Here is a 69,620-nt window from a genome sequence, read left to right as displayed (position 1 = left end):
CATATGAAGTTACATAAATATCATTAAAATGGGTTCAAACTGAGGCTGAATCAGCAGAAATATCAGTTTTTGTCACATAATTGGCATCATTTGTTCCTGTGGACACTCGGCGTCTGTTTGGACTTCATGGTTCTGGTTCTTTTTGAGCTCAGAGGAGCTGAGATGGAGCTGTTTGGTCTGTTGTGGTGCAGATGCTGTTCAGCATCCATTTATGACTGAAGATGAGCGCTGAAGCGTGGCTCGTGCAACAGAACCAGACATGTTGAGGTGCTGTTGGGACCCTCCTTTACTGTGACTTTAACCTGCACAGTTCACAGGGAAGCGTGCTCTTTATTCAGCATCTTTTGATCCAGTCGCAGCATTCCTTCGTCAGTGTTTTCAGAGCTGAACAGAACTGGGTCCATCTGACAGCAGCAGAATCAGCTTAATTTCCGACCCGAACCAACTAGCCTGAACCCTTCTGTCAGTTCTTTAAGGGATAGGAACATGGGACCGTGAAAACTCTGAGTGACACTGTTGTTCCTGCACATGTCGGACCACCGGGAGCTCAGGTGATGTGACCCTGAAGTAAGGAGCAGCAGCCATGATCAGAGCTGTTTGAATCCTCCTAATACCAAGGAAAGGAGCTCCGACGCTTCCTCAGCCTCCTAAACACCGGACATTTACTGCTGTTTGCTTCACCAGAACATCATCCATCATCCATCCATCCATCCATCCATCCATCCATCCATCCATCCATCCATCATCCATCCATCCATCATCCATCCATCATCCATCCATCCATCCATCATCCATCCATCCATCCATCCATCCATTCATCCATCCATTCATTCATCCATCCATCCATCCATCCATCATCCATCATCCATCCATCATCCATCCATCCATCCATCCATCATCCATCATCCATCCATCCATCCATCCATCATCCATCCATCCATCATCCATCATCCATCCATCCATCATCCATCCATCCATCCATCCATCATCCATCCATCCATCCATCCATCATCCATCCATTCATCATCCATCCATCCATCATCCATCCATCCATCCATCATCCATCCATCATCCATCATCCATCCATCCATCATCCATCCATCCATCCATCCATCATCCATCCATCCATCCATCATCCATCCATTCATCATCCATCCATTCATCATCCATCCATCCATCCATCATCCATCCATTCATCATCCATCCATCCATCCATCATCCATCCATCATCCATCATCCATCCATCCATCATCCATCATCCATCATCCATCATCCATCCATCCATCCATCCATCCATCATCCATCATCCATCCATCCATCCATCCATCATCCATCCATCCATCATCCATCATCCATCCATCCATCATCCATCCATCCATCCATCCATCATCCATCCATCCATCCATCCATCATCCATCCATCCATCATCCATCCATCCATCCATCCATCATCCATCCATCCATCCATCATCCATCCATCCATCCATCATCCATCCATCCATCCATCATCCATCCATCCATCCATCATCCATCCATCCATCCATCCATCATCCATCCATCCATCATCCATCCATCCATCCATCCATCCATCCATCATCCATCCATCCATCATCCATCCATCATCCATCCATCCATCCATCATCCATCCATCCATCATCCATCCATTCATCATCCATCCATCCATCCATCCATCATCCATCCATCATCCATCCATCCATCATCCATCCATCCATCCATCATCCATCCATCATCCATCCATCCATCCATCCATCATCCATCCATCCATCCATCATCCATCCATCCATCCATCATCCATCCATCCATCCATCATCCATCCATCCATCCATCATCCATCCATCCATCCATCCATCATCCATCCATCCATCATCCATCCATCCATCCATCCATCCATCCATCATCCATCCATCCATCATCCATCCATCCATCCATTCATCCATCCATTCATTCATCCATCCATCCATCCATCCATCATCCATCATCCATCCATCATCCATCCATCCATCCATCCATCATCCATCATCCATCCATCCATCCATCCATCATCCATCCATCCATCATCCATCATCCATCCATCCATCATCCATCCATCCATCCATCCATCATCCATCCATCCATCCATCCATCATCCATCCATTCATCATCCATCCATCCATCATCCATCCATCCATCCATCATCCATCCATCATCCATCATCCATCCATCCATCATCCATCCATCCATCCATCCATCATCCATCCATCCATCCATCATCCATCCATTCATCATCCATCCATTCATCATCCATCCATCCATCCATCATCCATCCATTCATCATCCATCCATCCATCCATCATCCATCCATCATCCATCATCCATCCATCCATCATCCATCATCCATCATCCATCATCCATCCATCCATCCATCCATCCATCATCCATCATCCATCCATCCATCCATCCATCATCCATCCATCCATCATCCATCATCCATCCATCCATCATCCATCCATCCATCCATCCATCATCCATCCATCCATCCATCCATCATCCATCCATCCATCATCCATCCATCCATCCATCCATCATCCATCCATCCATCCATCATCCATCCATCCATCCATCATCCATCCATCCATCCATCATCCATCCATCCATCCATCATCCATCCATCCATCCATCCATCATCCATCCATCCATCATCCATCCATCCATCCATCCATCCATCCATCATCCATCCATCCATCATCCATCCATCATCCATCCATCCATCCATCATCCATCCATCCATCATCCATCCATTCATCATCCATCCATCCATCCATCCATCATCCATCCATCATCCATCCATCCATCATCCATCCATCCATCCATCATCCATCCATCATCCATCCATCCATCCATCATCCATCCATCCATCCATCCATCCATCCATCCATCCATCATCCATCCATCATCCATTTTCTATACTCCAGCTGTTATTGAACGAGAGGCTGAGCACATTTGGACAGGTCGCCACACAGAGACTTTTTTTGTCCAGCAGCTTTCAGGATAAACATCCCAAAGAGCTTCAAACACAAAGCTGGAACATGAGAACCAAAGTTTAAAAAGCTCTCAGATCACATGATCTCAGGGACCTGCTGAGTCCTAAAGGTCCAAACCAGGATCTTAAGGTGGACTCTGAGGTTGATGGTGGGACATGTGAGGACTCAGAGGACCCAGAGATTCCCTGAGCTTAGACACAGATCTGTGGGGCTCTGTTTTCTCTTCATTAAGGTGGAGAAAGCTGTCAGACATCCATCAGAGTCTGACAGCGTATAAACATCTTAAAGAGAAATACAGCTGGATGTCATCTGCATAGTTAGAGGATTCGTCCTTAAAGAGGGAGCAGATATATCAGGAACCACAAAGGCCCCATAACTGAACCCTGCGGGACACCGTAGGAAAGAGACGTGGAAGAGGAGGGGAACCACGTCAAAGCAGACCCTGATACACCCACCCAGGTGAGGTCCGGTCCAGCATCAGCAGAACAGAACAAACAGAAGGAGGGCAGGGGCACCTTTGTAGAGTCTGATCTCCTTCCGGGGTGGGGCCAGGAGGCGTGACGTCATTAAGGATGTCTGCCAATAAGATGGATGCATAACTAAATGGGAGCCATTGTTACTCTCGTTCCACAGCCCAGGATACACGCGCACCTCTCAGAGTGTGAGCGTGCAGGCGCGTCAGCGGGGTGTCCCGGCGTGTGAGTATCTCCTCTGCAGAAGTTTAGTGTGTCACGGATTTCTTCTCTTTAGGACACAGCGCAGGTTTCTCTGAGCCTCTGCGTGCATCCACCGCACCTGAGAGGCGCGAGGCTCGTGCACAGCTGAGCCCAGCGCAACGCGCGGAATCTTTCCACCGATTTTCAGGCGGTTTGGTTTCTTTCGATGTTTGTTCAAACAAATGATCCGAACTGATTAATGAACGCGCACAGCCGCGTCACGTGGAGCTGAAACACGGTTGTTTTTATCTTATTTTCTGCTGGTGTCCTTCACGTTTTAAATCCCGATCTGCTATTTGGAACAGATTTATTTAAAGAAGTTTGAGAAAAGTTTGATTGTGATTTAATCAGAGCAGCTTCCCGCTCCTCACATACTGCTCCTTCCAGAAAGAAATGTGCAAAAAACTAATTTCTTCATGTAGTGAGAGGAAAACGGGAAATATTTGCAGTGATTTAATGAGGAAAATGTCCTTCTATTTGAATAATGTGACATCCTAGTGGTCGAGACAGGAACTGCGTTTAGAAACCGTCCAGTTCTGTTGTGTGGAGAAAGTTTCTTTTAGCTGTCACCATGATCCTTTTTTACCTGAAACCAGTCATTTTACTGTCTGAAGTGAGTAGAAAAATGACAGAATCCTGTGGTACGTCGTGTTGAATCATAAAAAGAAAAGTGGTTTTCAGATGTGTAACAATCTGCTCTGATGTGGAAACTGTAAATCAGGTGTTTTCCCTTCCTACTGCTTGTAGAGTTTTACAGGATGGAACATCATTCTTGTTTTCTGTTGGGCTGCACAGATGTTTTTCTACTTTAAAACTTCTTTTCACCTGTGATTTTTGCAGATTTTTGCTTTATCGTTGTCCTCATAATTGGAAATGTATGGGTTCTTGCATCCGTTTCTGTAAAGTTAATGTTATTCCTGGTACTTCTGTAACTCCCTGTGATGTAAACACTCAAAGAAAGTGTTAAATTAGCGTTTGGTCCCGTTTTAAATCGCTTGTAGTCGTCACAGATATTTATTGGCTACGGCTCTGATCAGCATTAAGGGAAGAAGAACCCTTTAATGTTCACTGAGGATGCTGCATGGTCCACCGTTTGTGCCTCCATTTGTCTGCAGGCACTGTGGGACACCACCCTGTGGGGGTCCCCTCTGGTTGGCCTCATGTGGCGCCAGACAAAAAAAGACGAGGAGCAGAACAACAGGTCCTTAGAGCCCTGAGACTTGGCTCGCCATACAACGCAGGATTTACAGGACAGGATAAGACTCCAGATGCATGATGGGAAATAGTCCGGAAAAATCGAGCTGGGGTCTTAAAAATTGTGACCCTGCAAGATCAGAGACTTTGGCCCACACCTCCACTGTCTGACCAGGTGATCACATGTGGGAGGCGTGGCCCACACCTCCACTGTCTGACCAGGTGATCACATGTGGGAGGCGTGGCCCACACCTCCACTGTCTGACCAGGTGATCATATGTGGGAGGCGTGGCCCACACCTCCACTGTCTGACCAGGTGATCACATGTGGGAGGCGTGGCCCAGGTGATCATATGTGGGAGGCGTGGCCCACACCTCCACTGTCTGACCAGGTGATCATATGTGGGAGGCGTGGCCCAGGTGATCATATGTGGGAGGCGTGGCCCACACCTCCACTTCCTGACCAGGTGATCATATGTGGGAGGCGTGGCCCAGGTGATCATATGTGGGAGGCGTGGCCCACACCTCCACTTCCTGACCAGGTGATCATATGTGGGAGGCGTGGCCCACACCTCCACTTCCTGACCAGGTGATCATATGTGGGAGGCGTGGCCCACACCTCCACTGTCTGACCAGGTGATCATATGTGGGAGGCGTGGCCCACACCTCCACTGTCTGACCAGGTGATCATATGTGGGAGGCGTGGCCCACACCTGAGTCCAGTTGGTATTCTGTCTGCACAGTATGTATCCCTCCATGGGAGGTATCGGTAGATGCTGGACCGGTTCTGAGCAGGTTGTATTCTCCACTGAGGGAAAACACGCTGCTCCTGGACATGGGAAGCGATTGAATCGGCCTGTTTTAACGGTCGTGTTGTTGTTCAGCGAGCAGAAACGCCTGTTGGAAGGTTTCCTGCTCAGTAACGGCAGGTTTCCACGCTGCCGCCTGGTTCTGGCCCGGCTGCTGGTTTGTTTTCAGCAGCCGGTATGTTTCAGGTCACGGTGTTCGGAGTACGGAGGCTGAGAGGAGACAAAAGAGCAGCCTGACACACAGACAGATGTTATATAAGCTGCAGTGAACTCCATTAGAGCTGAATGGAGATGATTCACACACATTATCTAATTACACACACAGTGACATCACCCTCCACTCACAGATATAACACACACTCCGTCTCTTGGCAACCGCTCCGACTCCCCCTTCCTCCCCCTCTGCGTGCGTCATCAATTAAAGAGAACGCAGCCGGGGAGGGAGGCTGCCGGGGAGGGAGGGAGGCTGCCGGGGAGGGAGGCTGCCTGGGAGGGAGGCTGCCGGGGAGGGAGGCTGCCGGGGAGGGAGGGAGGCTGCCGGGGAGGGAGGGAGGCAGCCGGGGAGGGAGGGAGGCTGCCGGGGAGGGAGGCAGCCGGGGAGGGAGGGAGGCAGCCGGGGAGGGAGGGAGGCAGCCGGGGAGGGAGGCTGCCGGGGAGGGAGGGAGGCTGCCGGGGAGGGAGGCTGCCGGGGAGGGAGGGAGGCTGCCGGGGAGGGAGGGAGGCTGCCGGGGAGGGAGGCTGCCGGGGAGGGAGGCAGCCGGGGAGGGAGGCTGGTTTCAGAGCCGGTCCTGAGGAAGGAAACAGTTGGAAACCTTTGGTTTCCTGCAGGACACTGAGACTCTGCAGGCGTTTCCACTCTGGGGCTCTGAGGCCGGCCTGCAGCTGCAGAACCATCAGAACCGGCCCGAGCTCAGGAGGTTCAGCAGAACCACTCTGACAGCTGAGCACTCTGATGTCCAACGGAGCCTTAAAGGCTCCATGAAATGACCTCTGGGTCGGTTTTCTTACAGGTGACATATCTGTGCTTTTGAGCACAAATGTGGGTTTCTGAGGTTCTGAAGAACTCCATAAGAACCCTGTCTGGGTCTGAACATCTGACCTTCAGCAGCCCAAAAGGAGCTGGTTCTGCTACATCACAGAACCAGCTCCAAGAAGAATGACCTGTAACTTTATATTATGCTGCATTCACTGAACCTCGGGGGTGGGAAATTAGACCTTTTTGTCTGGTTTTTGTTCACATTTGTAGTTCAATAGATCAGTTAAATTATTTTACTTTACCGGTTAGAACTTAATTAACTAACTAACCTAACCCGCCATCTGATAAGTTTACTTCGTAAGCTTCTTTTCTGTGGAATTATTTGAAATGTGGAAGTGGGCAGACTGGTGGGCGGAGCCTGGTCAGACCACTTCAGTCCACCAATCAGAGCAAACTGGGCCTTCTGGAAGGGGAGGAGCCTCTTTAGCCTCTGAAATCAGGGTTTCTTTGGCTGTTTTTGGTCTGGCTTTAGACCAACAGTAAAACTAGAAAATGATGCTGTCTTGAGGCGGATTTTGTCTGATTTTAAAAAAGAGTTGATACACTTTAGGATAAAACTTTGAATCTCAGCTGGCCTACAAAGATTAAAATGATGTGACTCAGATCCGATAAACTGACCGGGGTCTTCCCAGATATGCTATAATATCCCAGATATTCCACCATTTTGTTTTTTCCTCCTTCAGGTTTGTTTCCTGTTAGAACTGCTTCTTCTTCTACTGAGTTACAGCCACTGCAGCGCAGCCTACAGCGCCCCCTCTGGTGTGGCCCCTCAGCTGAGTTTATTCACTTCAAACCATCGGAAACGTTTGTTTTTCTGAAGTTTGCTTCAGATTTCTGAGACAGAAATCCTGATTAAAACTATTCTGCTGTAGATAATCGGTCTCACAAACAGAAAAGCTACAAACTAACAGCTGAATTAGGATTTAACAGCAATAATCTGTTTGTGACGAGTTGCAGCTGTTAGATCTTTCTTTGTCTGACATCCGCAGTCGTTTCCCTTCAGCTGAAAACTAAATAAAACGCTGAGTCATCAAAACGTTTCTGAAAACCTAAAAGTTTCATTTAAAAAACTTATTTCAACCGTCACCAAACCTTTTATTTTAAAAACCATGTAAAGACCCTGAACCTTTGACTTGCTGCCCTCGTGTTCATCAGAGCTGATAAAAGCGTTGTTCGTGGTCTGAAACCCGATGAAACCGTTTAAAACTGCGCCGCTCGCACACATCTGCTGTAAATGAGAGAAACCGCAGCACCAGGATGAGATGGTGCTGTGTTCGAGTGCTGTGAGCCGTGGGAGCGTCTGGAGCTCCAACCGTGGTTTGTAAAGCTCTCCTTTGTTCAGACTCAGGAAACGTTAAAGTTTTTTAAACCATACTTTTGTCCCAGGACCTGAGCGCAGGCCCAGAACTCCGACCCAAACGCAGAACCCGAGGGCTTGTTGTGGTGAAGCTGCTCGGCTGAACCAGCGTCTGAGGGTGGAGCCTGAAGACCCAAAGACAGACCTGCAGGGAGCGTAAACAGGAAGCTTTATCTGGTCGCGCTGAGCCTCGGGTCAGAGCTCCTCCAACCTTCCTGGTCGGAGGCAGGCGGCTCTCAGATGAGGCGCCATCATCAGAAGAAGATGCGTCCTGATCGGAAAAGTGTCCAACGTTTCATGTTCTGTGCGTCCGGAGCCGTGTGTTCGGAGCCGTGCATGAATGCAGCGCGGTGTGAAGATGTGGAGGCTGATAACGGGCGATGTAGCAGAACCCTGCTGGTCTGACCCGATCCCTGCGGGACCTGAACCGATCCCTGCGGTTCTGAACCGATCCCTGCGGACCTGAACCGATCCCTGCGGGACCTGAACCGATCCCTGCTGGTCAGAACCGATCCCTGCTGGTCTGAACCGAACCCTGCGGGTCAGAACCGATCCCTGCTGGTCTGACCCGATCCCTGCGGGACCTGAACCGATCCCTGCGGACCTGAACCGATCCCTGCTGGTCAGAACCGATCCCTGCGGGACCTGAACCGATCCCTGCTGGTCTGAACCGATCCCTGCTGGTCTGAACCGAACCCTGCGGGTCAGAACCGATCCCTGCGGGCCTGAACCGATCCCTGCTGGTCTGAACCGATCCCTGCTGGTCTGAACCGAACCCTGCGGGTCAGAACCGATCCCTGCTGGTCTGACCCGATCCCTGCGGGACCTGAACCGATCCCTGCGGACCTGAACCGATCCCTGCTGGTCAGAACCGATCCCTGCGGGACCTGAACCGATCCCTGCGGACCTGAACCGATCCCTGCGGGACCTGAACCGATCCCTGCTGGTCAGAACCGATCCCTGCTGGTCTGAACCGAACCCTGCGGGTCAGAACCGATCCCTGCTGGTCTGAACCGATCCCTGCTGGTCTGAACCGAACCCTGCGGGTCAGAACCGATCCCTGCTGGTCTGACCCGATCCCTGCGGGACCTGAACCGATCCCTGCGGGCCTGAACCAATCCCTGCTGGTCTGAACCGAACCCTGCGGCTCTGAACCGAACCCTGCAGGTCAGAACCGAACCCTGCAGGTCAGAACCGAACCCTGCGGGTCTGAACCGATCCCTGCGGGTCTGAACCGATCCCTGCGGGTCTGAACCGATCCCTGTGGGTGAGTTCCAGATCAAACTGTTCTGTTGGAGCTTCTCAGCTCGCAGTTGGTTAAAAGTTTCTCAGAAAAAGCTGGAAAGGTTTGTCTGTTCCCAGACTCGGACTCATGATGTGGATGAAGGTTCTGCTCTGACCCGTGGACGTTCTCGCCTGGACTGGAGAACACTGTGGGGGGGGGGGGGGCTGCTTTAAAGCGGGTCGGTCCGTCTGCAGAATAAAACCTGAAATCTTTAACGTCTCAGAGGTTCTGCCTCATTTTGAATAATGGATGCAGAGAGGTGATCGATGGGAAAGTTTTCGCTGTCACAGCCATCATTTGAACGCCTCCTCAGAACCAGCGCTGGTTCTGGTTCTGGTCCGGACCTGATGGTCATGCGGCAGAGGCTGTTTGCAGGTTTGTCCCGGCTGACCTCAGATCTGTTTCTGCCTGCAGATGTCCAGCTACAAACGAGCTACTTTAGAGGAGGAGGAGGCGTCGGACACTGCGGCTGAGGCGGCCTCGTCTCCCGACCGAGTGGAGGTCAGTGAACGCAGCACACATGTTAAACTTCAGTAAACTCTCTGTAGTCCCAGGACAGAACCTGCTCCTGGAGCCAAACCTGGGGGGCCTCCACAGGGGGCCTCCACAGGGGGCCCTCAGTGGGGCTCCACCACCAACAAAGAGGAGCAGCGGGGGGACTGGAGCGCTGCCAGGCAGGCTGCAGTGAACACGAGTTGCTTCTGCTGCTCCTTCAGGGTTCCCAGGACAAATATGAGCTCTGTGGGGGGGAGCAGAGGCTGAGGGGGGAGTAGAAGCTGGGGGGGGGGGGGGGGGGGGGGGTCAGACCCGTAAACAGGAGTCCGACACATCAAACCTTTGATGTCTGCAGCAGAAAAGACAAAAATTCAACGTGTGATTAATGCAAAGTCAGCAGGAAATGAAACCTTAACCCTTTTCTTTGGGGGGGGGGGCTTTTCTTTCTTTGTGGGGGGGCTTTTGTTTCTTTGGGGAACTTTCTTTGGATGAAGAGCTTTTCGGTCAGTAGATAATAAGTGTTGGTGTTGATCTGAGGCTTAGTTTGCTGAGTTTTAACACCTGATGCATGAAAGGAGAATAAAACTTCTTCCCTTCCAGAGCTTTTTCAGTCCTGGATGCAGGCGGCGCCCCGTTTCCCAGCAGGAAATGTGCTGCTAGACCATAATAAGACCCATTTGGTCAGTTAACGGTGTCCAAATGATCCTAATTGGATTATTGCTGCTGCCTTAATCGGTTCACATGAATTCTGCTTCAAGAAACTCAATTTGAACGTTTCCTGTTTTTCCATTTAAACAAAAAAAAGAAGCCGGTTTATTCCAGATGTTGACCCTGAATGCACCTCTGGCCCTGCTTTCCTTTCTGGGTCATAAAGCTGGGTGGTAACTGCTGCTCTGTGAGGACAGAACCGGGTTCTGGTGGGACGGGGTGGATGATCTGAGGACAGAAGAAGTGTGTCTCTGTCTCAGGTGGGCTTCAGGAAGGGGGGCGTGGACATTCTGGGCAGGAGGACTCAGCTGGAGGTTCTGCTCGGCGTCATGCTGCTGGCCGCCCTGCTGGCTCTGCTGGCCTGCCTCGTGGTTCTGGGACTGGGATTCAGCTCAGGTAACAGAGCGCCATCTTCTTCCATCCTCCCATCACTCGCTGCTGTTACTTTCCTTCCCGATGTCGCTCTTTTCTTTCTTTTCTTCTTTCTGCTCTGCTTTCCTTCCTGCCTCCTCCTTTCCTCTCAAACCTTCCAGCCTCCTCCTTTCCTTTCCTCTCAAACCTTCCTGCCTCCTCCTTTCCTTTCCTCCTTTGCCTCCTCCTTTCCTCTCCTCTCAAACCTTCCTGCCTCCTCCTTTCCTTTCCTCCTTTGCCTCCTCCTTTCCTTTCCTCTCAAACCTTCCTGCCTCCTCCTTTCCTTTCCTCCTTTGCCTCCTCCTTTCCTCTCCTCTCAAACCTTCCTGCCTCCTCCTTTCCTTTCCTCCTTTGCCTCCTCCTTTCCTTTCCTCTCAAACCTTCCTGCCTCCTCCTTTCCTTTCCTCCTTTGCCTCCTCCTTTCCTCTCCTCTCAAACCTTCCTGCCTCCTCCTTTCCTTTCCTCCTTTGCCTCCTCCTTTCCTTTCCTCTCAAACCTTCCTGCCTCCTCCTTTCCTTTCCTCCTTTGCCTCCTCCTTTCCTCTCCTCTCAAACCTTCCTGCCTCCTCTTTTCCTTTCCTCCTTTGCCGCCTCCTTTCCTCTCCTCTCAAACCTTCCTGCCTCCTCCTTTCCTTTCCTCCTTTGCCTCCTCCTTTCCTCTCCTCTCAAACCTTCCTGCCTCCTCCTTTCCTTTCTCTCTGCCCTCCTCACCTATGATTCTATTCCTTCCCACTCCTTTTCCTTCTCACCCGGCTTTCATTTCTCATCTCCTTCATTCTCAGCTTCCCTCCTCGTTTCGTACCGATCTTTCTGATCTTCTTCTTCTTCTCCCTTATTTACTCACCCTCTCTTCCTTCCCTGTACCCCCTCCTCTACCTCCTTTACACTTGTTGTTCTGTTTTCAGACAGTGGGCGTGGCCTGTGTCTGTCGGAGGCGTGCGTCACGGTGGCGAGTCAGATGGTGGAGGCGATGGACCGCAGTGCCGACCCCTGCCAGGACTTCTACCAGTTCGCCTGCGGCGGCTGGATGAGGAAGAACCCGCTGCCGGACGGACGCTCGCGCTGGTCCACCTTCAACAGCATCTGGGAGCAGAACCAGGCGCTGCTCAAGCACCTGCTGGGTACGGTGGGTGGAGACAGGGGGGCGGGAGGGAGGAGGCAGAGAGGCGGGAGGAGACAGGGGGGCGGGAGGGAGGAGGCAGAGAGGCGGGAGGAGACAGGGAGGAGGCACATTCGGGTGGAGCTGGTTCTTATCAGTCGGTCTCTTCTTCTTCTCCTCCTCAGAAAACGGGACTTTTAACGGCAGCAGCGAGGCGGAGAGGAAGACGCAGTCGTACTATCTGTCCTGCCTCAACACGGCGAGGATCGAAGAGCTGGGAGCGCAGCCTCTGATGAACCTCATCGCCAAGGTAACCGCCGCTTTCATCTCCTCAGGCCGAGTCCTGCAGCAGCACAAAACCCAAAGATGGGTTCCTGTGTTCTGTCCGCAGATCGGCGGCTGGAACATGACGGGCCCCTGGGACAAAGACAACTTCCTGGAGGTTCTGATGGTGGTGTCGGGTCCCTACAGGGTTCAGCCGTTCTTCAGCGTCGGGGTCAGCGCCGACCCCAAAAACTCCAACAGTAACGTCATTCAGGTAAACCGGGACCTGAGGGAGGTTCAGGGGAACCGGGACCGGGGGGAGGTTCGGGGGAACCGGGACCGGGGGGAGGTTCGGGGGAACCGGGACCTGGGGGAGGTTCAGGGGAACCGGGACCGGGGGGAGGTTCAGGGGAACCGGGACCTGAGGGAGGTTCGGGTAAACCGGAACCGGAGGGAGGTTCGGGGGAACCGGGACCGGGGGGAGGTTCGGGGAAGAGGGTCCAAACCCCAGGCAGAAAGGACTCCTGCTCCTTCTGATGAATCCGAGTCATTTTCATGCTTCAGAAACGATAAAAAGACCTGAAAATGGTTAATTTTTTAGAATAAAGAACCAGGACCAGAAAAATCAGCCGGTTTGACATTTTCAGACAGTTTCTGAATCTTTTATGGTTAAAATGAGAGTTTGATGAAACAAAGTTCTGTAAAATCTGAAAAATAAGCGCCGACTCGACAGGAAAATCCAGAACACGTGATCCGTCAGATCTGATGTTTGTTCGGAGGGCCTGCGGCTGTTTGGGCCTCAGGTGCGACCCACCTGTCAATCTCCTCTGCAGGTGGACCAATCAGGGCTCTTCCTGCCATCCAGGGACTATTACCTCAACAAGACGGCCAATGAGAAGGTGAGAGGCCGTGCTGGTGAGTGTGTGCTGGGGGGGCCTCGCTGCCTGCCGGTCCGGACTCACCTGGCTCTGGTTCCAGGTTCTGGTGGCGTACCTGGACTACATGGTGGAGCTGGGGATGCTGCTGGGCGGCGAGCGCAGCGCCACTCAGGCTCAGATGCAACAGATTCTGGAGTTTGAGACGGCGCTCGCCAACATCACCGTCCCACAGGACCAGCGGCGCGATGAGGAGAAGATCTACCACAAGGTCACCATCGCCGAGCTGCAGGTGAGGCGGGGGGGTCCTTCAGTCCTGAACCGGTTTAACTCTGAAGCTGTGGAACCTGAAACCTGCTCAGGAACAACTTTATTATCCCTGAAGGTGAATCATGTCCCTGCAGGATTAATTGTGAGAATGCTTTAAGGCATTCTCACTATTGTTTTCCTGTTTCTCTTTTTTGGCACTTAACTACTCCTGCAATCTTTCACCGATTTCAACAATTTTGGTATCAAACGTTCAGCTCCTTCAGGAGATTTATGCTGTGACTTTTGGTGTTGATATCTTTTACACTTTTTAAACTATTTAACTTTTAATTCAAATTTTCCCGTCATTCAAATGAATGGCAATTTCTTTCAACTCTTTAAAAACTTCCTCCTCTTTCCAACCTAACTAGTTCAACATACATTCAGCTGGAGACACCATTCAAACTGTAAAATCTTCACATTAAGCTATTACCAAATTATTCAGCTTTTTAAAATATTAAGCCAATTTTGAAATATGACAGTTTAAAAAACATGAAAATTTTTGCTCCTTCTTGATTTTTATGAATGAGAAGATTAGAGTGGCAGACTGATCATTTTAACATTTTCTGATTTTCAAACAAATTCCTCTAACTTTCATGCTGTTTAACTCAGACAAACAAATTATACCTTAAAATGTAGGTACACTTGTCCTCTTTCAGCTGATGCAACTACTAAAGAGCTCACATTTACAGAATTTCAGCTATGAGCCTTGAAGCGAGAGAAACCTTTCAATTTCTCTCACTAACTCCAATGTAAATTTGGTGGAACGCCAGAGACAGGTTCAACTGTGTTCAACTCGCTGCCGTTTAAATTTTTTTCACTCCATTGAAATAAAAACTACATTGCTGCGTTCCTCCAAGCCTTCTGCTTCTTACGGTCTTCAAATTATTTTCCTCGCTCTTCCGGTTTTCTCACAGGAGGTCATAGTATCCAAAATGCAATTTCTGCAGGTTATACAGGGAGAGAGCTCGTTAAGCCGCAGCTGTTTACAAACATTCCTGTCACTGATGACATCACTGATGACATCACTCTTCCACTCCCTGCTGTATATTACACTGAAGCCATTTTAACTATTGCTCACTTGATTTCTGATAAATTTTCACTAGATTCAGCTTTTTGAGCATGTTCAACTAATCCCATTCAACTTAAAAAGCATTCTCACTGCTGTTTCGCAGGAACAGCTTTTTCTAGTTATTATTAAAGATCAGCTGCTACAGAATAAAACATAAACCAGCTGAGGTGCAGCAGAGAGGAACCTTCAGAGGTCTCCATCAGTGGTTGGGCTGCTGTTTCTGTAGCAACAGCTCAGCTGATGATGTCACACAGCAGGTAGCTCAGGTGAACTCTCAGTACAGAAGGACAGAAGCTCACTGAGAGCTTTATGTGAGGAGAAGAATCTGGAAAATGTGTGTGGAGGCAGACGGAGAAAGTGACGAGTCAGAGATCAGAGTCATGGGATAAAGTGATGAGTCATGTCCAGGTTTTAAGGTCAGAGAGGCTGTGTGTGTGTGTGTGTGTGTGTTTATTATCAGTGTGTGTGTCTCAGCCTTTCTGCAGCAGCTCTCTGTCCTTCAAGGCTGCGGATGCTTCAGGGGTCACCATGGCGACTGTTGCCATGAGCCGTTGCTATGTGCCTGCATCTCTGAGTGGTGGGGGTTAGATAACAGGTTGTTACATAAACATTGAGGCAGATAGAAGGATGCAGAACTAACTCTTCCTCAGGTTTATTCTGCAGAGGAGCAGTAAAAGGTCAGATGTAGCTGCTTCTTGTTTCTGCCGTGGGGGGGGGTAAGGGTTAGGGTCTGCGGGGGGGGTCTCACCTTTTAAAACCCGACACTCGGACTTCAGGTAGAACGATCACATGAATCTGCTGCTGCTCCCAGTGAGGCTGTTTGAGTCCGGCAGCTTTGTGCTCCCTGGTGCCCCCTACAGCTGTGGGATGGAACAACACTGTTGCATAAACAGATGTTCCTCTGGGCTCTGTACTGTACAGCCGTGCACGTGAAGCTGTTGCACAGTGATGAGCGAACTCCTTTATCTGGAGAACAGCTGGTTTATTCTTAATATGAAACCAACTCATTCAACAGCAGAGATTCTGGTGTTGAATGAGTTAAAACCGAGCAAAGAGAAGAACTTCCTCCCATGTCGGAGTGGAACAGAACCGAGGAGCTAACCGAGGCTTCGGCTCTGAGTCAGAGGCGATGACGATAAGGTTCTGACCCGTGTTTCCGTCTCTGATCGATGAGCAGCTGCTGTTTCTGATTCAGAGCACTGAAGTAAATGTGCCGTTAGCTTCATTACAGGAACCTGATTTACAGAGCAGAGGGAGAAACGATCGGGTTATTGAATTAAATCTGGACCGAGCAAAGCAAACGGGTCAGAACCACAGAGCTGATCAGTTGTTACTGACTGACAGCAACAATTAAGCTAACTCTGCATCACGTTGTTTTTCTCCAGCAGGTAAATCCAGCAGATCTTTATTCTTGTCCTGGATTTACTTCCTGTGTTGCGCAGCTTTCTGCAGCTTTTTGCAGTTTTCTGCAGCTTTTTGCAGTTTTCTGCAGCTGTCTGCAGCTCGCTGCTCCACCTGTCGTCCTTCACTGCCTCTGCACCGATCATTATATCTGTTGTTTTTGTACCCCTACCTCTGGTCCTGTCACAAGGTCACCGGTCACATTTATTTAAACAACCAGAGTATATCAAAGTGCTTTTACACAGATATTAATAAAGATTCATAGAATAAGAATGAATGCAACAGAAAAACCATCACACATAACAATCTGCACCAAGGGACCAACTCCAATGTGAAAAGAACTGCAAAAAGCAAGCCTGGAGAGAATAAACGCGTGAATGACCCTTTCCAGGTCATCAAAATACAAATGTAGCTTCACTTTTTCCAGGAGCCGAAGCTGCTGAAAGGAGCTTTCAATCACCTTTTATATTCAGGCTGGTTCTGGAGGCGAGGGGCCCATACTGGCAACAGATTTAATGGCATCCACACACCTCAGTTTTATTGTTATTTAACTTGAGATGACTGCAGTTTGTACTAAAGGGAGGTAAATCTGAAGGTCATCTGCATAACAGTGAAAGGAAATATTGTGCCTACGGAAAATGGAGCACAGGGGTACCGCGTATGAAGAAAATGGCAATAGACCTAAAATAGATCCCTGTGGGACTCCACAGGTGGGAGGAGCCATGCTGGAGGAGGCGCTCCCATTGGTTGGGTAGGACTGGAGCAGCGTAAGGGACCCCTGATATACTGATCCAGGCGGGATCCTGACTCCTCAGCAGCTCCCTCAGCTGTTGTTAATAAAAGCTGCCATGTCACTTTCCTGGATCTGCCAGTGTTCTTTAAATTAATTCAGCATCACTTTGTTTTCTGGCTGAAGGGACTTGGGGCATGGTGCTGTGAAGCTTTCCTTAGTGTTACAGCAGCAGGTTTCTTAAGTTAAAGTCAGTTGAATAGGAGCAGAAACACCAGCTTTACAGGTATTAACCTGATGGTTATCTGACTCCGAAGAAGACAAAGATCACCTTAACCTGAATCAGGTCAGAGTAATCTGAGGAACTGTGACGCGTATGAAGCGTAACTGAAGACTGATGACTGCTTGACTCCGTCTCAGAGTTCAGTGCAGAACAGGAAGCTTTTGGTAAAAAGAAAGGAAGGAGAAACCAGAATAAGGTTTCTGAGGCTTCAGATGGGCACCGACCTTAAGAGATTATCCACAAAATCTTACCTTACTTATCTATGAAACCAGATAAAACCAACAGGTTGGTCAGACTACAAGCCTGTCCTAAAGACATAAAGACCTGGATGACTCAGAACTACTGTCTGTTGAACTAACAGCAGAGATCATGTTTCTCCAGTTTTAGCTTCTCTTCATTGGCTCCCTGTTAGATTCAGAATAGATTCTAAGGTTCTTCTCCTCACATATAAAGCTCTTAATGACCGAGCTCCATCACATCTTAAAGATCTCACAGTTGGATATTTCCCCAACAGAGCACTTTGCTCTCAGGCTGCAGGTTTCCTTGTGGTTCCCAGAGTTTCTAAAAGCAGAATGGGAGGCAGAGCCTTCAGTTATCAGGCCCCTAAAAGCAGAATGGGAGGCAGAGCCTTCAGTTATCAGGCCCCTAAAAGCAGAATGGGAGGCAGAGCCTTCAGTTATCAGGCCCCTAAAAGCAGAATGGGAGGCAGAGCCTTCAGTTATCAGGCCCCTAAAAGCAGAATGGGAGGCAGAGCCTTCAGTTATCAGGCCCCTAAAAGCAGAATGGGAGGCAGAGCCTTCAGTTATCAGGCCCCTAAAAGCAGAATGGGAGGCAGAGCCTTCAGTTATCAGGCCCCTAAAAGCAGAATGGGAGGCAGAGCCTTCAGTTATCAGGCCCCTAAAAGCAGAATGGGAGGCAGAGCCTTCAGTTATCAGGCCCCTAAAAGCAGAATGGGAGGCAGAGCCTTCAGTTATCAGGCCCCTAAAAGCAGAATGGGAGGCAGAGCCTTCAGTTATCAGGCCCCTAAAAGCAGAATGGGAGGCAGAGCCTTCAGTTATCAGGCCCCTAAAAGCAGAATGGGAGGCAGAGCCTTCAGTTATCAGGCCCCTAAAAGCAGAATGGGAGGCAGAGCCTTCAGTTATCAGGCCCCTCTCTGTGGAACCAGCTGCCAGTTTGGCTTCAGGAAGCAGACACCCTCTCTACCTTTAAGATCAGGCTGAAACTTTCCTTTCTGATAAAGCTTATAGTTAGGGATGGCTCAGGTGAGCCTGAAACATCCCATAGTTCTGCTTTAGAGGAAGAGAAGGTGGAGTCGGACGGATGTTCACACGATAACTGAGTCCGTGTAACTATATGAACTCTGGTTCTGGCTCCAGGTCGGGCCTCTGGTTCCTGCTCACATGCCTCTTCCTGTTTGTCGTTGCAGCTGCTGGCGCCGGCCGTGAACTGGTTGGAGTTCCTGACCTTCTCTCTGTCTCCTCTGGAGCTGAATGACACCGAACCCGTCGTCCTGTACGCCAGAGAGTACCTGCAGCAGGTGTCCGAGCTCATCAACAAGACCGACCGCAGGTCAGCCGCCAGCTTCAGAAACCATCCGACAGCAGAAAAGATGCTGCTGCCGGCGGGCAGCGTGCCAAGGTTCAGCGCCGGGCTGACCTTTCTGAACAGTTAACACTGAATGAAAATCTTAATATAAGAAAATGCTATAGTATAAGGATAAAAAGTATGAAATATAAAGTAAATGCTATTATGTACAAAAAAGTAGCAAAAACAATAACTATAAAATCTAAATAACAGACCATGGATGCAGCGATGAATGCAAAGTAAAAAGGTTAAAGTTTAGCAGTTTGTCACCGCTGGTTAAAGCTGGTTAAAGTGCAGGAAGCATAGACAGTCCTTGGAGGGGGGGGGGACAGCCTGGTGGTAGAAGCTGTCCCTCAGTGGCTGGTCCTGGCCGGAGACCCCGCTGATCGCCCCCCTGATGGGGGCGGGGCTCCAGCTCTCCTCAGAGGAGGTGGAGGCGTTGGTGAGGAGGGTCTTAGAGAGGAAGACGGTCAGTGAACAACGAACATCTGAGCGATATTTACTGATTAACCTTTGAAGGTGATCCTGTGACTTGGGTCTCTTTCATTTGATGATCGTAGCCGGTCGCACGCTTTCATGTCGTCTCTGAGGGTTAGGGTAAGGGGTAGGGGTTACCTTTTGAAACTAGGTAAGGGGTACCTTTTGAAACTAGTTTAGGGGTACCTTTTGAAACTAGTTTAGGGGTACCTTTTGAAACTAGGTAAGGGTTACCTTTTGAAACTAGGTAAGGGTTACCTTTTGAAACTAGGTAAGGGTTACCTTTTGAAACTAGGTTAGGTTTACCTTTTGAAACTAGGTAAGGGTTACCTTTTGAAACAAGGTAAGGGGTACCTTTTGAAACTAGTTTAGGGGTACCTTTTGAAACTAGTTTAGGGGTACCTTTTGAAACTAGGTAAGGGTTACCTTTTGAAACTAGGTAAGGGTTACCTTTTGAAACTAGGTAAGGGTTACCTTTTGAAACTAGGTAAGGGTTACCTTTTGAAACTAGGTAAGGGTTACCTTTTGAAACTAGGTAAGGGGTACCATTTGAAACTAGGTAAGGGTTACCTTTTGAAACTAGGTAAGGGTTACCTTTTGAAACTAGGTAAGGGTTACCTTTTGAAACTAGGTAAGGGGTACCTTTTGAAACTAGTTAAGGGGTACCTTTTGAAACTAGGTAAGGGGTACCTTTTGAAACTAGGTAAGGGGTACCTTTTGAAACTAGGTAAGGGGTACCTTTTGAAACTAGGTAAGGGGTACCTTTTGAAACGAGGTTAGGGGTACCTTTTGAAACGAGGTTAGGGGTACCTTTTGAAACGAGGTTAGGGGTACCTTTTGAAACGAGGTTAGGGGTACCTTTTGAAACGGGGTTAGGGGTACCTTTTGAAACGGGGTTAGGGTTAGGGGTACCTTTTGAAACGAGGTTAGGGGTACCTTTTGAAACGAGGTAAGGGGTACCTTTTGAAACTAGGTAAGGGGTACCTTTTGAAACGAGGTAAGGGGTACCTTTTGAAACGAGGTAAGGGGTACCTTTTGAAACGAGGTAAGGGGTACCTTTTGAAACGAGGTTAGGGGTACCTTTTGAAACGAGGTTAGGGGTACCTTTTGAAACTGGGTTAGGGTTAGGGGTACCTTTTGAAACGAGGTTAGGGGTACCTTTTGAAACTGATCCTGCTACTCGCTCGCTTTCATGTCGTCTCCGCAGTCTGCTGAACAACTACATGATGTGGACGCTGGTTCAGAAGAACGTCGCCACTCTGGATCAGCGCTTCGAGAACGCTCAGGACAAGCTGCTGGAGAGTCTCTACGGGACCAAGAAGGTACCTGCTCTTCTGCCCTAAATGTTACAGATTTGTTACAGATTTGTGGAGTTTTTCCACCTGGCTGTAGTGGTTCTGGGTTGGTGGTACCGACTGGTTCTGGCTGTCTGTCTGTGCTGGGGATACTGGGCATGCTGGGTTTTAATCTGCTGCACCTGCCTCTTACTGTTCTTACTGGTTCTTTATGGTCCTGGATGACATCCAGTGGGTTTAAACCAGATGTAAAGCATCATTCTGGTTCTGATTAAAAGCTTTCTCTGTACCGGTTTTACTCTTCTGCTAACTCTCGTTGGTTTTACCAAACTGTGGCTGGTTAATGTTGTAACTGGTTCTGACTGGTTATGGATCCTGGACAGTTGTATGTAATGTGTGTTAATGGGTAAACTGTTTCTCACAGGTCTATCTGGCTGTGGCCTGCTGTAACGGGCCCTTTTTGTAACAAGTTTTAAATGGTTGTAACTGGTTCAGACCGGTTCTAACTGGTCATAGCAGGTTGTAATTGGTTTAAACTGGTTTGTATGATGTTCTAACAGACTTACTGGCTTAAACTCTTTAAAGCTAGTTCTGGCTGAAGCTGGTTCTACACGTGGAACACTGGTTCTTACTCCATGAAATGGTTTTAACTGGTTTTGAACCCAATGAAGCTACATTTTTAGTGACAGTGGCTGACGTGCTTCCTGTTGTTTGTGTTCTGGTTATTTGAACCCCTGTTGACTCTCATTTGGTTCTGAAGGGTCTACCACAGCCCAGACCTACGTTACTTTTGGTCTTCTTTAAAGGGGTTTATCTGATTTGGGTTTCAACATGTTGCACTGAAACAGAAGTAGGTTCCTCTCTCTATGCTTTACACTAGTTGTAACTGGATAAAACTGGTAGGATTTATTACTCCAGTGCTAAAGGACCTGCTGCTTCTCCTTAACCACGGCAAACAATCTAACTTCTTATGGTGAGGTGGTCGGGGCTGTATCTGGCTGGTGTGAACACCCTTAAACTGTCTCTGCTTCTTTCTTACTGGTCTTGACTGGGTCTAGCTGGTTGTAACTGGCTGTAACTAGCTGTGGCTGGCTGTGGCTGGCTGTAACTAGCTGTAGCTGGCTGTGGCTGGCTGTAACTAGCTGTAGCTGGCTGTAGCTGGCTGTAACTAGCTGTAGCTGGCTGTAACTAGCTGTAGCTGGCTGTAACTAGCTGTGGCTGGCTGTAACTAGCTGTGGCTGGCTGTAACTAGCTGTAGCTGGCTGTGGCTGGCTGTAGCTGGCTGTGGCTGGCTGTAACTAGCTGTAGCTGACTGTGGCTGGCTGTAACTAGCTGTAGCTGGCTGTAACTAGCTGTAGCTGGCTGTAGCTGGCTGTAGCTGGCTGTAACTAGCTGTAGCTGGCTGTGGCTGGCTGTAACTAGCTGTGGCTGGCTGTAACTAGCTGTAGCTGGCTGTAGCTGGCTGTAACTAGCTGTAGCTGGCTGTGGCTGGCTGTAACTAGCTGTAGCTGGCTGTGGCTGGCTGTAGCTGGCTGTAACTAGCTGTAGCTGGCTGTAGCTGGCTGTGGCTGGCTGTAACTAACTGTAGCTGGCTGTGGCTGGCTGTAACTAGCTGTAGCTGGCTGTGGCTGGCTGTAACTAACTGTAGCTGGCTGTGGCTGGCTGTAACTAGCTGTAGCTGGCTGTAACTAGCTGTAGCTGGCTGTAGCTGGCTGTGGCTGGCTGTAACTAGCTGTAGCTGGCTGTGGCTGGCTGTGGCTGGCTGTAACTAGCTGTAACTAGCTGTGGCTGGCTGTAGCTGGCTGTAACTAGCTGTAGCTGGCTGTAACTAGCTGTGGCTGGCTGTAACTAGCTGTAGCTGGCTGTGGCTGGCTGTAGCTGGCTGTGGCTGGCTGTAACTAGCTGTAGCTGACTGTGGCTGGCTGTAACTAGCTGTAGCTGGCTGTAACTAGCTGTAGCTGGCTGTAGCTGGCTGTAGCTGGCTGTAGCTGGCTGTAACTAGCTGTAGCTGGCTGTAACTAGCTGTAGCTGGCTGTAACTAGCTGTGGCTGGCTGTAACTAGCTGTAGCTGGCTGTGGCTGGCTGTAACTAGCTGTAGCTGACTGTGGCTGGCTGTAACTAGCTGTAGCTGGCTGTAGCTGGCTGTAGCTGGCTGTAGCTGGCTGTAACTAGCTGTAGCTGGCTGTGGCTGGCTGTAACTAGCTGTAGCTGGCTGTAGCTGGCTGTGGCTGGCTGTAACTAGCTGTAGCTGGCTGTAGCTGGCTGTAACTAGCTGTAGCTGGCTGTGGCTGGCTGTAACTAGCTGTAGCTGGCTGTGGCTGGCTGTAGCTGGCTGTAACTAGCTGTAGCTGGCTGTGGCTGGCTGTAACTAACTGTAGCTGGCTGTGGCTGGCTGTAACTAGCTGTAGCTGGCTGTAACTAGCTGTAGCTGGCTGTAGCTGGCTGTGGCTGGCTGTAACTAGCTGTAGCTGGCTGTGGCTGGCTGTGGCTGGCTGTAACTGGCTGTAACTAGCTGTGGCTGGCTGTAACTAGCTGTAGCTGGCTGTGGCTGGCTGTAGCTGGCTGTGGCTGGCTGTAACTAGCTGTAGCTGACTGTGGCTGGCTGTAACTAGCTGTAGCTGGCTGTAACTAGCTGTAGCTGGCTGTAGCTGGCTGTAGCTGGCTGTAGCTGGCTGTAACTAGCTGTAGCTGGCTGTAACTAGCTGTAGCTGGCTGTAACTAGCTGTGGCTGGCTGTAACTAGCTGTAGCTGGCTGTGGCTGGCTGTAACTAGCTGTAGCTGACTGTGGCTGGCTGTAACTAGCTGTAGCTGGCTGTAACTAGCTGTAGCTGGCTGTAGCTGGCTGTAGCTGGCTGTAGCTGGCTGTAGCTGGCTGTAACTAGCTGTAGCTGGCTGTGGCTGGCTGTAACTAGCTGTAGCTGGCTGTAGCTGGCTGTGGCTGGCTGTAACTAGCTGTAGCTGGCTGTAGCTGGCTGTAACTAGCTGTAGCTGGCTGTGGCTGGCTGTAACTAGCTGTAGCTGGCTGTGGCTGGCTGTAGCTGGCTGTAACTAGCTGTAGCTGGCTGTAGCTGGCTGTAGCTGGCTGTGGCTGGCTGTAACTAACTGTAGCTGGCTGTGGCTGGCTGTAACTAGCTGTAGCTGGCTGTGGCTGGCTGTAACTAACTGTAGCTGGCTGTGGCTGGCTGTAACTAGCTGTAGCTGGCTGTAACTAGCTGTAGCTGGCTGTGGCTGGCTGTAACTAGCTGTAGCTGGCTGTGGCTGGCTGTGGCTGGCTGTAACTAGCTGTAACTAGCTGTAGCTGGCTGTGGCTGGCTGTAGCTGGCTGTGGCTGGCTGTGGCTGGCTGTGGCTGGCTGTAGCTGGCTGTAACTGGTAATGTTTTGTTGCAGTCCTGCACCCCACGCTGGCAGACCTGCATCGGGAACACTGACGACACTTTGGGCTTCGCTCTCGGAGCGCTGTTCGTGAAGGCAACGTTCGACAAACACAGTAAAGAGATTGTAAGTTACTGTCCTGCCTCCATGTGCATAAACAGGAATCCCATTCAGCACTTCCAGCTGGTCTTGGATCTGCTCTGGTTAACTTTAGCTCACCTGTCTTCCTTGATCAGGCAGAGGAAATGATAAATGAGATCCGCTCAGCGTTTAAACACGCTCTGGATAGACTCAGCTGGATGGACGACCAAACCAGACAAGCTGCGAAAGACAAGGTACATGAAACAAGCTGCCCCTTAACTGCCTGCATCAAACACAGTTTAACAGGCTGGAACTATCAGCCAAACCATTAAAACTATGATTTTCCTCTTCTTTGCTCTCTCCTCAGGCAGATGCGATATACGACATGATCGGCTTCCCCGAATTCATCCTGGATTCCAAAGAACTGGATGATGTTTATGACGGGGTGAGTCTCAGATGATATTACAGGAACTGCTGTACTTCTGCTCAGCAGGCAGGCTGCTGCCCCCTGCTGGCCAACAGCGTCACTACAACATCTCCTCCTCTCTGTTTCAGTATGAGGTGTCGGACGACAGCTTCTTCCAGAACATGCTGAACTTCTACAACTTCTCAGCCAGAGTGATGGCCGACCAGCTGAGGAAGACTCCCAACAAAGACCAGTAATCCAGACAGCCGGCTGACACCAACACACCTCCACAGGGGTCGTATTCACAAACTGTCCTGGGAACTGAGCTGGAAATGTTCTGCTTTAGTTTATCAGACTTTAAGGAGTTAAAGAAAACGCACCACACTGTCCTCCGAGTCTGATTTTACTCACAGACAAAAGTATTTGGAAAGTGTTTGACACAAGTACAGAAACTACACCTTGAGTGGTGTTTTCCATCAACCATCCATCCTGGGTTTGGTTCTGACTCCACCCGAGCCCCTGACTCCACCCGAGCCCGTACATCGGTTGGGTCCCATCCCCTCGTGTTGTAGTTATAATTCAGTATTTCTGGATGAATCGTAGCAGCATCTCTGATCTGGAGGGTCGTCTTGCTCTGATGTAACCTGTTAAAGATGTTAAAAACAGTATTTGTGGATCCGACCCCTGTATGTTTGGATGCTGTGTTTAAACCTCATATTAACTCCTCCCCTCCTTGTTTCCTCTCCTCCTGCAGGTGGAGCATGACTCCTCCTACAGTTAATGCCTACTACATGCCCACTAAGAACGGCATCGTCTTCCCTGCTGGGATCCTACAGGCTCCTTTCTACGCCCACGACCACCCCAAGTCTGTTTACCTCCACATCTACCTGTCTGTGCCCACCTGTGTGATGACTCCATTATTTAACTCCTTCATGTCAACAATATCTTTGCTGTAGCACCACCTGTAGTGATGATAATCGTGATGTTAGAGCTGCTCTGTAACCTGTTTGGATTCGGTGGCCTCTGACCGAGGAAAGGTCAAAGGTCACCTTCTTGATGATGTTCAGTCTAAAGCTTTGAGCTGCTGTGAGCTCCTCGGCTCTTTGGGGAGACCGAGTTTAAACTGTGTGCTGTTGTGTTTTCAGGGCATTGAACTTTGGTGGCATCGGGGTGGTGATGGGACACGAGCTCACGCATGCCTTCGATGATCAGGGTGAGTCTAAACCTTTTTTGTTTTGTCCTCTCTGGAGGTCCTGATGAGAGCTTAGAAAAGAACAAAAAGTGTTTTTCCAGCGTCTGTTTGTGTCGAGGAGACCTTCCTCTGAAGGAAGACGGAAGGAACTACTTTTACCCCACAGCTCCATCTGGTGGTCGTAGTGATTTATGATGTGAGCGCTTGAGGAAGTCGGATCATTGGATCACTTCCACCAGCAGACGTCCTTTAGTTTGTGTGTTTATCCAGTAAATGAGAAGCAGCTCCCTCTTCAGTTTCCTGACATAAACATCAGACCCTCCTTTCTACAGGAGGTTGCTGACATGTTGGGCTGTCTGGTCTTGGATCAGCCTAAAAGAACACGTCCCCCCTCTGTTCATTGAGCTCCTCTGGCTGCCCTTAGCATCAGATCCAAGTCCCTGATGTTAGCTACAAAGAGCTTAATGGAACGGCTCCATCTACTTGAATGCTCTTGCAAAGGCTTCTGTCCCAACTGGGTCCCTCCGTTGGTCCCAGGATTGTCGTCTAGCAGCTCCTACACCACGCCTAAGACAATCCAAACTCTGTTCATGTGTCGTCCCACGATGGTGGAATGACCTACCGAGCGCTACCAGAACAGGGGCGTCCCTGTCTATCTTCAAGAAGCTCCTGAAAACCCAGCTCTTCAGAGAGCATCTCCTATCCCAGCACTTACCTTGTACTTCCCTCCCCCCTCTATCTCTGCACTTTATCTTTCTGCTCTTCCTTCTATGCCTGCACCCTATCTCTACTCTGTCCCCTCTGACAGAGTCGGACTCCTGGGTTCCTTCTATGTAGCTTATTGTTAGCTTTTATAAAGCTGTTATAGCTTAATTTGTAAGTAGCTTTGGATAAAAGTGTCTGATAAAAACAGAAACATTATTTAACGGCAGGAAGCCTGAGATTCACGTGTTCTGTCCTTTGAGTTGGCAGCTGTGGGTAAAGGCTGCTGTCAGACTGATCGTCTTTACTGATTGACTTTTGTTTCTGACATTATCTCTCTGTCCGACAGGTCGTGAGTACGATAAAGAGGGCAACCTGAGGCCATGGTGGCAGAACTCTTCGGTGGAGGCGTTTCGTCAGAGAACAGAGTGCATGGTGGACCAGTACAGCCACTACACCGTCAACGGAGAGCATGTCAATGGGAAGCAGACGCTGGGAGAAAACATAGCAGACAACGGAGGCCTGAAGGCAGCGTACCATGTTAGTATGCACCCCAGCGGTACTGCTCAGTACTGCCGGTCCGTTAAAGTACTCCACAAACTGTTTGTGCATCACAGCGTCTCAGAGCTGATGTTTACCCTCCAGGCGTACCGGTCCTGGATGCAGAGGAACGGGGATGAGAAAAGACTCCCTGCTGTCAACCTCACCAATGATCAGCTCTTCTTCGTGGGATTCGCCCAGGTGAGCTGGCACCGGCGACCAATAGCAGCTTAATTATCTCATTAAGTTTTCAACACGAGGCACCCGGTGTTTCACTGGAAGGTCATGAGGTGGCCTCATGCACGCCATGTGACCGGGAACTTTGAGTTGTTCAGCAGGAGGTGTAACAGCGCCGCTGTTTTTCAAATAAAACTGCATCCCTCCGAGTTTAGCAAGAGGACAGTTCTGTTTCTGTTCATTATGGTCACCCAACAGTACCTGTCAGAGGACACTCCTGCCATCGGACCCAGTCCTCACCTCTTCACCACCTGAAACAGACTCTTTTCTCCACCTCAGAGCCACGTTTACAGTACCGGGCCACTGTGACCGAAGCTAGCTTCAGTCCAGCTCAGGCTCTTAGCCTCGACCTTAAAGCTCTGAGCCGAAATCCCCCCAAAAGAACCACTGGCTGTGGGTTAGGGCCCTAAAACCTGCCCAGAATATGCTGAGCAAACAGCTGCATCGTCCAGTTACAGATGTTCGTAGAATGTGACGCTGTGGCTAACATGAACCAGGCTATAAGGAAATAACTTATAGGGAATAAAAAATGCAGCAGAACCGCAGAGTCCCAGCAGTCCTTCCTGGTTTTTATGTCATACCCCTGGGATTCCCTCCTGTGGGGGGGGTTGGTGGCTCTTTCATGGACCTGTAGAGTCTCTGCTGGATGTCCAGCATCACAAGTTCCACAGATCTGTGCTTTATCGTGTGTTTATCGCGGCAGACATCACTGATCTGTCTTTGGACTGCTGCCCAGATACTGAGCAGAGTCCTGGTTTCCTCAGACCACCAGTAAGTGTTTTGGTTTTTGTCCTCAAGTCGAGGGTCCTGATAGCAAAGGCTCTTTTAGATTTGAGGCTCTTGGAGCTGCCAGGAAGGCGCGGCCCAACATCTCTGATATATGTTCAGGGACCCATACGAGCTTTAAAGGTGATCAGTAAAATGTTAGAATCGGTTCTAATGTACAGGGAGCCGGTGCAGGGCAGCCAGGACTGGGCTGATGTGACACCGTCTGTTAGAACCAGTAAGAAGCCCAGTTGCTGCTTAGATAAACCAGTTGGAGGAATGGGTTGGTGAGCTGCTGAACTTCCCTGTTCCTAAGCAGCCAGTCCATCCATCCCACAGGTAATCCCCACCTGTGATCCCCACCTTTGGTCCCCACCTGTGATCCCCACCTGTGATCCCCACCTTTGGTCCCCACCTGTGGTTCCCACCTTTGGTCCCAGCGCAGGCCTGTCTGAAATGAGGCTATTTGCCCGGCCAAAAGGCCGTTGGAGGTTCAGAATGTCAGACTTTGCTGTATCTTACAGGTGTGGTGCTCCGTCCGAACTCCAGAGAGCGCTCATGAGGGCCTGGTGACCGACCCTCACAGCCCCCCCAGGTACAGAGTCATCGGCACGCTGGCCAACTCTCCGGACTTCAGCCGCCACTTCAACTGTCCAGAGGGAACGCCCATGAACACCGGGAGGCGCTGCGAGGTCTGGTAGACGAAGTGAAGAGGGCCGGCTTGTTATCTTACCTGGGGATGGGGGGGGGGGGGGTAATTAGGTCAGTCTGCTGATTGACAGGTTTGATTGGGTTGTTAATTAGTGACGATCAGACTCACTTCCTGTCTGGAAACTAAACGGACTCAGTGGACTTCAGACGTGGCGGACTGATGGCGTGAAGCCTCGCGGGACAGTGTCGCTGATTTCTGTTTTCACCGTTATTGATTATTAATATTAATGGGCTTTAGTCTGTGTGAGTGTGTAAGAGCTCTGTAACTTTGTCTATCTGATGACATCACTGTGATGACCTCATACCAAGCTCACCTGTGACATCCCTCCCATGTGTGAGGAAGCTGACCTGGTTAAGGTGGAATATTACTGGCTTAACTCACTAAAGATTAAATTAATGGTTTATCAAAGTCGGAAGGTTTAAATTGATTATTTGCACGGTTCCATTAAGGTTTTATGTCTTAAACCTTGTAAATAATGTGTTAAAATCCTCTCAGTGATGACCAACAATGAAAGGGAACCAGACTTCTCGATATTCACACATTTCTTTGGTCCCCATGTTGTAAATGTTACAGCCCTTTAATTCAGCTGTCAGGAGTGATCACATCACTGTTTTTAAGGTAAAGAAGGACTCTGCCTCCACAGTTTGCTTGAACTTCAGCTTATAAACACGAATCCGTAGTTAGTGCTGTTATTATAACCGAGAGACGGCCGCTCATCCTTTTTAAAGCCAGACGATGACAGTTAGAAGCAACTAATTCATTCAAATTAGACTTTATTTTCAAACCGAATAAACAATTCTGCCTTAAAACCTGAAAACTGGAACATTTTAAACAGTTTATTTTGTAGGATAACAGATTAACCTTTACAGTGTGCCATTAAAACCAAACCTGACGCCAGAACTGAACCGAACCCAGAACATCCAACGACCTGAAACCAAACCTGAGAGATCCAGGAGCTGGAATAAGAGTCTGAGATTCAGAGCCTGGAGAGGTTTGTCTTCTTTTGAGAGCTCAACAGGGGGCATAATGAGCCGAGACTGTTCAAGGACTCAAAGTAAACATGGAATGTTTGGATATTCATAAGTGTGAGACATTCAGGAACTAAAATTAACGTAGATAATTTCCAACTTAGAGAGAGTTTAGAGTGAGGAATCAGTGAGGCGTTTAAGAGCTGAGCTACTGGGTGAATCATGGGGCTTTTCAAAATAAAACTAAAAGTATGAGCCGTGAGGAAGAGATGTCCTTAAGAACTAATGGATGTGGTGCGTTCAGGAACCTGCATTTCACCCCAGGAAACACTATCTAATATATGTGTGTGTGTGTGTGAGAGTGTGTGCGCACGCTTTGCCTCCCGATGACATCACTGTTCAATGCCCTGTGTTTTGGTGTTTGTTTGAAGAAGCTGCTTCCTGCCAAAGATGTTAGCGTGTGTGTGTGTACACAGGTACAGGTATCTTTGTGGGGACATTTCACTCGGTCCCCACTCTGAGTCGCATCTTTTAAGGGCCTCTACAGTCAGGTTTAGTTCAGGGTCCAGGGGATGCTTCGGCTTCAAAAAGGTCCTGTTTGAGTTTTAAACCATCCAGGAAGCATTTCTCAGTATCTCCACCTGCTCTGTGGAAGGCGAAAGTTTAGTTTCAGGTAAGGCTTCAAGTCTGTGACGGTCCTCACAAGTACAGACAAACATGTGAGGTCAGAGCTGTGTAATCATGTGTTTGTACCGTAGAAATGATGTTGGTTTAACTTAGTTTGTTGTAATCTGTGTCTGTCCTGAAGGGGGCGCCAGCCTCCTGCTCGTCCAATCAGAGAGCGGCGTTGCAGGCTGCTGTCGTTAAAGGTCTGATGGAGGTTTTATGGTTTAATTTTGATGTCAGAGAACTTGTAAAATCAGATGTTTTCTATCAGAATGGAAAAAAACAATAAACACAAAGAAGCACTCAGCTCTGCTCCGATTATAAAAACTACACATCCCATGATGCACTTTACTTACTGTCACCGGTACTTTAATAAAAGTACAAACTGCTCTCAGCTCAATGTTTGCTTTTGTAAAGAATATATTTGGTTTATTTGCTGAAGACGCTGCTGCTGGTCCTGATTAAAGATAAATTTGTTAAATCCACAACTTTGTACAACTTTAAAAGAAAATATTCTGTTTTAAAACAGAAAGACTGAAGCTGTGAGAAACTAACCAATCAGATCACAGACAGCCGGGCTCCGAGCTCCATTTCATCCACCCGTGAGCTCACATTTCCCCTGATGATCCAGGGAAGAAACGCTTTGAACTTCCTCCTCCTTTCTTGGCTCCAGCAGGTTAACGGCTCACTCGTTGCCATGGTTACGCATCACAACAAACGTAGAAAGTCCTTCCAGCAGCGCAGCGTCCAAACCAGCTCAGAGAAATGTTTCACAGGAAAAAAAGCATCTTTACTTGCTGTGAGTTTACCTTTTTAAAGTTTAAAATCAAGTCTCTGGGTGGGATTTCCAGACCGGTCCGTCTCAGCCTGAACTGGACCTGCAGCTGCGGTCAGAACCAGCAGGTGGCAGCATCACCTGTGACTTTAATGTTGTTCTGTAACCGCAGCAACTGCAGCTGTGGTTCACTTTTAGTCTGAACTTTATTGTGAAGGCGTGACAAAGCCTTCTCAGGGGGAGGGGCGTGGCTTACATAAAGGGGCGTGGCTTCAGACTCAGAGTCTACAGTAAGAGGCTCGATCAGCTGCTGAGAAGAGCCGAGCTGCACCTGAACCGTCTGCACGCACAGGTGAGTCAAACCGCTCAGATCACACGGATTCTGATGTTTTTATTTGTGTGAAATCAGCTGAAATGTGACGGAGAACAATGATTAATTCCTTATTTTATTGGATTAAAGCTTCCACTGAAAGTTTCAGCTGTTTGTTCTCCTGTTTCAGATCAAACTGCTGAAAAGTTTTTACCAGAACTGTTGTTTTATTCAGTGTTTCTGTTCTGGGAAGTTTAAACACTGAGGGCCGATCAGCATATCAAACACAATAATTACTATTATTAGTCTCTGATAAACGGTGCTTTTAGCTTCCAGGGACCAAACTTTATTCATCCAAACAGACTCGGGTTCAAACTGTGACCCATTCAGCACATTTTAGGCAAAAGAAGAAATATTTCAAAAGTTTAAACTAATCTAAAAACCATAAAAGGTTGAAAACAACAATTAGTAGAAGGAATAAAGACTTTATATCATAAGTAGAGCTGAAAAAGAGTCTCATTATCACAGAAATGGATTGTTTTCCTCTTTATATCCAACATGATCGGGATCTATTGATCAAAAGCAGATCGAAATATGAACTCCTACACGTTTACAAACAGAACTTTAACAGCTTCATCGGTTCATTAAAGCGACTTTGGGCCTCCAACATGTCGGTGCTGTGGCTCCGATTGGTTGCTTCTTATCCAGGATTTCATCACCTGAAGACTCCTCTTCCTCTGCTGAGCTGCTGATGTTCAGGGAAACCCAGAAGGCACAGCTTTGATCTCCCGATCAGAGATCAATACTTCTGAAAGCCCTGCTTCCTGACCACATGGTCCCTGATCCTCGGAGCCTCAAACACGGCTGATTTCCTCTGGAACTTTAAACCAATAAGAATTATTCTCACTGATTTAAAGGTTTCAGCGGATTAAACTCCATCAGATGATGCTCACAGTGAAACTCGCTCAGAGGACAACTGAAACCGTTTCTGAGGAACATTCAGAGGCTCCTCCTCCTGTAACCGGGCGCTCATCTCTCCGGGTTCTGATTGGTCAGCTTTACCTCAACAATAGAAACATAACCAGAGTCCCAACACCTGCCTCACATGGTTCACAGCGGGCAGATAAATCAAACCCGAGGAAAAACACGAGTTAATTTTTGTCTCTACAGGAGGACGAAGGTGAGGGAGGATGAGGAGAAGCGGGGAGCAGAGCGAGGACGGCGCTACTCTCATCGCCATGGAAACAAACCTGGAAAACAACTATGGCAGCATCACAGAGGTATCCACTGTGTGTGACCTGTGTCCTGTGGGGGCCGGGGGGCGGGGCCTGTCCCAGCTGTCGTTGGGCGAGAGGCGGGGCCTGTCCGAGCTGTCGTTGAGCGAGAGGCGGGGCCTGTCCGAGCTGTCGTTGGGCGAGAGGCGGGGCCTGTCCCAGCTGTCGTTGGGCGAGAGGCGGGGCCTGTCCCAGCTGTCGTTGGGCGAGAGGCGGGGCCTGTCCGAGCTGTCGTTGGGCGAGGGGCGGGGCCTGTCCGAGCTGTCGTTGGGCGAGGGGCGGGGCCTGTCCGAGCTGTCGTTGGGCGAGGGGCGGGGCCTGTCCGAGCTGTCGTTGGGCGAGGGGCGGGGCCTGTCCCAGCTGTCGTTGGGCGAGGGGCGGGGCCTGTCCCAGCTGTCGTTGGGCGAGGGGCGGGGCCTGTCCCAGCTGTCGTTGGGCGAGGGGCGGGGCCTGTCCCAGCTGTCGTTGGGCGAGGGGCGGGGCATGTCCCAGCTGTCGTTGGGCGGGGGGCGGGGCATGTCCCAGCTGTCGTTGGGCGAGAGGCGGGGCCTGTCCCAGCTGTCGTTGGGCGAGGGGCGGGGCCTGTCCGAGCTGTCGTTGGGCGGGGGGCGGGGCCTGTCCGAGCTGTCGTTGGGCGGGGGGCGGGGCCTGTCCGAGCTGTCGTTGGGCGGGGGGCGGGGCATAGCTGGACAGGTCGTGGTCACAGGGCCACACAGAGACACACGCTCACACTTTAAGGACAGTTTAGAGTCACCATTTAACCCAACAGCATGTTTTTGGAACCCGGAGAACCCAGGCACACAGACAGAACCAGCCGGGATCAGAACCTGGAACCTTCTGCTGTGAGGCGCCGCTGCTGAGCAGCACAGCTCCATATTTAACATTTCATTTACTCCGTTCTTTCAGTGCAGCTTCATGCAAAGTCTGGGAGGCTGAAACCGTTTTTCTTTATGTTGCATCTTAACGAAGACGATTGAGTTTGTTTGGCTGCTGCGGGAAACAGGAAGTGCGACGGCGTGAGACACGGCGGCTCCAGATGTTTGTTCTGGTCTTCATCATCTCCGTCTGTTTGTCATCATTCTCATCAGCAACAATGGAGGCTTGAAATGCCAGGAAGTGTGAAATCTGCCCTCATTAACAACACAAACAGCTGACGCCATCAGCCGTTAAACGGGATGTCTGATTTCAGTCTTAAAACAGACTCAAATCAACAATAATGAGGCTGGAATGCTTTTAAAGTGGCAAAAAGGGTCATTTTCAGCTATTCGTGTGCTAATCTTTACTTTCATGTCATTTTTTGTTGTTTTTTCCCAGAATGCACCAGTCCAGCCTCGGGACAGGAACGTGTTCAGCGACGGAGCGACGAAAGTCGGTGAGACTGTTGGTTCCTCAAGGCTCCGGTTTGGGCCCCGTTCTCATCTCTTTGCTTCCCCCTTCACAGATTTATCTTCAGATTCAGGCTAAACTGTCTTAGAGCTCAAGGATGGAGCTAAACGTGAACAAAAAGGGAATAACTGTGTTTGGGTAAACCTTTCCATGGCTGTAAAGAACCTTTAACTGTGACGAACCAATCAGAACAAGCTTTCCAGGTCCTGCTCCTGCAGGACTTTGAGATGGTTGTTCATGCTTTTATCAGACAAACTGTGTAAAATCTGCTGAATCAGTTAAAACTAGTTGTTTTTGTGAGTTTCTGTTAGTCTAATCTGACAAAAGTGACCCACTTAAACCAAATATTGGTGCTTAATCACTTCATAACACAACTAATGAAATTCAGAAATACGTTCAGCATTTGTTTGACATTTTCTGAAGAATGCTTTCAGTGTTTATAAAATGTAAAATAATCTATTCTGAGTGGATTTGGTGCTATTTGATCAGATTTTGTGTTGGTGTGGGAGGAGCCTCGGAGCTCACAGGAGGACGGCTCTGGCGTTAGCCCCGCCCACAGGAAGTGGAGAGAGGAGTTTCTGACCAGACTGAGACGTGCGGGACTCCTGCAGGAGAAGGTGGGAAAAACAAACGTTCAAGGATCAGCTGTTCTTTCTGTTGTTAAAGCCAGCAGTCCTAAGACAACAGGTGTGTTTACTCAGGTAAAAACACAGAACTCAGAGGTTTAACCTTTCAAAACCAACATGAAGAAGGGCTGAACTGTGGAGGACAAACAGGTGAGCTGGCAGAGAAACTGAAAGTATCCTCAGACAAAGAAGAAAATTCCAATTCCAAGGTTGCTCATATCTAAAACCATCTTCCCTCAGCGTTGAATGAAGTCTAACAATCATCTCAACTAAAGTCATCACCTGCAGCACAGATTTAATGCTTCCTCCTGAATTCAGCTGAGGCCACCAGCAGCAGCAGAACCTGTAATAAAACAGTAAATGTGCTCAGCTGCTGCACTAATAACCTGCTGGGTCAAAAAAACACTCAATCATCCGAGTCCAGACTGCCAGCTACAGAGCAGAGGTTTTTAATAAGACCGCAGGGTCTTCTGTCTTTGGTTCTGACTGACATCGAGCTGCTCAAACACCAGATGTGATCTGGACCCTAAAAACCAACCAAAACCTTAAGAGAGGTTCAAATGTGGGGAGAACTGTCAGTGATGTCCTGCCATAGCAGACGGGAGGAATCTCGGCCCTCTTCTCTCCAGCGCTGCTTCAGCTCATTGAGGTTTGCAGCATTGGTTTCTGCACAGCTCTCTTAAGGTCCCACCACAGCATCTCAGTCAGGCTGAGGTCTGGACTCTGACTGGACCGTTGCAACACCTTGATTCTTTTCTTTTTCCCACATTCTGCTGTAGATCTGCTGCTGTGTTTGGGATCTTTGTCCTGTTGATGAGCCAGTTTCAGCCCAGCTTTAGCTGTGGGACAGATGGCCTCACATCTGACTCTAGAATACTTTGGTATCCAGAGGAGTTCATGGTGGACTCAATGACTGCAAGGTGCCCAGGTCCTGTGGCTGCAGAACCAGCCCAGATCATCAGCCCTCCACCACCGTGCTTGACAGCTGGTATGAGGTGTTTGTGCTGATCTGCTGTGTTTGGTTTCCTCCAAACGTGCTGCTGTGCATTAGGACCAAACATCTCCACTTTGCTCTGGTCTGTCCAAAGGACATTGTTCCAGAAGTCTTGAGCTTTGTTCAGATGCAGCTTTGCAAACCTAAGCTGTGCTGCCATGTTCTTTTTAGAGAGAAGAGGCTTTCTCCTGCAGCCCTTCCAAACAAGCCATCCTTGTTCAGTCTTTTTCTAACTGTGCTGTCATGACCTTTAACCTTTAACATGCTAACTGAGGCCTGTAGAGTCTGAGATGTAGCTCTGGGCTTCTTCACCTTGGGGTGACCTTTAACCTTTAGCATGCTAACTGAGGCCTGTAGAGTCTGAGATGTAGCTCTGGGCTTTTTCACCTTGGGGTGACCTTTAACCTTTAGCATGCTAACTGAGGCCTGTAGAGTCTGAGATGTAGCTCTGGGCTTCTTCACCTTGGGGTGACCTTTAACCTTTAACATGCTAACTGAGCTGTCTCAGCGTCTCAGACCCCCCCCCACTCCTCTTACGTTTGCTGCTTATATCGCAGGACAGCGAGCCAAAGAGCACGTTTTTGCGCCTCCACTTCAGAAAGTAGCACCTCACTTTCTGCTGTTATTCCTTTTCCCATCTTACTCCTTCTTTTTTCTTTATTTTCTGGTCCTCCAGAGACGAACCGCAGGCTCATTTACATATGATTTGCATATTTAAGTAGGGACAGGGAGGAGTCGGGTACCCCGACACGTGCGCTCAGTTCCACGATGATTGGGATGTACAGAGGACATGTGCTTGGGTTCAGATTCATACGTGCAGATAGGGCTTTTGGGCTTTTGGGTTTGAGCGTTCCTGTTTCTGCAGGAAGTCTTTGAACATGGGGCCCCTGGAGCTCTGACCCCTCGCAGTCATGTGGTGATGAGGTGGTGTTACACCTGGTCCTCCTCCTGGATTCTGGGTGAGGAACAGCTCTCTGTCCAGTGGAAACATTAAGGAGCAGCAGCTGGAACCGGTTTCAGGAGTTAACTTGTTGTTGGGGGTCTTTCGGCTCCTTGAAGGCAGGTCTGTGTTTCTGTCCACAGAGGGAGGTCCTTCAGGCGAAGAAGAGGATCTGCTTCGTGCTGCTCAGCGCTCCGTGGAGCCTCCTCTGTTTCTACGCTGAGGAGATCAGCCTCAGGGTCCCTCTGCAGGTAACCTCTGACCCTCTGCTGCTGCCCTGACTCCGCCCCCCTCACAGCACGCCGTCTGTCCTCCTGCAGGTGGTCAACGCCTCCATCGTGAACTGGTCCGCCCACGTTCTGTCCAAGCTGTCCCTCCCCAGCCCGCTGTCCCAGGACGTGCCCAGCCCCCCCCCGGACTACTACACCTGCCAGTTCAGGACCAACAAGCTGCAGAGGTTGGCTCTTCCTGTCCAGGTGTTGCTCTGCGGCGAGTTCTGGCGCCCGGCTGCTTTCACCTGTTTCTGTCTGCAGGTTTCTGGGCAGCGGCGACAGAGAGACGTTCTTCAAGACGACCCAGAGACACCAGGTGGTGAGTTCAAGTGCTGTACGACGTCTCAGTGTTTGACAGCATGTGTGCGTCCTCAGAGAGTCGGACGAGTTCAATGTGAAGGACGGCGGCGTTTGTTCGAGGCCGTGACCTGCCGCTGAATGGATCTCAGCTGAAGGAACCAGAACCAGAACTCTGCAATCAGACTGAAACCAGAACAGACTGAAACCAGAACCAGAACTCTGCAGTCAGACTGAAACCAGAACTCTGCAGTCGGACTGAAACCAGAACAGAACTCTGCAAACAGACTGAAACCAGAACAGTTAAACTCAGTCATACCGGCTGAAGCTCCTTCTGGACCTCTGGTTTCCTCTCAGGAACCTAGTCTGGTTCTGGTTCTGGTTCTGCCAGCCCTACAAACTAGGCTGAGTCCGGCCTGTTCTCACTGGTGTTTCCATGATGGTGGAACCAGCAGGAGGCGTCCCTCTTTGGACTTCTGGACCGGTCCTACTTGGAAAAGGACTTTTTCCCAGAATTATCCGCTGGTTTACGACAGTAAAACTGATTTAGCAAAGAGACGCAGCACTTAACAGCCCCGAGGTCTCAGTGAGGCGGAGAAAACAACTCAGGAAATCTCAGAGAAGCTTAAACTGATTTAAATGAGTTCTGAACAACGTCAGAGCCGAGCTCCAAACTCTGGAACTCGCTTCATCTTCCCAAAACTGATGGTTTTTATGTCCAGAAAATACAGAAAAACATTTATTTTGAACCCAAAAACAGTGAAATCATTTGTCTGCCTGCTGCTGAATTCACAACATCCTGAAACTGACGGATCCTGATCAGATATTAATCTGATTAGATATGAATCCTGATTAGATATTGATCCTGATTAGATATTGATCCTGATTAGATATTGATCCTGATTAGATATGAATCCTGATTAGATATGAATCCTGATTAGATATGAATCCTGATTAGATATGAATCCTGATTAGATATGAATCCTGATTAGATATGAATCCTGATCAGATATGGATCCTGATTAGATATTAATCCTGATTAGATATTAATCCTGTTCTGATCTGAAGACTTGATGTCATGCAAAGTTCCAGCAGAGCTTCAAACATCCAGGATGTCTCAGTCAACAGACGGATGCTGCAGGCGGCAACGCCTCCTCCTCAAATACACTCTGCAAACACACACCGTATAAGCAGGAAAATAAGAACTGAACAAACTCTGCAATCTGTCCAGTTGATTATAGAATATTATACAAAACTGTTCAAACCTCCCGATCAGCTTCATTTCTTTATATTTCTGCATAAAAACAGGAAGCAGCTGCAGAGATTCACTGAAACATGATCAAACCTGAACATAAACCCAGAATCTGAGGCAGAAACAGAGTTTTTTCTCAGTTCTCAGCAGCTTTAAAGTGAATCTCTGGTCTGAGCTCCTTTATTCTCCAACACAGCCTGAACCCTCTGAGACAAGCTTTCTGTCATTTCTTTAAGGAGTCTTCAGGAATAGTTCTCCAGGCTTCTTGAAGGACATCCCAAAGCTCTTCTTTGGATGTGGGCTGCCTTCATATAATTTAACAGTTTTCTTCTTTAATCGGGCTCATTTCAACAAGGATTCAGACAGATTTACCCCAAAATCAACAAACTTTGATACCAAAGTAACTTTTTAACAGCTTGAGTTATTATTAATATTTAACTTTATCATGAGAAAGGCTCATTTCACATTTTTCACATTTATGTCCCTGAAACGTCTCTTTTAAGTTTTCTGATAATTAATCTACTATATGATATATTGTAATGATACGCTGCGGTTTATAAATGTTCTAAATCGCCAACAGAAAGGAGGAAAAGCATCTCTGATAACACAAATGTAGCTGAACCAACAGGCTTTAACGTTTCGTGTCGTTTTAACTGGACTGAAGGTTACAATGTGAAGCGAATAAGATGTGGAGTTCCTCAGGGAAGTTTCCTTAAAGGGACAGTACAAAGCCTTCAGCAGCTGAGCATCTCAAACAGACACATGGAGCTCGTCTTACGTCTTTCCTTTCTGTCCCACCAGCTGTACGAGATCCTGGCCCGGACGCCCTACGGCTCGGTGAAGAAGGGACAGGTGGGAATCGACCGGCTGGTGAATGAACAGGTCTTCAGCGCTGCCTATCCGCTGCATGAGGTGAGATCTCTACCCCGAGCCCTGATCTGGAACCGGATCAGCCCGGCCTGACGTCCTCTCTCTGTTTGCAGGGCGACTTTCTGCTGCCGACACCCCCGGTCCCCCCCCAGGCTTTGGGTCTGAGACAGATCCTGTTTGCATACTGGGCCAAATGGTCCTGCTGGAGACGCTACCAACCTCTGGACCACATCAGGGAGTACTTTGGGGAGAAGATAGCTCTCTACTTTGCCTGGCTCGGTAAGTATATGAGCGTCTCTTTGAGCTGTCGCTCAAACCCTAACCCTAAACCTACCCTAACCCTAAACCTACCCTAACCCTACCCTAAACCTAACCCTACCCTGACCTAAACCTACCCTAACCCTACCCTGACCCTAACCCTACCCTAACTCCTACCCTAACCCTAAACCTACCCTAACCCTACCCTAAACCTAACCCTACCCTGACCTAAACCTACCCTAACCCTAAACCTACCCTAACCCTACCCTGACCCTAACCCTACCCTAACTCCTACCCTGACCCTAAACCTACCCTAACCCCTACCCTGACCCTAAACCTACCCTAACCCTAAACCAACCCCTACCCTGACCCTAACTCTCTGCTAACATGTTGAAGGCGATCCAACTACACTCCAGAGTAGTCTCAGTTCAGATATGGTCTCACACAGCCACGGAGTCTGGTGGCCGTTCATGAGATGGTGTAGCTGTATTATTCTCTATTTGGCATCATTCTCTAATCTTCCCAGACGGAATGAACTTCCACGGTTGTCAGTATTTAAGCAGATTCATTTTGGGCCACTTTGCTAATGCAAAGATTGCTGAACAACCTGATTATCTCAGTGAATCCCTAGAATACACTCCTGGATGTTTTTGGAGTACAGGACTCCTATTTGACACTGAATTAAGCCCAGTTAACCATAAGTCCTTCCCCTGGCCCCACCACGGGAAAATTCATTTTCAACTTTTTTGCCCTAAATTTGACCACCTACTCCTTTCTGTATGCCCTCCCCTTCCATTTACCCTAACCCTAAGGTCACAGGACCATAGCCCTAACACCCAAGTCTCCCAGAACCATTTCTTTTACACTTCCTACCTCATTTCCATCCATCCTCTCTCTCCTTCTCCAACCCCCCCACTTCCTCCACATACACAAACCAAGGGTCTTGAGCCCACTGCATACAGCCCACACTCAAACTCCTGCACCACTCAAAAACATACCCCCCCCCCCCCCCCCCCCCCCACTCCTAGCAGCACATAACACACACCATAAGGACCCTGAGTCTATTGCACCCACATTTCAACACAACTCAAACTGCACGGAGTTTCCCACGGCCTCCTGAGTTACTCCATGCCACAACACGCAGCAGCTCCCAGCCAGATCACGAGTTGAGCGTGCACCCTTTGGTCTCTACACCAAACTCCATGGTAACCAGCTGGTTGCGTAGGAGTAAAAACTCTCAAACCTACCCTGACCCTGCTTCGAGTGTCTCTTCAGTGAAAATGTGTGACTGCAGGTTTCTACACCGGCTGGCTCCTGCCGGCGTCTCTGGTTGGGACTCTGGTCTTCCTGGTGGGCTTTTGGCTCGTGACCACCGACATCCCAGCGTACGTACAAACTCCCCCTTTAAAACCACGTCTGGTTACCGTGACAACAGCCTTCTGCTGGGCAGCTGGTGCTTCTCTGGCCAGCTGATGACACGCCTGCTGAAATACCTGAAAAGCTTTGGGTGGCTCTGTGTTGTAGGAAGGAGGTGTGTGACAGCGGAGGCTCATTCATCATGTGTCCGACCTGCAACATCTGCTCCCACTGGAACTACTCCAGCATCTGTGTCACCTATAAGGTGGGTACCTTAGGCAGGTGCTCTCTGAGAGCTCGCCCACACCTGGTGGATGTTTCTCTCACAGCTCTGAGACTGTTCCTGTTTGCAGCTGAACAATGAGTTTCATTTGGTTCTCATTCCAAACTTTCATGAAGTTACCTCAGAGTGAAACGTCATGTCCAGATCGGTGTATCACTCCCCCTGGTGGCTGGCTTTGGCTCTGCGGCCCTTTTCAGGCTGTGGTTGCGCCTTATTGAGTACGTTCGGGTTAATGTGTGCTTTCAAACCGCAAATCAGCCTCAGGACTCTGCAGCGAGACAGCAGCATGGCCCTAAACGTGCACGTCTTTGTGCTCCTGGCACCACAGCTGGTGCCACAGCTGGCGCCACAGCTGGCTCCACAGCTGGCGCCACAGCTGGCTCCACAGCTGGCGCCACAGCTGGCTCCAGAGCTGGCGCCACAGCTGGCTCCACAGCTGGCGCCACAGCTGGCTCCAGAGCTGGCGCCACAGCTGGCTCCACAGCTGGCTCCAACCCTTTTAAGACCAGCCTGCATGGAAAGGGTTTTAGGGGCATCCGGCCAACACCGGGGTGCACACGGCTCACAGTTTCCACTGAGGAGCTTTTAGCAATCAAACATCTAAATTAGGTTAAAAGTGACAGTTCAGAAGCGTCTATTTGAAGACAATTTATGAAAATGAGTACATTTGGTCCAGATTTCACCAGGATTGTGATGTGAAAAGAGCCTGTTTACCTCCATCAAACAGCTCCAGAAGCTGAGCAGACACCTGATGACCTGCAGCTCCTCCACAGTCGGGACATATAGAGTAAATCCACCTGGAATAAAGGTGCTCTAACATTAGCAAGAGCGGGTAACGAGCTAACGTCTGGCATTATCTGAGGGTGATGTCATCCCTTGCAGTTGCAGGTTTGTTCTCTGGGTTCTGGTGATAGTTGGTGGATGTAACTCTCATGTAAGCAGGACAAACTCCCTTCCTCTGGTAATGGGGATCAGTCTTAACTCGGCTAACAGACGTACTCTGAGGCAGTATCGGCCCTTTCTTTCAGCAGGCAGCGTAAAAAGGGCTCGTAACTCTAAGCAGACGCTGTGGCTCACAGCTCAGGATCTGGCCAGATGTTTGCAGGCCTGAAAGTGGACTGATTCAGCGTGATTCTTCAGGTTTTTCTCAGCTATATTCTCAGTTTGTAGTATTTTCCAATAGAATTGCTTGAATGAAACAGTTATTTCCACATCTTTAGAAACATTTGGATGTTTCTCCATTTCTTTCAGCCGCACTGTTTGATAATGACGTGTTTTCCAGTCTCGTGGTTCTTGTTACTGTGTTGGATACAGAAGAAGAGAGCAGCCAGATCGCATCCTGGTGCCAAATACCACACTTTTAAAGGTCTGGAAGAGTCCAGGCCGGGCGGGTCAGAGTCATTTTAGTTCCACGTGGTAACTCCTGTATGGTAGCTCATATATATGTATATATACCGTATTTTATGTATAAACTGAGCCAGAAATCTATTGCACATGCAGGTTTTATGAGACCGGTGTCCGAAACTGTTCATCCTTTATATAAATGATATTTGTAAGGTATCAAAAGGAGTATTTTTTGCAGATTACACAAATATTTTTTGTTGTTAAAGAAGCTACTGGAGATGGTCACGATAGAAATGTGCAAATTAAACACAAGTTATCAGTAAAGTTAAGTAAAACTAAACTCATGTTATTTAGTCAAGTGCAGCTGGAAGTAGAAGGAGAGGATATTGAAAGAGTTCAAGAAAATAAGTTTCTTGGTGTCATAATAGATGAAAGAAGCATCAATACTGCAAAACAGAAGCATCATCGCACAAATGCACTCTTCTGAAAAAACCTTAAGATTCATTGAGTTCAGTTTCAGCACAAATTATGTGCAAAGCAATAAACAACCTGCTTCCTGGAAATATGCGAAACTTGTTTTTTAACAGATTATAATCTGAGGGGCGAGTACACTTTAAAGCATCTCCGTGTCCGAACAGCATTAAAATAATTGTGTATTTCCATTCGTGGAGTGAAGCTGCGGAGCAGGTCGGTGAGGAGCTGGAGTCCCAGCATGACCCCGTTCTGTGGTTTTCACAGGGAACAGGAGGCTGAAGCAGCACCAGGTGCAGGATTAAATAAGCTTCCTCCTGCTCCCTTTCAGATGCGTTATGTTAACGTTTCTTATTTATTTTTGGGCTGTTTCTCCTGTTCGAAATGAAACCTTCATTAATAAGTTCCGTTCTTTTCTGCAGGCGGGTCTCCTTTTCGATAATGGAGGAACAGTGTTCCTCAGCGTCTTCATGTCTCTGTGGGCCGTCACCTTCCTGGAGTACTGGAAGAGAAGCTGCTCGGCTCTGTCTCACCGCTGGGACTGCTCCGACTTCCAGGACATCGAGGTGCTGTCCACCCGCCACCCGAGGCTAAACGTTCACTGTTCTGTGGGACTTCATGGTTGTTCCTCCATCCTCAACAGGAGCGTCCGCGGCCAGAGTTCACCGCCATGGCGCCGATGACCATGAGGAACCCGGTGACCGGCGCCGAGGAGCCTTACTTCCCTGAGAATAAACGATTCAACAGAACCGTGACTGGCTGCATGGCCATCATCGTCATGGTGAGTCCAACACAGCTGCGTTTTAAGGTGTCGTTTACTTCAATGTCAATAAACTTCCAGCTTTATCCCAGAACTGGTGCCTGACTACCAAAGAGCTGATTTATCTCTCAGTAAACCAATAAACCAACATAACTGTTCATTCCTGAACTGTGGAAAAAACTATCTACTGAGAAGAGAAATCACTGAGGGTAAAGAAAAGGCTGTGTTCATCCATTTATTTTAAGATGACCTGTCTTTGTGCAGCTTGCTGTGGTGCTGATGTTCCTCATCGCCATCATTTTATATCGCACAATCCTCAGCATCATCATCTATAAGTCTGACTTCAGCTTCTTCGGCTTCTCTGTGAGTAACTCGACACTGAAGTGCTTCTTCAGCGGCTCCAGCACGCTTCCCTGAGGGACGCCACGTGCTTTTTCTTGTTTGCGTTTGGCTTTTTGACTGATTTTGCTGTGTTTTTTCTGTGTGTTTCAGGCTGGGAGGATAGCCAGTATTTCAGGATCAGTGTTGAACCTGTTGGTCATCCTCATGTTGTCCAGAGTTTACATCACGCTGGCCCACATCCTCACCCGCTGGGGTAGTTCACCCTCAGATTTCCTAAATTAAGTTAATAGATATATTATCCGGCGTCAGACCGATGCCAAATTCAGTTCCAGTTCGGTCAGCTTGGGATTTCGTCTTTGCTTTTTGTAGACGATGTGGTCCAATCGGTCTTGTGAATGGAAATCTCCAGCAGCTACTCTGATAGTGTGAAGCATGAGGGATGAAAATGATCTGAGGCCTTGGTCCTCAGCTGGAATAAGGCGGATTGCTAAATCTAGGTTGGGTTGTTTCCCTAAGTGGAGGATAAGTATCTCTGGGCTTGTTCAAAGGGAGAACTGACGGGTGGGTTAGGCAGCCTCTCCACGTGGAGAGGTTTCTGGTACCTTTTCCTCAGGGATGGGGTGAGGAGGTTGGTCTTCCAGGGATAACTTGGTGGATAGTCGCTGCTCCTCCACAGCAAAAGTCACCAGTTGAGGTGGTTCAGGCATCTGGTCATTAGCCTTCCAGGCGCCTCTCAGGGAGATGTTTAGGACTCGTCACGCCTGGAGGGGGGGAGGAATCAGGACTGGGAGGAGGGGGCTGGAGAGAGGGAGGGAGGTCTGGGATATCTGCTCAGACTGTTGCCCCCCCGACACAGACCGAAATAAGCAGCAGAAAATGGATGGATGGATGGATTAACTCAGTTCTGCATGGCGTTAGTTTAGATAAAACATGTGGCTAAGCTTGGCTAAGAGTTCTGCACATCAGCTGTTTCTCCACCTTGTGTTGAGCTGTCAGAAAGAGTGATTTTCCAGGTGGGAATGTTACATTGATCCAGGTAGAAGTACAGAGTCGATGACCTGCAGCCTAACGCTGCAGCACTGTTATCAGAATTTAAATGGGTGTTTGAACTATTTAACACAAAGGTCTTATTGAGATGTTTGAGACAGGCTTTGGTTAAAATACCTGTTGGTTTCTGCTCAGCGGCTCTCTCTCAGCCCTGTTTTAACATTAGCCGCAGATATAGTTTATCCACTGGGCTCTTATATCCTCTGAGGCTGCTGCTGGATGGAAGATGCATGCTCCTCAGTGCAGCTGACAGCAGAACATTTCCACCAGGAGCTGGCTTCATCCGTCCAGCAGGGTGGAGGTGAGGGGGCGGGGCTTAGCAGAGGAGGCGGAGCCAACTTAAGGAGTGACTTTAGAAATGAAAATGGCTCGTTAAATGAGGAACTTTCAAAGAAACTTTCAAAGAAAGGGAACTAAATAAATCCCAGAGTTGTGTTTTACACCTGGTGGTGACTTCATCCTGATACACTGTTGCCCACAAAGTTGGAAATATATATATATATATATATATATATATAGTTAAGTACGTCTGTTCTCCTGTTTCCTGTCAGAAATGCATCGCACTCAGACCAAATATGAAGACATGTTCATCCTCAAAGTGTTCATCTTCCAGTTTGTGAACTTCTACTCGTCTCCAGTTTACATCGCCTTCTTCAAAGGCAGGTGAGAGCCGCTCCGGCCAATCAGAACAGTCCTCACAGTGTGGGGTCAGAGCTACTTTTTCATTCTTCTCTGCACACTGATATTTCCTCCAAATGAAACGTGTTGCATTTGTTCTTTATGAAGATTTATCTCATGTCTTAACCGGCTGTTTTTGTTTGTGTCTGACCAGGTTTGTTGGTTACCCTGGCAACTACAACACTCTGTTTGGCGTTCGCAATGAAGACGTGAGTGTGTCACTGATGAGAATAAAGTCTTTTTAATTTGAAGAAGAACAAAGCAGATCTTTTTCAGGTCATAACTTGGTGATTAAAGGAAGAAAGTTTTTATTCATTAAAATAATATTGTTTGGTCGTTATTCTCATTGTGGCTTTTAAAACAGTTTATATTCTTTGTTTGATTGTTTTTTTAAAGCTGCTCCAGATAAACCAGTGAATTCTGATAAGATGAAATTCTGTTAATTAATTATTCTCATTCCACCTGATTGTGAGTTCAGTGTGGAGCAGGCGGATGTCTCATCGAACTGGCTCAGGAGCTGCTCGTCATCATGGTGGGAAAACAGCTGATCAACAACATCCAGGAGTTCATCTCCCCGTAAACAACACACACACAACATCTAAGTAGAATTGGTTCAGAAGTCCAAAGTCGGTGTTAGTTAGGTGTGTCCTCAGAGGGACACCTCTGCTCTGATAGCGTCTGGCAGCTGGTTCTGAAAAGGAGGAAGTTTAAAGCATTTCTTCCCCTGATCATCAGGGGAAATGTGAGATCTCTGGTGGATAAAATGAACGAGCTCGGAGCAGGAATATATGGCAGAGACCTGGCTGCAGGAACAACTGTAACAGCTCTCTGCTCAGCTTTAAGACTATCCGGGCAGACAGAGACTGCAGACAGAGCGCTAACAGTAAAGGAGGAGGATCACAGAGCTGGTTAACAACAGATGGTGGAATCCTGGACCTGGCTGCAGGAACAACTCTAACAGCTCTCTGCTCAGCTTTAAGACTATCCGGGCAGACAGAGACTGCAGACAGAGCGCTAACAGTAAAGGAGGAGGATTACAGCTGAGTTGTTGCTAAGCAACAGAAACAGCAGCCCAACCCACTGATGGAGACCTCTGAAGGTTTCTACCTTCCTCTCCGCTGCACTTCAGCTGATTTATATTTTATTATCTATCCATAACAGCGTTGTATAATTCTATAAACTATACTATGGAAATATAATTTCTGTTTTAGGATTAAGTGTTATTGATTATTGACGCTATTGGTTTAGTTGAAAGTGATGTTCCTTCATCCAAGTGGAAATCTCTGAGAGCTGAGCTGAGATTCCTTACAGATCCAGGAGGTATTTTCCGTGGTGGAGTTATTGTAGACAGAAAGGGCCCCAGCACTGAGCCTTGGGGAACTCCTGCAAAGACTAAATTGGATGTTTGTCCTCCATTACACAGTTGGAAAAATCACCCAGTTAGGTAGGATTCAGAATAAGAGTGTCTCACCTGAGATGCTCATCTCAGCGTGCAGATTGTATAATGTGGTGGTTTGTGTCAGAAGCTGGAGAGAAGTCAAGCAAGGTACAGATTAAGGGATGGACTGCACCTCTGGCTTTAAGGCTTAAATTCAGACTGGTTTAATCTGAGAAATCTGTCATCAGTTCTCAGTTGAACCAGGAGTGAACAGAAGTGTTTAACTTACCTGCCCCACAATCTGCTGTAATCGGGATCATTATTTGGCAGGAAAGTCAGGTCGTGGTGGCAGAAGCGGAAGATGAGTCCTCAGCTAAAAGAAAAGAAAGAGGAGGCAGGAGAGGACTCACAGAAGGAGGAGGGGGTTTCTCCCTGGGAGGCGGACTACCAGCTGCTGGTCTGTGAGGGACTTTTCAGTGAATATCTGGAGATGGGTGAGTCCTTTCCCTCTGGTTATATCCAACTCTGAGACTCATTATTCACATCTGATGGAAGAACTTTTTGGGGCAACTTTGTGAAAATGATCCTCGGTTTTCAGCTCATAGTTTTCAGTGTTTATGATAATAATTTCAAAGCTTCAGGGAATGATAGAAATGGGCAAAAACAGACACAAGTGACATGTTTCATGTTAAAACACCACAGGGACATGTGACTTGATTTTCTCCAGAAAGGATTTAAACTCCTGAAGCGAGTCTTTACAGCAGAGATGTCAAACTCCGGTCCTGGAGGGCCGCTGTCCTGCAGGTTTTAGATGTTTCCTGCTTCAACGCACCTGATTCAGATCAATGCTTCATTGGCAGAATTTAACAATCTTTCCAAGAGATCCATTTAATCTGAATCAGGTGAAGCAGGGAAACATCTCGAGGCCCTCCAGGACCGGAGTTTGACATCCCTGCTTTAGCCTTCCCTGGGGCTGCTGGGTACTGAGCTGAGGCATGCTGGGAAATTAAGTGTTTTATCTCCAAACTGCCTCCGTCTCTCTCAGTAATTCAGTTTGGTTTCATCACCATCTTCGTGGCGGCTTGTCCTCTCGCTCCTCTCTTTGCTCTCATCAATAACTGGGTGGAGATCCGTTTGGACGCCCAGAAGTTTGTGACTGAATATCGCCGCCCGGTGGTGGAGCGGGTGCAGGACATCGGCATCTGGTTTTCCATCCTGCAGTTCATCACGCACGTGGCTGTCCTCAGCAACGTAACCGTCTCCAGCCTAATGACAGCTTTACAGTCCCAGAGCTTTCCAAAGAGCAGGAAATGGAGATTTTAACTTGTGTTTTCAGGCTTTCCTCATAGCGTTCACCTCTTCCTTCGTGCCTCGCCTGTACTACCGTTACACCAGAGACGACACTCTGAGCGGATTCATCAACTTCACTCTGGCGACGTCGCCTCAGAGCTACAGCCAACAGCACCATAACACCTCCTGCAGGTGACTTCACCTCAGATACTGACAGCATGAGAAGTCCAGTGAGCTGCTCACTGGATCCATGACCTTAATTTGTTGTTTGGCCTCTGAAGGTATCGGGGCTTCAGAGATGAGAAAGGGGAATTCTTGCCAGAGTACTTTCACCTCCTCGCTATACGGCTCAGTTTTGTTATCATCTTTGAGGTCAGTGTCGAACTTGAGAAAACTTCCAGAGTGTGAAAGGTTTGCAGGCGTGTGAATGAATGTGTTGGACTGAGTTAGAACCACCTTTATCCGGGTTTGGGTCCTGTGAAGAAGGCTTTTACTGTCTTTGTTCTTCAGCATGTGGTCTTCTTCATTGGACGCCTGATTGACATGATGGTTCCAGACATCCCTGAAGAGGTGGAGATGAAGATAAAAAGGGAACACTACATGGCGAAAGAGGCACTGGCTGAGAACCAGGTTTGAGAAAACAGTCAAATGCTGACGTCATATTGTTGTGTGGTGGTACCCTGCCGGGTATTATGTCTCTTTTAGCAGTTCCAGGTTGGTTTGTTCCAGTGTTGTGTTCTGTGTTTGTAGTCTTTGGGGAAAACCATGATTCCAGGTGATAAGGACGCCGTGTCAGGTGACCTGCGACAGCGTGCACCCAGAGTCTCGCCTCCACCGAGCGACTCTCCTTCACCAAATCTGAAGCAGATCCCAGAGGAAACGGACCCATCGGGCAGCTACTGAGGCACAAGTCCACCTGATTGAGACCTGGTCCTGGTCCACTTACCGACCTCAAATATCTATCAGATACTTTGTTAGACCTCTATAATATCTACAGGATGGTATCCTTAAAGGAATTCCTGTAATGAAGTTTGCCTTAAAGATCCTTTTGTTCTGAACCTCTGGACCAAAAGACCTAGATGTTTACTGTATTTGCTCAGCAACTACACCACCTCTGTAGGACCAGAACTCTATCAGGCATTTATCCAACCGCTAAACACTGCGACACCCTACTGATGCATCCAAGCTCCAAGCCCTCTAAAAGACCTACCACAGCTGTGTCAAAGCTTCCTTTGGTATCTTTAGACTCTACAGCTGCTCTCTACAGTGTTCCCAGGAATCCAGAAGAGCACCCAAACCTCCCCTGAGCCCAACCAGACTGAGGCCTCGGTGCCCTGCATGAACAGAGCACCTTTATAAAAGTGGAATACCCTTCGAAACGTCTGATAAAAGTAGCTCAGGGAGCATAAAGACGTCAAAAACAACTGCACCGAGCATCCGGATGAGACCAAAACTGCATAGAATCCTACATTGAGTTCAAAAGATGTTAATTTAGGGCTTCTGTTAGGCTGCAGCTTAATGGAAGCTCTTTCTAATGTTTTGTTGTAATGTTTTTGAACACTTTAGTTTCTGTTGATGCTGATGTTTTGGTTCTTAATTCCAGCCTCAGTTTGAGGATCTATTGAAACAAAGCCACAGTCCTCCATCACCCAGTTACTGCTCAACAAGACACCGAAACAGACGTGTTTTATCACCTGTACATTTAGAGTTGTACTAAAAAAAGAATTAATGTCAATGTTTTCTGTAAAATGTTGACTATTTGCTGTAAATAAATTTCTTACCGAAGTCAGATGTGTTGGTTCTTTCTTTTTATTCAGATGGTTTCAGCTGGAGAAGCAGAAAACTAAACAAACACAACAGCTGTGGCTCTTTAATCCACACGGGAGGCTCGGTGTGGCATTCAGGCACCCCCTCAAGACAAGTCTGGCATCTGAGCAGCAATCTTCCAGTTGGAAAAGTCATGACTGATCTACAGCTTCCAGTAAAGAGTAGAAAATAATACAAAACACCAGATGTTTCTTTCTTCTGAAACACATTTTTCTGACATTTTAGGGTTTAAATACATGTTGTTGCATATTATATTATTAATAATATTATTATATATCAACAGAACTAGAGGAAAATCATCACCAACCATAAAAGGACAACTGGAAAATGACCTCCTGTGTATGACAGTAACTGTACAAAGTGTGCATGTTATGGTGCAAAGATTTCATTCCATTTCATAAACGAAGATCAGAAGCCGCTTCATGTTTATCCATATTAAAAATGTAGGTGTTATCAGTCAATAATCAAAGATCAATGCATTGATCCATATTAACTGCAAAGAAAATAAATAATAATAAATAAAATTAAAAATAAATGACCAGACAGATATGTGTGGGATAGACCGAACCACCAGCTGAAAAGGAATAAAAAGACAATTCATGATGACAAATAGTGACCAATAACAGCAGTGGTTAGATTATATGATTGTGTAAAAGTCTGATATTGGGAATGAGTGTGTTGGTAAAAAAGAAGCTCGGAGCTGTTACTCTGTAGCTCTTATGGAGAAGTGACGAATGTTATAGGTCTGATATTTCTCTGTCCAACATCCTCCGTCACCCTCCTCCACCCACCCCATGAAGTCCAGAGGGCACTGAAGGATGGAGGGGACCCTCTAACCCACCCCATGAGGTCCAGAGGGCACTGAAGGATGGAGGGGACCCTCTAACCCACCCCATGAAGTCCAGAGGGCACTGAAGGATGGAGGGGACCCTCTAACCCACCCCATGAAGTCCAGAGGGCACTGAAGGATGGAGGGGACCCTCTAACCCACCCCATGAAGTCCAGAGGGCACTGAAGGATGGAGGGGACCCTCTAACCCACCCTATGAAGTCCAGAGGGCACTGAAGGATGGAGGGGACCCTCTAACCCACCCCATGAAGTCCAGAGGGCACTGAAGGATGGAGGGGACCCTCTAACCCACCCCATGAAGTCCAGAGGGCACTGAAGGATGGAGGGGACCCTCTAACCCACCCCATGAAGTCCAGAGGGCACTGAAGGATGGAGGGGACCCTCTAACCCACCCCATGAAGTCCAGAGGGCACTGAAGGATGGAGGGGACCCTCTAACCCACCCCATGAAGTCCAGAGGGCACTGAAGGATGGAGGGGACCCTCTAACCCACCCCATGAGGTCCAGAGGGCACTGAAGGATGGAGGGGACCCTCTAACCCACCCCATGAAGTCCAGAGGGCACTGAAGGATGGAGGGGACCCTCTAACCCACCCCATGAAGTCCAGAGGGCACTGAAGGATGGAGGGGACCCTCTAACCCACCCCATGAAGTCCAGAGGGCACTGAAGGATGGAGGGGACCCTCTAACCCACCCCATGAAGTCCAGAGGGCACTGAAGGATGGAGGGGACCCTCTAACCCACCCCATGAAGTCCAGAGGGCACTGAAGGATGGAGGGGACCCTCTAACCCACCCCATGAAGTCCAGAGGGCACTGAAGGATGGAGGGGACCCTCTAACCCACCCCATGAAGTCCAGAGGGCACTGAAGGATGGAGGGGACCCTCTAACCCACCCCATGAAGTCCAGAGGGCACTGAAGGATGGAGGGGACCCTCTAACCCACCCCATGAGGTCCAGAGGGCACTGAAGGATGGAGGGGACCCTCTAACCCACCCCATGAAGTCCAGAGGGCACTGAAGGATGGAGGGGACCCTCTAACCCACCCCATGAAGTCCAGAGGGCACTGAAGGATGGAGGGGACCCTCTAACCCACCCCATGAAGTCCAGAGGGCACTGAAGGATGGAGGGGACCCTCTAACCCACCCCATGAAGTCCAGAGGGCACTGAAGGATGGAGGGGACCCTCTAACCCACCCCATGAAGTCCAGAGGGCACTGAAGGATGGAGGGGACCCTCTAACCCACCCCATGAAGTCCAGAGGGCACTGAAGGATGGAGGGGACCCTCTAACCCACCCCATGAAGTCCAGAGGGCACTGAAGGATGGAGGGGACCCTCTAACCCACCCCATGAAGTCCAGAGGGCACTGAAGGATGGAGGGGACCCTCCTCCACCCACCCCATGAAGTCCAGAGGGCACTGAAGGATGGAGGGGACCCTCTAACCCACCCCATGAGGTCCAGAGGGCACTGAAGGATGGAGGGGACCCTCTAACCCACCCCATGAAGTCCAGAGGGCACTGAAGGATGGAGGGGACCCTCTAACCCACCCCATGAAGTCCAGAGGGCACTGAAGGATGGAGGGGACCCTCTAACCCACCCCATGAAGTCCAGAGGGCACTGAAGGATGGAGGGGACCCTCTAACCCACCCCATGAAGTCCAGAGGGCACTGAAGGATGGAGGGGACCCTCTAACCCACCCCATGAGGTCCAGAGGGCACTGAAGGATGGAGGGGACCCTCTAACCCACCCCATGAAGTCCAGAGGGCACTGAAGGATGGAGGGGACCCTCTAACCCACCCCATGAAGTCCAGAGGGCACTGAAGGATGGAGGGGACCCTCTAACCCACCCCATGAAGTCCAGAGGGCACTGAAGGATGGAGGGGACCCTCTAACCAGCGAGTTCAGTTAATAACGTCCCGCTCTGTGCTTCCACCACCCCAGCAGACCACATAATGAGTCACAACGATGAGTTTAGCTTCTTCAGCCTTATGAATAACCAACCACTTTAAGAAAGTCCATTCATTCCCTCAGTGTTTGTGTTTTTACATTTTTATGAATCAACATCACCCATTTCACAACATTTAAAATGTAGTTTTATATTGAAAATTAAAATGTTCAAATAATTAAAAAGTGAGCATCAGAATGAAATTCTATTATATCTATTTTAAGTCAATAAAACAATCTCCTGAAAGTATACATTGCTATCATAGTGTAAATATTTTGACTATAATAATAACAGGTTTTGCATGATATCAATAAAATATTTTAATTCTCTGAGACTGTAAAGCCTGTAGTTTGATCACATTGTGATTGTTTCTGAACAGCTTTGTGGTTGTGGGTATTCCCGGTCAGGCGCTCTATGGGCAGCTAAACCCGCTCTGTTGTGACGTGTAGGACCTCCACCTCCGACACAGCAGCAGTAATGGCGGACTACGACACCTACGACGAGCGGGACCGGGCCTACGGTAGTTTCGGCGGCGGCAGAGGGTGAGTGTCCGCTCTGTTGGGCGGCTGCACATTGTCCCCCGAACATAAACCCGAACCCGGCCGTCGCAGTGATTCGCGCCAGCGTCCTCTCCCAGCCTTTATAGCAGGGCGGTTAGGCCCCGGAGGTCCACGGCCTCCTGCGCTTTCCGAGCCGGCCGCGGAGTGCTGTGGGAAGCCCGCGGGGAGAGGCTGGGAAACACCGAGGTCTTAAAGCTAGCAGGCTAACTGTTAGCAAGCGGCTAGCTGCGCGCGGACTGTGGAAGAAACGCAGCCATGTGGCGCGGATCGTCCCTGAGTTCCACTACGGAGCGATATTGATCTGTTTGGTGACTGTAAAAACGTGCCGGTCCCGGCCAGAGGCGGGCCGGGGGGCCGCAGCAGGTGGAGGTGGAGCCGGGCTGCAGCAGGACGCTGCCCGCATGGCTGCATCATGTGTCCGGAGCTGCAGACTCATCCACGTAGTAACCAGACATGAGGCTGCGATCAGTGTTCAAAGATATCTATAACCTGCGGTGGATGTGCTCAGTCTGCTGGGTTCTGGTCTGTCTTTATGTGTTTGGATGAATCCAACTGTTAAAAACCTGTTTTTCAGGAAAAAGACTGATTTATGTGTGCAGCCGGATGCTCTGCTGGAACCTGAAGCTGTTGGTTTGGAGTTAAGGATGAAAGTTGAGCCGGTTACACGATGCTGACATGAAAGGTTTGATTTGGAAGGAAATCAGAAAGTGTTGAGATGGTTTGTTCCGCTGAGCTTCCAGCTCGCTGTCTGCAGATTAATCAATAAGGAAATCATTTGAGTCTGTTTGGACTAAAAGCTTTTAGTGGGTCTTTGTTTCTTTACTCTGAGGCAGATGAGCCTCAGCTGAGCCAGATTCACTCTTTTAGGTGTTGGTGGAGATGAGGCTGAGCTCTGCTCTCTGGGGCGAGGCTGCTTAAAAAAGCTGTGACCAAAGCAGAGTTTAACAGTTCACTAACACAGGTTAACAGTTCACTAACACAGGTTAACAGTTCACTGACACAGGTTAACAGTTCACTAACACAGATTAACAGTTCACTAACACAGGTTAACAGTTCGCTAACACAGGTTAACAGTTCACTAACACAGGTTAACAGTTCACTAACACAGGTTAACAGTTCACTAACACGGTTTAACAGTTCGCTAACACAGGTTAACAGTTCACTAACACAGGTTAACAGTTCACTAACACAGGTTAACAGTTCACTAACACAGGTTAACAGTTCACTAACACGGTTTAACAGTTCGCTAACACAGGTTAACAGTTCACTAACACAGGTTAACAGTTCGCTAACACAGGTTAACAGTTCGCTAACACAGTTTAACAGTTCACTAACACAGATTAACAGTTCACTGACACAGTTTAACAGTTCACTAACACAGGTTAACAGTTCACTAACACAGGTTAACAGTTCACTAACACAGTTTAACAGTTCACTAACACAGATTAACAGTTCACTTACACAGTTTAACAGTTCGCTAACACAGTTTAACAGTTCACTAACACAGGTTAACAGTTCACTAACACAGGTTAACAGTTCACTAACACAGGTTAACAGTTCGCTAACACAGGTTAACAGTTCGCTAACACAGATTAACAGTTCACTAACACAGGTTAACAGTTCACTAACACAGGTTAACAGTTCACTAACACAGATTAACAGTTCACTAACACAGGTTAACAGTTCGCTAACACAGGTTAACAGTTCGCTAACACAGATTAACAGTTCACTAACACAGGTTAACAGTTCACTAACACAGGTTAACAGTTCACTAACACAGATTAACAGTTCACTAACACAGGTTAACAGTTCACTAACACAGATTAACAGTTCACTAGCACAGGTTAACAGTTCACTAACACAGGTTAACAGTTCACTAACACAGATTAACAGTTCACTAACACAGATTAACAGTTCACTAACACAGATTAACAGTTCGCTAACACAGGTTAACAGTTCACTAACACAGATTAACAGTTCGCTAACACAGGTTAACAGTTCACTAACACAGATTAACAGTTCACTAGCACAGGTTAACAGTTCACTAACACAGGTTAACAGTTCACTAACACAGATTAACAGTTCACTAACACAGGTTAACAGTTCACTAACACAGATTAACAGTTCACTAACACAGGTTAACAGTTCACTAACACAGGTTAACAGTTCACTAGCACAGGTTAACAGTTCACTAACACAGGTTAACAGTTCACTAACACAGGTTAACAGTTCACTAACACAGGTTAACAGTTCACTAACACAGTTTAACAGTTCGCTGACACAGTTTAACAGTTCACTAACACAGATTAACAGTTCACTAACACAGTTTAACAGTTCACTAACACAGATTAACAGTTCACTAACACAGTTTAACAGTTCACTAACACAGTTTGTTACACTAAAGAGGTTTTTTGGATGATGGCAGCAGAAAGGATAGTTTCTGTGTCACCGTGAGTCAACGCTCCTGCTCTGGTTTACTGCCTCAGATCCCCTCAGAAATCACTCATTTTACATTTTAAACCAGGAAAAGCTTCGTGGTTTTACCTGAGCAGTGACTGACAGGACGAGTCTTGGTTTTACCTGAGCAGTGACTGACAGGACGAGTCTTGGTTTTACCTGAGCAGTGACTGACAGGACGAGTCTTGGTTTTACCTGAGCAGTGACTGACAGGACGATTCTTTGGTTTTACCTGAACGGTGACTGACAGGACCAGTCTTGGTTTTACCTGAACGGTGACTGACAGGACGATTCTTGGTTTTACCTGAACGGTGACTGACAGGACGATTCTTGGTTTTACCTGAACGGTGACTGACAGGACGATTCTTTGTTTTACCTGAACGGTGACTGACAGGACGATTCTTTGTTTTACCTGAACAGTGACTGACAGGACGATTGTTTGGTTTTACCTGAACGGTGACTGACAGGACGATTGTTTGGTTTTACCTGAACGGTGACTGACAGGACGAGTCTTGGTTTTACCTGAACAGTGACTGACAGGACGATTCTTGGTTTTACCTGAACAGTGACTGACAGGACGATTCTTGGTTTTACCTGAACGGTGACTGACAGGACGATTCTTGGTTTTACCTGAACAGTGACTGACAGGATGTTCTTGGTTTTTACCTGAACAGTGACTGACAGGATGTTCTTGGTTTTTACCTGAACAGTGACTGATAGGATGTTCTTGGTTTTTACCTGAACAGTGACTGATAGGATGTTCTTGGTTTTTACCTGAGCAGTGACTGACAGGACAATTCTTGGTTTTACCTGAGCAGTGACTGACAGGACAATTCTTGGTTTTACCTGAGCAGTGACTGACAGGACGATTCTTTGGTTTTTACCTGAACAGTGACTGATAGGATGTTCTTGGTTTTACCTGAACAGTGACTGACAGGACGATTCTTGGTTTTACCTGAACAGTGACTGACAGGACGATTCTTTGGTTTTACCTGAACAGTGACTGACAGGATGTTCTTGGTTTTTACCTGAACAGTGACTGACAGGATGTTCTTGGTTTTTACCTGAACAGTGACTGATAGGATGTTCTTGGTTTTTACCTGAGCAGTGACTGACAGGACAATTCTTGGTTTTACCTGAGCAGTGACTGACAGGACGATTCTTTGGTTTTTACCTGAACAGTGACTGATAGGATGTTCTTGGTTTTTACCTGAGCAGTGACTGACAGGACAATTCTTGGTTTTTACCTGAACAGTGACTGACAGGACAATTCTTGGTTTTACCTGAACAGTGACTGATAGAATTCACCAGGTGCTGAAAACACTTCCTGTTCAGCTCTAATGTGATCTTCAGACTTTCCTCACATGACTCCGTAATCTGAGAGGTGGAACATGAGGCATTTTGCTGCTGGACAGAACCAGAACCTCCACTCAGAGATAACAGGTTCTGATCTTTCTTTGTTCACACAGAATCCAGCGATCAGCTGCTGACTGATGAGCAGAACAGAACCGCAGTCAGAAAGCTGTGATCTGGACAAAGTTCTGCTGCTCACAGCTCTGAAACTTTACCTCCATCCTTTCAGCTCTGACCCAGAATCAGGTGGAAATCAGTTAATCAATTTTATCTGATTGTACAAACTGACTCTTTCTCCTCTGTTCTTATTTGGGTTTGATCCAGTATCAGCAGAACCGACGAGTGAGAATAAGTAGAACCGGTTCTGAACAGTGGATGTTTTCTGGTCCAAAAGGGTCCAACTGGTTCCCAGATGGAACATGTCTCTGTGTTATGAGATTATTGATTTTCCCTCAGTTATTGGATCAATCAGACTCTTTCAGTGTGGTTCTCATGACAGAATTTACAGGCTGATCATCAGGAACAGAACCAGCTGTTTACAGAACATTTAACCTGAATCTGTGGTGTCCTTCTGGATCCACGATTTTTCTTGATTGTTGATCCCGTGTTATTGATCCCGTGTGATCGATCCCGTGTTATTGATCCCGTGTTATTGATCCCGTGTTATCGATCCCGTGTTATTGATCCCGTGTGATCGATCCCGTGTTATCGATCCCGTGTGTGGCCGTTGATCCCATGTTGTCGATCCCATGTTGTTGATCCCGTGTTATTGATCCCGTGTGATCGATCCCGTGTGATCGATCCCGTGTTATTGATCCCGTGTGATCGATCCCGTGTTATCGATCCCGTGTGTGGCCGTTGATCCCATGTTGTCGATCCCGTGTTATTGATCCCGTGTTATTGATCCCGTGTGATCGATCCCGTGTTATTGATCCCGTGTTATCGATCCTGTGTTATTGATCCTGTGTGGGATCGTTGAAATGCTTCTTATTCAGCTGCTTCTGAGTCTGTTCTGATTGGTTGAAGAAACTTAAGTGGCCCCCTGGTTCTTTGATGTCTCCAGCTGTTTGGGGTCAGTAGGTGGCGCTGTAGGCTGATATAGACGGAGCAGGTGTTGGATTTAATTCCCTTTTTTGATCGATAACTTTCTGTTTACAACAGATTTTTGTAATCTGATGATCAGTAATGAGCCTGAGTGTGTGCTTTGTGTCCCTCTTAGGCCCCGTGGCGGCGGCGGCCCCGGAGGCCCCAGGAAGCAGAAGGAGCTGCCCTCAGAGCCGCCGTTCACAGCGTACGTGGGAAACCTGCCGTTCAACACGGTGCAGGGAGACATCGACATCATCTTCAAAGAGCTCAACATCCGCAGTGTTCGATTGGTCAGAGACAAAGAGACAGACAAGTTCAAAGGTCAGAGGATTTTATTGTTCTGCTCCACAGGAAGTCGGGTCATTGTCAGAGTCCTGGGGCTTTATGATTGTCATGGTCAGCTGTGGGAGCTGTGGGCGGGGCTTAATGCTCCTGAAGGACTTCACAGTAAAAATGTGTGAAATAATTGTGCTGAGAGGGGATCAGAGGAGAGGATTTAATTTAATGAAACATAGACAAAGTTAATGTGGAATTAGTTTGACTTTTCCCCGTGTTTTCTGTCCCGTGTTTTCTGTCCCGTGTTTTCTGTCCCGTGTTTTCTGTCCCGTGTTTTCTGTCCCGTGTTTTCTGTCCCGTGTTTTCTGTCTCGTGTTTTCTGTCTCGTGTTTTCTGTCTCGTGTTTTCTGTCCCGTGTTTTCTGTCTCGTGTTTTCTGTCTCGTGTTTTCTGTCCCGTGTTTTCTGTCCCGTGTTTTCTGTCCCGTGTTTTCTGTCTCGTGTTTTCTGTCCCGTGTTTTCTGTCCCGTGTTTTCTGTCCCGTGTTTTCTGTCTCGTGTTTTCTGTCTCGTGTTTTCTGTCTCGTGTTTTCTGTCCCGTGTTTTCTGTCTCGTGTTTTCTGTCTCGTGTTTTCTGTCCCGTGTTTTCTGTCCCGTGTTTTCTGTCCCGTGTTTTCTTTCATTTAACCCGTGTTTTCTTTAATTTAACCCGTGTTTTCTGTAATTTAACCCGTGTTTGACTGGACTGGCTCATGTGGGCCAGTCCAGTCCGAACCTCCAGTAATGGGATCGTTTAAAGCTGACAGCCCCACCCGGACTAACCGTGTTCCTCCTGACTGTTTTTGTCTTTTTCAGGTTTTTGTTATGTTGAGTTTGAAGATTTGGAATCTCTAAAAGAAGCTTTGACGTATGACGGCGCTGTGAGTATCTCCTTAAGGAACTCTTTCTGTTCCCGGTCAGGAACAAAACGGCCCAAAGTTCTGAGTGACACGAATATTGTGTGTTGTTAGACCTTTCTGTCTCCTCTGAAGGAGACTGAGAGTCGGTGTCTGACCTCTGCAGTCGGTCCTGGCTGCTGTCAGTCAGCTTCTGACCCGAATCCTGCCTGATGGCAGCCGTGTTGGGATGAATATTTGTGTCATTCACAAAGTTTTTGGCCACAGCTGAACTCAGTAACGGACAGAGAGCGCCTCCAGACTGATTGACCTCTGATGTGACCTCTGATGTCTGCAGTTGCTAGGTGAAAGGTCACTGAGGGTCGACATCGCAGAGGGACGAAAGCAGGAGCGAGGAGGCAGTGGCTTCGGCTTCAGGAAAGACGACGCCAGAGGTAGGAAAAGCCACGGGTGGAACATCGAGATCTGACAGCTGAGCTCAGACTGCAGGGCGCTCACACACCTGTGTGATGTCACACACCTGTGTGATGTCACACCGAGGCGCTCACACACCTGTGTGATGTCACACCGAGGCGCTCACACACCTGTGTGATGTCACACACCTGTGTGATGTCACACCGAGGCGCTCACACACCTGTGTGATGTCACACCGAGGCGCTCACACACCTGTGTGATGTCACACTGAGGCGCTCACACACCTGTGTGATGTCACACCGAGGCGCTCACACACCTGTGTGATGTCACACTGAGGCTGTCACACACCTGTGTGATGTCACACCGAGGCGCTCACACACCTGTGTGATGTCACACACCTGTGTGATGTCACACCGAGGCGCTCACACACCTGTGTGATGTCACACACCTGTGTGATGTCACACACCTGTGTGATGTCACACCGAGGCGCTCACACACCTGTGTGATGTCACACTGAGGCTGTCACACACCTGTGTGATGTCACACCGAGGCGCTCACACACCTGTGTGATGTCACACACCTGTGTGATGTCACACCGAGGCGCTCACACACCTGTGTGATGTCACACCGAGGCGCTCACACACCTGTGTGATGTCACACTGAGGCGCTCACACACCTGTGTGATGTCACACCGAGGCGCTCACACACCTGTGTGATGTCACACACCTGTGTGATGTCACACCGAGGCGCTCACACACCTGTGTGATGTCACACCGAGGCGCTCACACACCTGTGTGATGTCACACTGAGGCGCTCACACACCTGTGTGATGTCACACCGAGGCGCTCACACACCTGTGTGATGTCACACACCTGTGTGATGTCACACCGAGGCGCTCACACACCTGTGTGATGTCACACTGAGGCGCTCACACACCTGTGTGATGTCACACTGAGGCGTCCCGGAGTCTGAGCGCAGCATCGGACCGTTCCGGCTCCGGTTCTGGTTCTGAATGTTTTGTGGGTTAAATCCAGTGGATTTCTGTTTGAATGAATCTGAAAACGTTGACCTGAAACTGTCTGACCTCTGAGGAGGACTCTCCATCTTCCATCATCTCATCCTCACCTGCCTTGCCCCGCCCCCTTCCTTAGACAGGTGGAGGTCACTTGGTGTCAGCTGCTTCTTTCTAACGCCTCCTCTGATTGGCTAATTTTCAACTAACAAGCTCCGCCTCTTTACTGATCTCCTTATCGCCGCTTCCAGAAGGAGGCTCCGCCCCCTCCTCCTTTTACCTCTCCTCCTCTCTCCTCCCCCTCTTCCTCTCCTCTCCTCTCTTCTTCTTCTCCTCCTCCTCTCCTTCCTCTTCTTCTCCTCTCCTTCCTCTTCCTCTCCTCTTTTACCTCTCTTCTTCTTCTTCTCCTGCTCCTCTCCTTCCCCTCTTCCTCTCCTCCTCTCCCCCTCTTCCTCTCCTCCTCTCCCCCTCTTCCTCTCCTCCTTTTACCTCTCCTCTTCTTCCTCTCCTCCTCTCCCCCTCTTCCTCTCCTCTCCTCTCTTCTTCTCCTCCTCCTCTCCTCCCCCTCTTCCTCTCCTCTCCTCTTCTTCTCCTCCTCTCCTTCCTCTCCTCCTCCTCTCCTTCCTCTCCTCCTTCCTCTCCTCTCGGTGTTAAACTCCTCGTGTTGTCTGCAGGACGAGGAGGTTCTCGAGGAGCTCCCAGAGGAGGAGGAGGAGGACGTGACTCGCGGGAGGACTTCTGCGACCAGCCGGGAGGAGGTGAAGTCAGATAATTCAGCAGCTCAGGCTGGACGGCAACAGATTCCAGCCAGCCAATCAGAGCACAGCTGGCGGCCAATCAGAGCACAGCTGGCGGCCAATCAGAGCACAGCTGGCGGCCAATCAGAGCACAGCTGGCGGCCAATCAGAGCACAGCTGGCGGCCAATCAGAGCACAGCTGGCAGCCAATCAGAGCACAGGATGGTGTTCCAGAACTTAAACTAGTTTAAACAAACAAAAAATGTCTCAAAGCTCAACTGTGACTGCTTCAGTCAAATGTAAACTGCTTAATTTGACCATCTGTAGCAGCTGTGGTGCTTTAGCAGTTCTTCTTCTCTGTTTTTGAAGCAGCACTGTCTCTTCTCTAGCTGCTGAGGTAACAGTGAGAGAATCCGGCTTCATTCACAGAACAGGGTTAATTAACTCGGGTTGAGTTCAGGCTCATCACAGATCCAATGATACAGCAACACAATTAAAACTGGTTTTATGGTGAGGAACGCCTCGTGTTATTCGAGCCTCTAAAACTGATCAGAGACAGGAGAGATGTGGCCCAAAATATCAAAAACAGACTGAATGTACAGATATCTGCTCCTTAACCTTCAATAAGTTTTAAAAATTGATAAGAATTAAAACTTTACGAGTTTGTTTCTATAAAACCAAGCAAATAAATCAACTTCAGACGAAGGTTATCGCTCCAAACATTCAACACATTTAATTTAAGGAGGAAAATGGATTCAAACTCAACACTGGAAGCACAAATTCTAACTAAATGAAAGAACTTTGTTCCAGCTGAAGAGGTTTGAATCTTTTGGTTAACAGGATTGTTAGTTATATTTAGTTAGTTAGATTGTTGTTGGTTAACAGGATTGTTAGTTATATTTAGTTAGTTAGATTGTTGTTGGTTAACAGGATTGTTAGTTATATTTAGTTAGTTAGATTGTTGTTGGTTAACAGGATTGTTAGTTATATTTAGTTAGTTAGATTGTTGTTGGTTAACAGGATTGTTAGTTATATTTAGTTAGTTAGATTGTTGTTGGTTAACAGGATTGTTAGTTATATTTAGTTAGTTAGATTGTTGTTGGTTAACAGGAGTGTTAGTTAGTTAGATTGTTGTTGGTTAACAGGATTGTTAGTTATTGTTAGTTAGTTAGATTGTTGTTGGTTAACAAGATTGTTAGTTATATTTAGTTAGTTAGATTGTTGTTGGTTAACAGGATTGTTAGTTATTGTTAGTTAGTTAGATTGTTGTTGGTTAACAGGATTGTTAGTTGGTTAGATTGTTGTTGGTTAACAGGATTGTTAGTTATATTTAGTTAGTTAGATTGTTGTTGGTTAACAGGATTGTTAGTTATATTTAGTTAGTTAGATTGTTGTTGGTTAACAGGATTGTTAGTTATATTTAGTTAGTTAGATTGTTGTTGGTTAACAGGATTGTTAGTTATATTTAGTTAGTTAGATTGTTGTTGGTTAACAGGATTGTTAGTTATATTTAGTTAGTTAGATTGTTGTTGGTTAACAGGATTGTTAGTTAGTTAGATTGTTGTTGGTTAACAGGATTGTTAGTTATATTTAGTTAGTTAGATTGTTGTTGGTTAACAAGATTGTTAGTTATATTTAGTTAGTTAGATTGTTGTTGGTTAACAGGATTGTTAGTTAGTTAGATTGTTGTTGGTTAACAGGATTGTTAGTTATATTTAGTTAGTTAGATTGTTGTTGGTTAACAGGATTGTTAGTTATTGTTAGTTAGTTAGATTGTTGTTGGTTAACAGGATTGTTAGTTATTGTTAGTTAGTTAGATTGTTGTTGGTTAACAGGATTGTTAACAAAACCGAAGCTTTCATCCAGAACTTGGACAAACGTCAACAAGCTGCCGGGTTTATTTTTCAAACGTTTGCTCATAATCGACCGTTTAACGTCACTTTGACTCGGCTAGAAATCGGTTTATTCTGTGCTGAACAGTGAAGTCGGACGAATGAGGAAGTGAGGAAGAGAACCTGTGGAACGAGGCGTTCTGACCCACAGGTGGCGTGAAGCTGCTCCTCCTCCGGTCAAACTGGCAGCCTCTGCCTTGACTCCGCCTCCTGAGGCGCTTGGACCCCACCCTGTTTTTCCCATCATGCCTTTGGGCTCAGTCATCTCATGCTAAGTCACTTCACAGGTCCAGACGCAGCAGGTCACCTGAGAGCTGCGATCGGCTGACTCACCTGTCCGTCCGTCCGTTTGTCTGCAGGTTTCAGAGACGATGACTTCATGGGAGGGCGGGGTCGAGGTGGCAGCAGTCGCCCCGGCGATAGACGGGGGGCAGCAGGTGGCGGCGGCGGCGGCACCGGTGGCGCCGGTGGAGGAGGAATGGGTCGCTTCAGAGACGGGCCGCCCCGCGGTGGAACGACAGACTTCAGGGAACCATCTGAAGGTGACATCACTTCCTGTTTGAACTGTTTCTCATGAAGTTTTTACCCTCTGTGATGACGTCAGACAGGAAGTTGGATTTAGTCCAACTGACTGTACGTTTTAACGTGTGAAAGCTCTGCGGTCGTATCTGTGGTGGGACTGATGCATAACTGACTCCTCACCATCCACAGCAACCTGTTTAATCTTAAATCTACTTTTATTATCAGTAATTCCATTCAAAGGAAAACGAGTGAAAGAAAAGCACTGCCTCAGGTGGATGTTAGCGCTCTGTCTGCAGTCTCTGTCTGCCCGGATAGTCTTAAAGCTGAGCAGAGAGCTGTTAGAGTTGTTCCTGCAGCCAGGTCCAGGATTCCACCATCTGTTGTTAAGCAGCTCTGTGATCCTCCTCCTTTACTGTTAGCGCTCTGTCTGCAGTCTCTGTCTGCCCGGATAGTCTTAAAGCTGAGCAGAGAGCTGTTAGAGTTGTTCCTGCAGCCAGGTCCAGGATTCCACCATCTGTTGTTAACCAGCTCTGTGATCCTCCTCCTTTACTGTTAGCGCTCTGTCTGCAGTCTCTGTCTGCCCGGATAGTCTTAAAGCTGAGCAGAGAGCTGTTAGAGCTGTTCCTGCAGCCAGGTCCAGGATTCCACCATCTGTTGTTAACCAGCTCTGTGATCCTCCTCCTTTACTGTTAGCGCTCTGTCTGCAGTCTCTGTCTGCCCGGATAGTCTTAAAGCTGAGCAGAGAGCTGTTAGAGTTGTTCCTGCAGCCAGGTCCAGGATTCCACCATCTGTTGTTAACCAGCTCTGTGATCCTCCTCCTTTACTGTTAGCGCTCTGTCTGCAGTCTCTGTCTGCCCGGATAGTCTTAAAGCTGAGCAGAGAGCTGTTAGAGTTGTTCCTGCAGCCAGGTCTCTGCCATATATTCCTGCTCCGAGCTCGTCCATTTTATCCACCAGAGATCTCACATTTCCCCTGATGATTAAAGGAAGAAACGCTTTAAACTTCCTCCTTTTCCTCCTTTTTGTTGCTGCTCTGCATCCCAGACGTCTCCTCTTCAGCTCATCTTGATTTGAGGTCTTATTCCAGGTGTTACTTGGGCTTTGGAAAGCTCAGTTAGCTGCTTTGCTGTTGCCACGGTTACGCATCATAACAGATGTAGAAATCACCATAGTTACCAGCAGAAGTCTTCCAGCAGCTCAGCTCAGAAACATGTTTTCACAGGAAAAAGCTCGGTGGACGATAATTAATCCTAAAATTCTGATAATAATCAGAAAGATTTGTATTTATTTGTGTATTTATTTTTTTAGATCTCAGCGTTCTGTACATGTCATTTCCCCGCTGACTCCTGTGTGGACCGGCGTCCCGTTGTGCTGACTCGTCTGTTTGTGTGTGTGTTTTCGCAGAGGAGCGTGCACAGCGACCCCGGCTGCAGCTGAAGCCTCGAACGGTGTCCGAGCCGCTCAACCAGGTCGCCAACCCCAACTCCGCCATCTTCGGCGGAGCCAAGCCGCGAGAAGAGGTGATCGAGAGAGAAAAACCATAAGAGACTGATGGCCACAAGGCCAGAGGGGAGGGGGGGGGTTAACGTATGATTGAGAACTTTAATTTAAAAAAAAGCGGCACATTTAGCACCTTCCTGACAGACGGTGAGCGAGCGGACGCCAGACTCCTCCTCCTCCTCTTCTTCTTCCTGTTTGAGCAGAATATTTATTCTTAGGGGAACGAAGCTGAGGCACTCTGACACGGATCAGTAATAAACCTGTAAACACACGGCGAGCAGCGAATGCATGCCCCAACTTTGGGTTTCTCTGCCCCCCCTCACCTTCGCTTACTGTGATGTCATACCTGCTCAGCCCCGCCCCCTCCCCCTGCCGGGTCAAAGGTCACCCACCAGATTGGCCGCTGGTCTCTCACTTTCTTCTTTTTGTACTTGGATTGTTCAGCTGTGGCCCCGCCCCCTCAGACCCTTCCTTCCCTTCTTTATTTGCTGTTTCTCGTTTCCATGGTGACTCATCAGTTTCTTCAGCTTTAATCAAGAGTCTTTTGTCCTCTGATTGGTTGACACGAAGCGGCGGTCATCCTGGGGGCGGGGTTTAACCTGCAATAGGACGGACTTGTGGCGATCACCTGATCTCTGATTTCTGTTCCCATGATGCACCTGAAGCAGGAAAACGCTGCATTCACTGTCTGCAGGGATTTTTCCTCCACAAACTAAAGCTGCGTTCAGGTTCTCTTAAGAAAAATGGGGAAAACGGCTCTTTTAGACATAAAACATTGAAATTTACATGAAAGTCTGATGGAGCCTGAACGCAACTCGGTTCAAACGGTTCAGAGCAGACTGTGGTGAGGGGGCGTGGCCTCGCGTTAGGCCTCTGCGGTCCAATCAGATTTCAGAATGAGACATGATCCACACTGGACACACAGAAGAAGACCTCTGATTGGTCGGTTGACCCAGACTAAGTTTTATTGGATGGAAACTGGTTCTGCTGCTGCAGATGTTGGCAGCTGTGCTGCAGTTTGCGTCAGAACCGCTGCAGAAGCTTCACAGATGAGATGTTCAGCCAAACCTTTATCCCTTTTCCATCATCTTCAACCCGCTTGAAGCGGGTTCTGGTGCTGGATGGGTTTAGACCTGGCTTAGCTTTAGAACCTCATCAGAACCGGTTTCCCCCCCAGATGTTTGAGTTGAGGCTGGATTTGTTCCAGTTCATCCTGTTTAGGGTGAGGAACGGGTTCAGAATGAGAAAGCTGAAAAACGCAGCTTTTGTTGCCTATTTAATGCCTGTTGATGCTCTTTCTTTCATCTGTTTCAGTCAAACTGTGGGGAACAAAGACAAGTTTTCAGAGAAGGAATCGGGGATGAATGGAGGAGGGAAAGAAAAGTGGAATGAGTGAAAAGTGTTTTGTTTAAATTGACTTTCACTTCTTTGCTCCCCTTTTTTCTTCTCTTCCTGTGTTGCGTCTCGTCCCTTTGACTCTGCTTCCATCTGTCTTTGAATGCAGCACTGACTCGTTAAACGCCGCCGCCACAGACTCCCGACCGGACCGCGGCGCCGACACAGAGGAAGAATTCGAAGGTTTTTGCGCCCTTTCCTTGTTTCAGTCTGGATCAGATGCCGACCTCCACCGAGAAAATGTTGTAACATGAATGATGACCTGCAAAGTCCAAACTCTTACTGTCCAATAAAGCTGGAACTTTAGTTTGTAGCTGAACCTCTGACGTGTGCTTCTTTTGATTTGAAAGCCTCTGAGAACCGGACCAGGTCCAGGTTTTGGGGTCTGTGTGTCGGTGTGGATCGGGTCTGGGTCAGGTGGGCAGCGTTAGGTTTCACTTGGTTTCCCAGGACACCGAACGGAGGAACTTTTTCTTAATCTACAGAAGAGAAGCGGCTGTTTTTACCTGTTTTGTTAATATTTTGCCCGTCTCTGTTTATTGCAATAAAACTGTCATCATCGATCACCAACCACATGTGTTTACTTTCAGGGTGGGGGGGGCGATTCCTCGCTTTGGTTCTGCTCCGAATGAAGCTGAGCAGGAGGTTCCTCTTGCTGCTGCTTCAGCTTTTATAACAGCAGTTTCCTCAGATCTTTACTTTGACTAAAGTATTTTTCAGTGATTAAAATCAACATTTTCACATGAATCTACACTAAAAATAGCAAATCGAATGTTTGCCAACTTCAGCTTTTAAGAAGCATCTTGTTACCCTGAATAAACTCCAAAAGAAGCTGCTTTTCAGTTCAGTTCACAACAAAAATCATCTTTAAATCAAAAAGAAAACTGCGGTTAGTACAGTCCTCCTGCTCTCATGTTGAGCCATAAAAACTTTAACTTAATTCAGTTTTATTCATAATGTCAGGACACTTCAATAATTCAGTCCAATTCAAGCCAGTTAATTTTAATACAGTCATAATCCAATCAAATTTAATCTGTTAAATTCCAAAGAAAACAACAGGTTGCACTGAAACTTCAATTCCAATCCATCCTGAGCTGTACGAGGAGAGAGAAAACTCCTTTAAACAGGAAGAAACCTCCATCAGAACCAGAACCAGGAAGAAACCTCCATCAGAACCAGGAAGGGTCCATCTGCCTGGACCAGCTGGGGCTGAGAGGACAGGAAAGAGGGGACAACAAGCAGCGTAACACCAGGCCAGAGACACCTGCTGAGAGAGAGAAACACAAGTTAATGACAGCAATGATGTCATCTGTACATGGAGGGAGGAGAGGTGCATCATGGGAGCTCCCCCAGCAGGCTGGGCCTATAGCAGCAGAACTATGGGATGTTTCAGGCTCACCTGAGCCATCCCTAACTATAAGCTTTATCAGAAAGGAAAGTTTCAGCCTGATCTTAAAGGTAGAGAGGGTGTCTGCTTCCTGAAGCCAAACTGGCAGCTGGTTCCACAGAGAGGGGCCTGATAACTGAAGGCTCTGCCTCCCATTCTGCTTTTAGGGGCCTGATAACTGAAGGCTCTGCCTCCCATTCTGCTTTTAGGGGCCTGATAACTGAAGGCTCTGCCTCCCATTCTGCTTTTAGGGGCCTGATAACTGAAGGCTCTGCCTCCCATTCTGCTTTTAGGGGCCTGATAACTGAAGGCTCTGCCTCCCATTCTGCTTTTAGGGGCCTGATAACTGAAGGCTCTGCCTCCCATTCTGCTTTTAGGGGCCTGATAACTGAAGGCTCTGCCTCCCATTCTGCTTTTAGGGGCCTGATAACTGAAGGCTCTGCCTCCCATTCTGCTTTTAGGGGCCTGATAACTGAAGGCTCTGCCTCCCATTCTGCTTTTAGGGGCCTGATAACTGAAGGCTCTGCCTCCCATTCTGCTTTTAGGGGCCTGATAACTGAAGGCTCTGCCTCCCATTCTGCTTTTAGAAACTCTGGGAGTCCTGAGGACGACTCCCCTTACAGTTTGGGCCTCAGGAAGCAGGAAGTTCTGGGTTCCTCTCCTCAACATCCTCCGGTGGAACCCAGGGGAGCAGTCTCACTTCCCTGTTGTACCCCGACATCATATGGTCCCCTTTTACTTCAGGGATCAGGAGTGATGGTCGTCTGACCTTTAAACCAAGGCGTCGGGGCCAACTGGATGACAAAATGGCCGCCAGTTTTTTATAGCCAACGTAAAATCGGTCGTAGGTTACCTGGAACCTTCAGGTTGGGACCTGTGGCAGAAGACCTGAACTCAGGGGACAGTTCAGATAAAACATGTCTGTTCTCTGCTGGTAGAAACCTGATCTGAAGCGTTATGTGGGACTTTCAGCCCGTTTTATTCAGGGTGGGGCCCTGGACCAGTTCATCACATGACTCATCATGGGACTGTTTCTGAAATATGGATCAGAACCAGCTGTCTGAACTACACCCAGAGGAAGAAGGGTGGAGCGGATCCTTCTGAAAAGGAGCTACTGAACTACACCCAGAGGAAGGAGGGTGGAGCTCTCTCTCTGTGGCACTTTAACCAGAACAGGTCACAGACATTTTAATAGAACCATAAGGAACTTTATCTGTGTTTTATTTGTATGTTTTACAT

General features: G+C 48.3%; 3 protein-coding genes across 6 annotated transcripts; all 3 read left to right on the top strand.

The window, feature by feature from the left end:
• The first annotated feature begins 9,832 nt into the window (after positions 1-9,832).
• ece2b (endothelin converting enzyme 2b) lies at positions 9,833-30,477 on the top strand. Of its 2 annotated transcripts, none has more exons than XM_072391848.1 (18): positions 9,833-9,937; positions 10,900-11,035; positions 11,955-12,170; positions 12,334-12,458; positions 12,540-12,686; positions 13,246-13,311; positions 13,391-13,579; positions 18,506-18,648; positions 20,348-20,462; positions 23,824-23,934; positions 24,045-24,143; positions 24,257-24,334; positions 24,445-24,548; positions 25,050-25,160; positions 25,441-25,508; positions 26,539-26,729; positions 26,835-26,930; positions 28,256-30,477. In XM_072391848.1, exons 1-18 carry the CDS (start codon positions 9,851-9,853, stop codon positions 28,430-28,432), a joined length of 2,259 nt encoding a protein of 752 aa, XP_072247949.1. In that variant the 5' UTR covers positions 9,833-9,850; the 3' UTR covers positions 28,433-30,477. The 2 variants fall into 2 exon arrangements, with proteins under 2 accessions (XP_072247949.1, XP_072247950.1); XM_072391849.1 differs by having other exon boundaries at positions 9,836-9,937; positions 23,821-23,934.
• A 1,857-nt stretch (positions 30,478-32,334) lies between these two features.
• Positions 32,335-50,028, top strand: ano7 (anoctamin 7). Its single transcript, XM_072391847.1, has 23 exons — positions 32,335-32,442; positions 33,751-33,808; positions 34,312-34,439; positions 36,526-36,633; positions 36,703-36,839; positions 36,916-36,973; positions 39,005-39,115; positions 39,187-39,352; positions 40,626-40,716; positions 40,856-40,952; positions 43,208-43,351; positions 43,429-43,566; positions 43,810-43,908; positions 44,038-44,140; positions 45,486-45,597; positions 45,767-45,821; positions 46,091-46,188; positions 47,321-47,484; positions 48,036-48,241; positions 48,327-48,472; positions 48,562-48,652; positions 48,791-48,910; positions 49,031-50,028. The coding sequence occupies exons 1-23, from the start codon at positions 32,353-32,355 to the stop codon at positions 49,181-49,183; spliced, it is 2,673 nt and encodes an 890-aa protein (XP_072247948.1). The 5' UTR covers positions 32,335-32,352; the 3' UTR covers positions 49,184-50,028.
• Positions 50,029-53,330: 3,302 nt separating this feature from the next.
• On the top strand, positions 53,331-67,313 carry eif4h (eukaryotic translation initiation factor 4h). 3 transcript variants are annotated; one of them, XM_072391845.1, is made up of 8 exons: positions 53,331-53,440; positions 58,488-58,675; positions 59,483-59,547; positions 59,861-59,957; positions 61,624-61,707; positions 63,938-64,120; positions 65,504-65,619; positions 67,104-67,313. In XM_072391845.1, the coding sequence occupies exons 1-8, from the start codon at positions 53,376-53,378 to the stop codon at positions 67,107-67,109; spliced, it is 804 nt and encodes a 267-aa protein (XP_072247946.1). In that variant the 5' UTR covers positions 53,331-53,375; the 3' UTR covers positions 67,110-67,313. The 3 variants fall into 3 exon arrangements, with proteins under 3 accessions (XP_072247946.1, XP_072247947.1, XP_072247945.1); XM_072391846.1 differs by lacking the exon at positions 61,624-61,707; XM_072391844.1 differs by lacking the exon at positions 67,104-67,313 and having other exon boundaries at positions 65,504-65,658.
• Positions 67,314-69,620: the final 2,307 nt, after the last annotated feature.

This window comes from Leuresthes tenuis, unplaced genomic scaffold, assembly GCF_036924035.1.
Source record: "Leuresthes tenuis unplaced genomic scaffold, fLeuTen1.0.hap1 SCAF_9, whole genome shotgun sequence".
Taxonomy (NCBI): domain Eukaryota; kingdom Metazoa; phylum Chordata; class Actinopteri; order Atheriniformes; family Atherinopsidae; genus Leuresthes; species Leuresthes tenuis.
The sequence above is the reverse complement of the archived record's forward strand: the minus strand, read 5'-3'. Positions and strand labels throughout refer to the sequence as shown.

Coding starts and splice junctions, on each gene's coding strand:
- ece2b (XM_072391849.1), top strand. CDS start 9,851: ATGTCCAGCTACAAACGAGCTACTTTAGAGGAGGAGGAGGCGTCGGAC. Junction 11,036..11,954: donor GGGACTGGGATTCAGCTCAG/GTAACAGAGCGC, acceptor TTCTGTTTTCAG/ACAGTGGGCGTGGCCTGTGT. Junction 24,144..24,256: donor GACAAGCTGCGAAAGACAAG/GTACATGAAACA, acceptor CTCTCTCCTCAG/GCAGATGCGATATACGACAT.
- ano7 (XM_072391847.1), top strand. CDS start 32,353: ATGAGGAGAAGCGGGGAGCAGAGCGAGGACGGCGCTACTCTCATCGCC. Junction 40,953..43,207: donor GCATCTGTGTCACCTATAAG/GTGGGTACCTTA, acceptor TCTTTTCTGCAG/GCGGGTCTCCTTTTCGATAA. Junction 48,473..48,561: donor CACCATAACACCTCCTGCAG/GTGACTTCACCT, acceptor TGGCCTCTGAAG/GTATCGGGGCTTCAGAGATG.
- eif4h (XM_072391844.1), top strand. CDS start 53,376: ATGGCGGACTACGACACCTACGACGAGCGGGACCGGGCCTACGGTAGT. Junction 53,441..58,487: donor AGTTTCGGCGGCGGCAGAGG/GTGAGTGTCCGC, acceptor TGTCCCTCTTAG/GCCCCGTGGCGGCGGCGGCC. Junction 61,708..63,937: donor CTGCGACCAGCCGGGAGGAG/GTGAAGTCAGAT, acceptor GTTTGTCTGCAG/GTTTCAGAGACGATGACTTC.